The sequence below is a fragment of the Dasypus novemcinctus genome, chromosome X, assembly GCF_030445035.2.
Source record: "Dasypus novemcinctus isolate mDasNov1 chromosome X, mDasNov1.1.hap2, whole genome shotgun sequence".
In the NCBI taxonomy this organism is placed as follows: Eukaryota; Metazoa; Chordata; class Mammalia; order Cingulata; family Dasypodidae; genus Dasypus; species Dasypus novemcinctus.
In genome coordinates, this window is record NC_080704.1 from 56,986,724 (window position 1) to 57,037,847 (window position 51,124).

The window sequence follows — 51,124 nt, forward strand, 5'->3', positions numbered from 1 at the left end:
GAAGGGAATGTCTGACATTGCTGGGTTGTTCAGGCCGTGTTACAGGCTAGCCTTGGAGGATCAATGACATTCCCTGGAGAGTTTTAAGCTCTTCTGGGGGAATACTAAGATGATTTATTATGATTTGGAGAAAGAAGACGGCCTTCTCCTTTCATATAGAGTAGGAAACTGACTATACTGGACATGCCAAACTTGGAACTTCTAGAACTGCCTGATCCTCGCCCACCAATTTAAAAACTATAACCCTGGGAAGTGGATTTGGCTCAACGGATAGAGCGTCCGCCTACCACATGGGAGTTCCAGGGTTCAAACCTAGGACCTCCTGACCCGTGTGTTGAGCTGGCTCACGCGCATTGCTGATGTGCGCAAGGAGTGCTGTGCCACACAGGGCTGTCCCCCGTGCAGGGGAGCCCCACACACATGAGGAGTGTGCCCCGTAAGGAGAGCCACCCCGTGCAAAAGAAGCACCGCCTGCCCAGGAGTGGCACCGCACGCACGGAGAGCTGATGCAGCAAGATGACGCAACAAAGAGACAAAAATGCTGACAAAAATGCAAGTTGACACAGAAGAACACACAGCAAATGGACACAGAGAGCAGAAAACCGGGGGCTGGGGTAAGGGTAGAGAAATAAATAAAAAATATATCTCAAAACAAAACAAAACAAGAACTATAACCCAGCCTAGGATCTCGGGGGCAGTGTGTGAAATCACAATATGATTTGAAAATAGGAAGTAATGGGTGCAGTGGTGCTGGTTTGCTACCCCCCAGTCTGCCTTAACAACCCTGTTAAGACAATTTTGAACACAGCCAAGTTCTGGAATTAATTGGGGATGATAAAAAATTAAACAAGGCTGGGGCAACTGTACTTCCTGTTGTGGTTTCCATACTAGAAGCCATAGTGGTCTGAAACTGTTATGTACCCCCAGAAAATCATGTTCTTAAAGCTAAGTCATTCCTATGGGTGTAAGCCTATTTGAAGACTTTTTGTTGAGATTACTTCCATTAAGGTGCAGCCTAGGGTGGGTCTTAAATCCTCTTACTGGAGTCCTTTACAAGAGAATGAAATCCAGACAAAAAGAAAAAGCCAAGGAAACAAGCTGAAAGCAAGGAAACCAGGAAGAGAAGGGAGAGACCAGAAGATGCCACCACGTGCCTTGCCATGTGGCAGAGGAGTCCAGATTGATGGCAGGAGGTTTTCTCTGGGGAGAAAGCATTGCCTGATGAGGCCTTGATTTAAACATTTTTCTCAGCCTCAAAACTGTAAGTTTGTAGCTAATAAATTCCCACTGTTAAAAGCCAACCTGTTTTATGGAATCTGCTTTGAACAGCCTAGCCAACTAAAACAGAAGGTATTTCTAAACTATCCTTATTCAGCATATGCCCATTGATCTGGCTAACTCATTTTTCTATACCTGTTCATTTTAGCTAAAAACAGTAGTTTGCCTTTGCTTGGCAGAGACAGCAATTTACCTTTATTATCCTGCCACAGGATATTTAAATTCCCTAGCACCAAGCCACTTGCAGACACATCAGGAGTTTATACCAGTCGCCCAGCTCTAACTCAAATACCAGTTATGTCAATGATTTAGTGATGGTGGATGACTTGAAACAGTTGTGTCTAAAGCATCAACTTCCCTCATTGATTTTATGTCTCAGGCCATTAAAGAGGAAAAACTTTGAGGATTCTCTCTGATAATAACCTTTCTTGATAATACAGTTACCTGGAGCAACTGGAGAAAGCCTACATGAAACAGACAATACTTTTTATCTTCAAGTTATAGTTTTGGGACTGAAATGGGGGTCTAGAAATTGACTTCTCCAGAAATCAGAATTAACATATCTAATTTTTTTGTGGGTAGAAGCCTCCCTTCCTCTTGATCCTATCGCTGGCTTAAGATATTCTCTGAGGGTCTGTCGTAGACCAAGAGTGAAAGCAGAACCCACTGCTAGAGTTCTTGCTCAGGAAGTTGTTCAGAGATGTAACATTTCAAATTCCACAGTATCTGCTCAGGGGACATATTTCACAGCTTTTATATTCCGAGAGCAAGCTCATGATCTAAGAACTGAATGGATCTTTTCTCTTGCCTTGTACCCCATGCCAAGAGGTGGGACTGTAAAATGGAATAGGCACCTGAATTCACAGCTCAGTGCCCCATTTACTGAATAATCCACCATTTTAGCAAGTATGTGAAATGGTTTTATTGTACACTAAAGCCTGTTAAATATCAGGTTTGTTTCTAGCCTTGCTTCCAGGCCACCTGTCTTCTTCCTTGTTCCCATACCAGTACAGTATTGCACCGAGTGGAGGATGGAAAACCTTTTTCCCTGCTTTCGTGAAGGCCAACTTTTTTTCTTCTATCGTACAGATGGGGGACTGGAGTAGGCCCCAGAGCTCAGTTTTCATCTGAGTCACTGGGGCCCATGTACTGGCAGACAGCATCGTAGTGCAGCTCCACCAACTGATTGTTTCTCCGCAGCTGCACCAAAGCCCGGCTCCGCTCTCTGTCTCGGTCCAGCAGACGTCCCACCTGGAGCAGGGTGGGGAGGAGTTGGCAAGGCCAACGCAGACCACAGAACAGCCCCGGCATGAGCCCGGATCCTCCATTCCCAGACCTGGGACTCACCCTTCCAGCCTGTGGTCCCAGCACCACCATCACACAGTCGCCCTCTGCCTTGGGAATCAGGGTCTCCAGCATGTTTTCCCTCAGGCCTGCAGATGAGGGAGAGGGGGTAAGGGCTGCAGCCAGGGCCAGCTGGGTCAGGGACCTGTCAGAAGGGCCTTTCCTGTATTCCCTGGAGCCACTCTACATACTACTGGCAGGTGGAATCCCACTATACCTATTTCTCAGGTGAGGAAACCTAGGGAACAGTTCACAGAAACAAGTGTAATAAAGGAAGCATGTACGTGATGACAATGGTGATGATAGCAGACACCACTTACTGGGGATATGTTGTAATCTCCAGCCTGCATTGGGAGCTCAAGAGACACACCTATGCAAGGTGCCAGTCACAAGAGGGAGAAGGCCATTTCCATGCTAATTTTACAGATGAGGAAAGTGAAGTTCAGATAATAACCATCACAGAAGCTTTAAGTGTTCTGTAAGAGTATGCTGGACCTGACAGAAAACCTGAACTCTGCCCAACTTCCTAGTCGGTGCCTGGGCTGTGCTTTTAGCCCAAGCCACCCGTCTCAAGGAGAGCCTCCAGGATGACAGTGATCCAGCTGCCATCGCCCAGACTCACCTTCCAGGACTCGGCCTTCATCTGTCCGACACACACAAGTGTCTGGGGTCAGGACATCTTCAATTGTCATCTGGGGAAAGAGACCAGGGGGTTTGAAGATGTCAGAGAGTTAAAGAGCCTCAGTCCCTAGGGGGAAGGGGACACAGGCTGTGGGGTTCCCACCTTGGTGTTATAATACTGGCCGCCTTTGTGAAGCTTGTCCACAAATCGTACACGTAGGTCCCTGCGCAACCAATGCTGGCTCCTGGGGGTTGCTTTCTCACTCTTGGCTGCGGGCCCGTCCTGTCTTTGGAGAGGTGGCCAACACCAGGCTCAGTTCATCAGGCGCACGCTCTGGTGGCCCCACCTTTGCCTGTGCTGTGAAACCCACTCATCATGCCATTCCCAGTTTCTTCCAGGTGCCTGTCCTACCTGAAAGTCTTCCCTGACTGCTCCAGCATACCCGTGCCCCTGAACTCTTCCCCCATCCCAGATGCCCAGGGACCCACCGGTCTGGAGGGTGTTTCCGCTTCCTCTCCGAGTCTTCCCACCGGACATGGAGCTCCTGATTCCGGAGGGCCTTACATGATGACACTGTTCCATTCTGTTGCTCTAAGGAAGGTTTGTGTACCTGGCCTGTTCAAGGGAGCGTGGGGGAGAACCAGGAAAGAGCCCCAATGTCTTGGTGTCCTTTTCTTCCAAGGCACATTTCAGCCTAGGGCCATACCCCCATCTGCCGAAGTACCCCTTCTCACTAGCACACCTTTGCCTGGGCTATTCGAATGCCTCTCACCTTCCTCTCAATCTTTTCTGCCTCCTTCAGGAAGCTGTCTCTAACCACTCTGGCCCACACAGACAGTGCTTACCTGAGACAACTGCCCAGCAGGGATCTAGAGAGATCCTGGAAAGCTGTGTGTGCAAACATCTCCCAACCTGCCCCATCCTATTGACACACCTTTGCCTGGGCTACTCTCCCTGCTTAGATTGCCTTCCTCCCTGGCCATACCTGAATCCTGGCTGCTCTCTCCCTCCTTAGCAAAAGAGAGGGTCATCACCCCAAACAGGCAGAGACCTCCAGAGGGGTGGAACTGGTTTCCCCACCTGTTTCTTGCCCCTCAGAAAGAGGCCAAAGACCCCCAGGGATGCTATTCCATTCCTTTCGATATTATTCAAACAACCTGAATAAGCCAGGTCTGTTGTTTTGTTTTTTCTTATTTCCTGACCTTTGAAAAGAAGCCACACCTGCCAGGCAGACCACTGCCCCTCCCTTCTGCAGCCCTAAAACTTACCCCAGAAGACAGGCCCTACCAACCCCAGGAATGCTTCTCCAACTTCCCCAGCTATGTAAGAGGCTTACTCACTGATCTCCAAAGAGTTCTTGTCAAACTCCTTCTGGGAAACGGGCCGCAGGCAGTACTCACTAACAGTCACCACACGGCTCACCATTGCCAAGCGAACCATGGCCCGAACGTTGTCAGGGTCAAGGCCTTCCACCTAGTTGCGGGGGGTGGGGGTGGGGGGGTGAGAAGTTAGGCAGGGCGTGAGGGGACTCCACCCACATTCCTAGGACCAATCTGTCAGCCTTTTACCTCCAATAGGTCTGGTCCCCCGTGTCTCCCCCAACAGCTTCTGACCCCTGAGGGCTGGGACCAGGACTGCTTCCTGTTTCTTTCCTGCCAGACTATGACTCCTGAGGGCTCAGACATACTTGAAGCAGCTAATCCTCAGGGACTAGTGCTAGGTGGCAGTCTCTCCCTCTTGGTGGGAAACTGGGGCTCAGAAATGCCCAGAGTATGGTCCTAGGTTACCTAGTGTAGCAGTTTGGTATGGTTATGAATTCCAAAAATAGATATTGGATTATGTTTATAATCTGATCTGTACCTGGTTACGATTGAGTTATGATGAGGGTGTTGAGTCCCCACCCCTTGTAGCGTGGGGACTCACAGATACAAGGCATGGCAAAGAACAGAGCTGAGGATTTCTGACGTTAGAATTTTGATGTTGGGAGTCTAATGCTGAAGACTTAAGCTGGAGCCCCGGGAAGTAATCTCACAGAGGAAAGAGAAGCCAGCCCCAGGAAGAAAGGAACCCTGAACCCAGAGAAAAGCAAGAACCCAGGAAGCCTGAACCCTCACAGATGTCAGCAGATATCTTGCTCCAAATAGACTTTGGAAAGGGAAGTAACTTATGCTTTATGGCCTGGTATCTGTAAGCTTCTACCAAAAATAAATACTCTTTATAAGGACCAACCAATTTCTGGTATTTTGCATTAGCCCGCCTTTGACTGACTGATACACCTAGCAAGGCAAGTGGGCCAGCCAGACCCGAAAGCCAAAGACTCCCAGCCTTTCTAGCCCCACACCCAATTGTTTCTCCCTCTGGTCCTCAGGCCCATCTTTCCTGCTGTTTGTCTTGGGCTCTGGGGAGTCCTTGGTTACTAACCTTCCCATAGAGACCTCGGTAGGGGCCAGACAGGATCACCACGGCTCCTCCAGGCACCAGCCCTTGAGGTTGGTCTTCCTTCTCCTTCTCTTGCTCCTCGCCTGGCCTCGGCAGGCGGTAAGGGCTGGTGGTGGCCAGGGCCTGGGTCACGGCCAGGTTGGCGCCCAGCCCTAATCCCTTGGGCCTCAGTGAGTTGACATGGGGCTTCACCACTCTGCAGGGAGGAAGGAGATTGCTGGGGAACACAAGAGCCTTCAATATCCCATTCCTTCCTCCCAAATCCCCATACACCACCAGTATTTTCAAGAACATGCAACCTGAGCTCATTTCAGGACTGTTTTTGACCAACAGAAGTGGTAATTTCATAGAGTTCAACCTAATAATGGGCAGTGTATGCATCTATTACACAGTACCTACAGTAGGATCTGAGGCAGATCCCGGTAACCAAATACATTAATATTTCTGCAGGGGAAATCATATGACTATTCACACCAAGTGGGAAAAACAGACTATAAAGTGTATAATGTCAATTTCAGGTCATGTTTGGCTGTCAAAAAATTTTAAGAAAAAAATGTTTTCAGAACTCTAGCATTTGGAATTGTAGGTAAGGGATCATGAAACCATGTAATGATAGAAAACGTTTACTCTGTGCTTGTTCTAGGCCAGGGCTTCCTCTCAGTGCTTTATGGGCATAATTTCATTTAACCCTCACAACAGGCCTGTATAGTCAACACCGCTATTATCTTCATTTTTCAGATGAACAACCTGATGCCCAGAGAGGCAAACTTTACAGAAACTTTACAAAATAGAAAGAGCTTGAGCTTGAGACAGCAGTGGAAGGGGCTACTGAGTTTATAAGGGTACTAATGTGTCTTTGTTCACTGCCTGAATGTTCAGTTCCGGGCTGGCAGTAGCTGTGGGGGTCTTGCTCACTGCCCCACTTGTCTCTCCCCTCACTCCTACCCCAGAACTCACTGATTGAAGGTGCGGCCAATGCCCTTGCCAGGTTTCCAGCCCATGCCCCGCAGCATGGCCAGCCCGTAGGCCTCCACAGGTACTACCTCGTAGTCTGCCTCCTTGGGCACCTATAGGGTTCAGAAAGGAGGAGGAAGGTCAGGCTTGGTTTATACTGGTCCCTCTGTTTAAAGTGAACTTTCTACACTTCTTTTCCAGTCAGCTGCAGGGTCAGGTTTGATTTTCTCTAGCCACCCCTCACGTCACTCCTCCATTCAGTCATTCAAAAAGTATTTATAAAGCTTGTGTTCTGTGCCAGGTACTGTGTCAGGTGCTGGGGATAAAGCAGTGAACAAAAGAGACAAAAACCCCTGCCCTGGTGGGGATTACATTCTAGTTGTGGAGACACACAATAAATAAAATACGTAAAATATCATGTGTCAGGTGGTCATATCATATGAAGAAAATAAAGTGGGTTAAATGGATGCAGAGGGATGGAAAAGGGGGTGTCACTGAGAAGCTGACATGTGAGTAGAAATTAGAAGGAAATGAGGGAAGGAGCTACAAGGAGCGGGGGAGAAGGAAGAATACTCCAAGCAGAGAGAACAGCAAGAGCAAAGGCCCTGAGACAGGATAAGACTTGGTATGCCGTGTGGAGCTGGCCATGCGCAGTGCTGATGCGCGCAAGGAGTGCCGTGCCACGCAAGGGTGTCCCCCGCGTGGGGGAGCCCCACGCGCAAGGAGTGCGCCCGTGAGGAAAGCCGCCCAGCATGAAAAGAAAGAGCAGCCTGCCCAGGAATGGCGCCGCCCACACTTTCCCTGCCGCTGACGACAACGGAAGCGGACAAAGAAACAAGACACAGCAAATAGACACCAAGAACAGACAACCAGGGGAGGGGGGGAAATTAAATAAATTAATAAATCTTTAAAAAAAAAAGACTTGGTATGGGCGAAGAGAAGAGTATCATGAAAGTCAACACGACTGAACCCGAGACGAAGTAGGACAGAGGGGTGGTAAGGGCTTAATGAGGAGAACTGGGCAGGAGCTCCAGGACACTGAGTCAGGTGGGACTCCCAAAAAGGTTTTGAAAAGGTACACCGGTGAGGGAAGAGGTTACTGCAATAGTCTAGCTGAGAGACAATGGTGGCTCAGATCCAGGTGGGGGCTGTGGTGATAGTGAGAAATGGTCAGTTTTTGGATGTATTTTGAAAAGGGAGAGAACAGGATTTTGCTGATGGACTGTACATGGAGGATGAAATTAAGGGAGGAGTCAAGGATGACTCCAAGGTTTTTTTAGGCTGAGCAAGAGGAGGGATGAAGTTGTGATCAACTGAGAGATGAAAAGCTGTGGGAGGAGGTTCGTAGGAAGGAAAATTAGAGAAACAAGGCTGTAGCAGTTTGATATAGTTATGAACTCCAAAAGTAGATATTGGATTATGTTTGTAAACTGGTCTGTACTTGGGCATGATTAAATTATGATTAGGGCTTTGATGCGGCCATGTCAGTAGGGTGTTGAGTCCCCACCCACCAGATAAAAAATATGGCAAAAGACAGAATTGGGGATTTTGATGTTGGAGTTTTGATTTGGAGTTTGATGCTGGAGTCTTGAGCTAGAGTCTCAGGAAGTAAGTACACAGAGGAAAGAGAAGCAAGCCCTGGGAAGAGAGGACCTGAGCCAGGAGAACACAGAGGAACCAAGACAGCTCCTTAGATGTGGCAAGAAGACCTTGTGGAGAAAACAGAGGACTCAGCCCAGAGAGAAGCAGGACCTGGGAAGAGAGGAACCCAGGAAGCCTGAACCCCGGCGACATCGGCAGCCATCTTGCTCCAACACATGGAAATAGTCTTTGGTGAGGGAAGTAACTTATGCTTCAGGGCCTGGTATCTGTAAGCTCCTACCCCAAATAAATACCCTTTATAAAATCCCACCAATTTCTGGTATTTTGCTTCAATACCCCTTTGGCTGACTAATGCAGAGGCCAAAGCTGGAACAGGATGAGGAGTGAAGTGAGGGTTTCTTTGTTGTTGTTGTTGTTTTTCAAGATGAAAGAAGACAGAGCACATTTGAAGGCTGATGAGAACAGTTCGGCAGAAAAAGAGGATGGTCTAAAGCTGTAGGATAACTAGGCCCCAAAGAGGCATTACAAAAAAAAAAAAAGTAAATGAAGAGGTAAAGAGCAAGGGCATGGTATGAGTATGAAAGACAGACTTGGTATGTCCGTGGACACCTCCCAGCCCCAACCCTCTCAATCCTTCACATTCACCCTTAGCTCCAGACACACCACGAGTTGCCTCACACTACCAGTTTCCTGCCACCGTGCCTTTGCTCAAGCCATTGCTCCCCTTAGATGTACTCACCCTGTTCTTCCCTCTTTCTCTCTAAACCCTACCTTGTCCTCCACTCCTACCACTCTGGTCTGAGTCCCCACCTTCTCACACCTAGAGTATGTAATAATCATCTCATTGTTCCCCTTGTTTTCACCTAGGCTTCCTACTACTCTGTTCTCAGTCAGAGGAGCTGGAGGAATCCTGTCAAACCATTAAGTCAGGTTATAGCCCTTCTCTGCTCAAGGGCCCTCTTCTGGCTCCTCTCTCTCAGAGCAAAAGTCAAAAGTCCTTCCCATGGCTCACAAGGCCCTGCATAATCTAGCCCTGGCTATCTTTCTGATCTCATTTTCTCCTCTTCCCCCACACTCATTCCACTCCTCAAACACTCCAGACGGAGTCTAGCCTCAGGACTTTTACATTTCCTGTTCCCTTTGCTCCCCGTCTCACTCAGATAATTCCAGAATCCATAAAGCTTTTTCACACTCTGGTATCTGGATTCAACAAATGCTCCCCAAAAGGACTGAAGGAGGAAAGGGGAGGCAGCAGGTCTCTCGTTCACACACAGACTTTCCCTGCTGCATGAGGGGGAAGGGGAGCCTGGCAAACAGGGTGAAGAGGCTGGGGCAGGATGGGGGCGAGGGGCCAGCTCACGGTCTCAGCCTGGGGTTCGCTGTCTGTCCCTTCCCCATTGGGAGTGCATCCTTTCTGGGCCATGGGGATAGTGAGTGTGGGGTCGACATCAGCACTCTCTCTCTCCTCCAGAGACTTCTTGGATTCTAAGAAAGAATGGGAGGGAAGAATGAGGTCCCACCCTATGCTTCCCCCTTCTTCCTTCACTGGGATAGGTGAAGGGTTGTGATCACTCACCCTCGATGAGCTCCTTCACAGCCTGGGACAGCACCCCATCCACTAAGGTCTCAGTATTGCTGGATGGCCCAGGGGCCTGGGTGGGTGGCTGCCTGCGATGGCCATTCTGAATCAAAGGGATGATGAGCTCCTTGGGAACTTCTGAGGGCTTCACACTGATGCCGACACAAAGGGGGAGAGGCTGGGTGAGTAGCAAGGTCAGAAGATTCTGAGACACTTGCCTTCATCCACAGAAAGTACAAGAGCCAAACTCACCCCAGCCCCATGGGACCACACACTCCATTCTCCTGGCTGGATCTTCTGTTACATCTCTGATAGTGCCTTCTCTGGATTTCCCTTCCCTCTCAACTCTTAAATGTCGGTGCCTTCAAGCAATCAGTCGCGAGTCCTCTGTTCATACCAAGACCCACTTCCACGGCTTCCCCAGGGACTGGCAAATCACCGCCAGCCCAAACTCCAGCTCCACTCCAGGCTCCCTGACGGTTGACTCTTTTATGGAAGACTTCCCTCGGGTCCCTCAGGGTGATGATGCCCTCCAACCTGAATCTGTCGCTCCACCCCCTCCCCGTATCTGAGTAGCACCATCTCTTCAGTTGAGACACGAGGGTTCCATCAACCTCCCCTGCTTTCCGTCTCCCAAAACGCACACATCTCAAGGGTTCCCAAACCTTAAAGACACTTCCTCTCAGGACTGCACTCTCTCAATACCCACGGCCATTAGGCCCGATTTTCCGGCCCCTCCTACAAACTCCCGCCTTGAAGCCTCCACGAATTTGCTCAGGCTGTGCTTCAGGCTTTCCAGGCCACTTTCAACATGACAACCAACTCAGATTTCGCCCTCCCGCGGGCTCCCAAAGCACCGATTCCCAGGGCAGGGAGAGGGACCCAGCACTTCACCTCTGGAGCTCCCTCCCTTCCACGGTCTTCAAGAAATCCTTCTCCTCCGGGGCCGTCCCCCCGCTGTTCCCCGCGTCCGCCACCCGCCTCCGGACGGAGGTGCGACTAAAGCCGAATGAAATTGGGCCAGTAGAAGCTGCCGCCGGCCGCGAAACCCTCTCTTCAGCATCCTCCATCTTGCTCCGCTTCCTAGGCCGGCGCGCTGCTTGCCGGGAAGTTTAGTTTGGCCGCAACTCGCCGAGTGCGCGACGACGGCGACAAGAACTACCCTTCCCATAAAACACTGCCGAGGCGAAGACGGATCCGGGGCCGTAGGAAATAATTGTCGCTGTTTTTAATTTCCTAGGAGCGTGTCGCACTAAGCATGCGCGGAACTGTAGTTCTTCAGGGGATGGGCGTGGCGGAAATCGGTTACTTCCGGCCAGTTACTTATTCTTGTCGGCGTTTGATAAGTATTTATTGAGCGCCTACTGGGTGCACCTAGCTGTGGAGTACTGATGTGGGAAGTATAGCTAAAATAAACCCATTAAGAGAAAAAAATCATTCCGTGAGCGCCAGTTGCGTACAATAAAAATAGACATTTCATTGGTGCCTTCTGATGCCTGACTTAATACTCGGCAAAGTGATGGATTCAAATATTAATAAAACAGGCCTTCCCTTCTCTAGAGGCTCGTAGTCTAGCGGGGAACAGTGACATCTAAACAGATTTTTGTAAAAGTAGTTCCTAGCAGCATTAAACATGTTTTCAGCGCATGTCCTAAGGCTGCAAAGATGAATAAGACAGGGCTCTATTGTGTAGGAGCTTAAGAGTTTGTACAGGGAAAACAGATAATTTAAAAATTGTCACAAGAAAGAATATTACAGTTTGGCTACAAATTTGTCCCAAGGAAGTCGTGAAGGATGGGCAAAATATTTTTATACAACGGGATTCATCATAGCATTATTGTGGTAAAGCTTGAATGAACATTTAGTGAACAGCAGGAAAAATGGGGTAAATGAATTACAGCACACTCCTTGCGTGGAATGACTATTTTAGGGCCTTTCTTTTTTTTAAAAAAAAAAAACTTTATTTTGTACATCTAATAATTGAAAATATAAACAATTAAAAACTAAAAAGAAAACATAGTTGAGTAAAAACATACATTCTCATTTAAATGTACTGGATACATATAAAATTTTAAAATCATACAGTATGTTACACAATATATTTGGTTCATAGTAACACAACTATACAGTGTTTGTCCTTTTGTGTCTCACTTGCTTCACTCAACATAATGTTCTCCAGGTTCATCCATGTTGTCATATGTTTTATGAGTTCATTTCTTCTTACAGCTGCATAATATTCCATTGTGTGACTAGACCACAGTTTATCCATTCACCTGTTGATGGATACCTGGATTGTTTCCAACTTTTGGCAATTGTGAATAATGTTGCTATGAACATCAGTGTGCAGATGTCTGTTTGTGTCACTGCTCAGTTCTTCTAGGTGTATACCTAGTAGTGGTATTGCAGCGTCATGTGGTAACTCTATATTTGACTTCTTTAAGAACTGCCAAACAGTCCTCCACAGTGGCCATACCATTCTGCATTTATACCAACAGTGAATAAGTGTTCCTATCTTGTTAGAGCCTTTTAATGTGAAGCTATAAAGATAATGAAATAAAATGTGGCCCAAGTCACAATGTTTTAGAAAATAGAATAGTATGGTGGAGAATGGGCTTGAAAACAGGCAGCCCACTATCTAATCAATCTCATGGCGTTTCCAGGCAGAGAAGGCCTGGGCATCCTTGGATGAGCCCTGGAATCTCAAGCTTCTCAATATAGAACAACAACAACAACAACAACAACAACAAAATCTTTAGTTTTTTTAGTTTGAAATAATTTTAGACTTAGAGAAGCTTTGCAAAAATAGTAGAGAGTTCCTGTATATCCTTTATCCAACTCCCCCTAAATATATAACAATGTCACAATGATCAAAATCAGGAAATTAATATTAGTGTAAATGATTTTCTGCTCCTGGATCCAATCTGGGATCACACATTGCATTTAGTTGTCATGTCTCCTTAGTTTCCTCCCATCTCTGACTGTTCCTTTGTCCTTCCTTGTCTTTCATAACCTTAACATTTTTGCAAAGTACTAGTCAGTTTTTTAACAGAATGTCTCTTGACTTGGGTTTATGTGATGATTTCACACAATTAACTGGGGTTATAGGTTTTTGGCAAGAATGCCAGAGAGGTAATATGCCCTTTTCATCACATCATGTGATGTTGCTATGGTTTATCACTGGTGATGGTAGCATTGATCACCTGGCTAAGGTGGTGTGGGGGTTTGGAGCTATCTACCCAGAAAAACATGTTCTCAAATTTAATCCATTCCTGTGGGTGTAGGCCCATTGTAAATAAGGTCTTTTCAAGATGTTACTTCAGTTAAGGTGTGGTCCAAATTAATCAGGTAGGGCTTTAATCCAGATTACTGGAGTCTTTATTGATTTTTTTTTAAGATTTATTTTTTATTTATTTCTCTCCCCTCCCCGCCCCCAGTTGTCTGCTCTCTGTGTCCATTCGCTGCGTGTTCTTCTGTGACCGCTTCTATCCTTATCAGCAGAACCGGGAATCTGTGTTTCTTTTTGCTGTGTCATCTTGCTGTGTCAGCTCTCCGTGTGTGCGGCGCCACTCCTGGGCAGGCTGCACTTTCTTTCACGCTGGGCGGCTCTCCTTACGGGGCGCACTCCTTGCGCGTGGGGCTCTCCTATGTGGGGGACACCCCTGCGTGGCAGGGCACTCCTTGCGCGCATCAGCACTGCGCGTGGGCCAGCACTGGAGTCTTTATAAGCAGAGTGAAAGTCAGGCACAAAGAGGAGGTGATAAGGGAATCATTAGAAGGTTTTAAGCAGACCAGTGACATGACAAAATGTGTTTTTAAAAAGGGACCTAGGGGAGCGGGTGTAGCTCAGTAATTTGAGTGCCTGCTTCCCATGTATGAGGTCCCAGGTGCAATCCCTGGTACCTCCTAAAAAAAGGTGGGGGGAACCTATATAAAAGATATTAGGATCAATATCTCAAAATGCTCCTGCAGTTCAATAACAAAAAGGCAACCCGGAATAAAAAAATGGGCAATGGACATAATCAGGTGATTCACAAAATAAGCCAGTAAGACTATGTAAAGATGTAAAGATTCTCAATCTCACGAAGAATCAAAGAAATGCAAAAAATGGATAATGAGTTGAGGGACGTGAATGTCATTTGAAAGAAAGCTAGAGGGAAGCGGATGTGGCTCAAGCAGCTGGGCGCCTGCCTACCACACGGGAGGTCCCAGGTTTGGTTCCCGGTGCCTCCTAAAGAAAAAGAAGATGTGCAGACATAGCACGCAATGAACAGACAGAGAACAGACAGTGAGCACAAACAAGACGGGGAGAAATAAATAAATCTTAAAAAAGAAAAGGAAGAAATCAAGCTAGAGAATAATCTAGGGACTGAATAACATAGTGAACCCAGAGGTGGATGGGGATTTCGGTTAATAGCACAACTACAAGAATGTTCTTCTATGAACTAGAACAAATGTATGTCACTGTTACAAGGTAGGAGGAATATGGTGATGCATGGGAAAAATGCAATTAATGTAACTTATGGACTATATTTAACAGCAATATTGTAATATTCTTGCATCAATGTCAAAGAAAGTACTATATCAGCGCTAAGAGTCAATAACGGAGGTATGAGGTTTTTTTCTTTTAGACTAAGGAAAACGTTTAAAAACTTACTGAGGTTATGACTGTACCACTCTGTGATGAAAGTGAGAGTCACTGAGTGTACACTTTGGATAGAATGTACAAGGTATGGGACTATAACACAGTGAACCAGGTGGTGGAAGACAGATTGTAGTTAACAGTACAAATATCAGTGTTCTCTCATGAACTATAACAAATGTACAATACTAATACAATTAGTATTATTATCATTAACAATAAGGTGTTACTAATAGGGGGTGTATGGAAAAATATATATGAAATGTAAGCTATGGACCACAGTTTGTGGCAATGATCTGATGTTCTTTCAATAATCTGTAATAAATGTTCCACAACAATGTAAGGCGTCGGTGGAGGGGTGATGAATGGGAATTCTGCACATTATGCATGATTGTTTTATAAATTCACAACCTCTCTAATAAAAAATACATATTAAAAATGCATAATGAAATGTTGTTCTTTTATCATATTGGTAAAGACCAAAAGTAAAAAACAGCAAACACTTAAATGGTAGGTCCTCTGTGCCAGTAGCCAATTTAAGCATCATTTAGTCCTCCAAAAGACTCAGTGAAAAAGGAACTATTTTTACATCCATTTTACAGAGGAGGATAACCAACTAAATTGCCCAAGATTAGAAATAGTAAGTACTAAGGATGATGTCCAAAGTTGCTAATTTCGGAAGAAAATGGGCACTTTCATCCACTGCCTATGGGGATATGTTGTAGATCGAATCATGTCCCCCAGAAAAGCCAAGGTCTTTTTTTTTCCAGGCAGTACCAGAGATTGAACCCAGTACCTCATATATGGGAAGCAGGCACTCAACCACTGAGCTACGTCTGCTCCCCAATGAGAGTTGTAGTTGTTTTTTTATTTGTTTCTTTTGTTTTTTGGAGATAATGGGGATCAAACCTGGGACCTTGTACACGGGAAGCAGGCACTCAACAACTGAGCTACATCTGCTCCCCTAAGGTCTTTATCTTAGTCCTCTATCTGGTAGGTATGAATCCATCCTAAATAGTATTTTTTTGAAGATACATAGATCACAAAAAATGCTACATTAAAAAATATAAGAGGTTCCCACATACCCCCCCACACACACACTCCTCCCACATCAACAACCTCCTTCACCATTGCACACATTCATTGCATTTGGTGAATACATCTTGGAGCACTGCTGCACCGCATGGATTAATAGTTCACATCGTAGTTTACACTCTCCCCCAGTACATGCAGTGAGTTATGGCAGGACATAAAATGTCCGGCATCTGTCCCAGCAATATCACTAAAAAGTATATTTTACTATATTAAAGTGAGTCAGGATTATGAACTCTTTTGTGAATGGGATCTTTGAAGCCCTATTTAGGTGTGGCCAACTGGTTCCTGGTAGGCCTTAAGCAGTATTACTAGAGGCCATATAAAGAGAACCCAGAAGTCACGAAGAAAACATCACCATGGGATGGGAGGCAGAGGTACAAGCCAGAGAGTCCAAGGATTGCCAGCATCCAGGGCCAGAATGCTACTGAGTCTGGGAGAACACAAGTATTACCCATATCTTTTTTTTTTAAACTTATAGAAACTGATGTTTATTTTCTGACAACCTTACTGCTACTTTCTGTTTAAGAGCAGGTGGAAGAAGAGCTTATGGCTATCGGCGGATGTTCCTACCCACTCAGTGGCCTGAGCAGTGGGAGCTGCAGACCAGTGTTCAGTTGCAGGCTGAGCACCCCACTCTTCAGTAAGGAACTGCTGAATCGACACAGAGGGCACCTACACACCTTCAGAGCAGTCTGCAACCTCGGGCTGAGTAGGAGGAATTCAGGAGCAGGAGCAGTCCATTCACTTTGAAACTCCTCCTTAGTCACAGCCTTTTCAACTGCCTTTTCAATCTCTTCAGGATCTCTGTAGAAGGAGAGATCAGGCATGACATCCCACGGGTACTCACAGGAGATGGTGCCACACATGTGCAGAACTTCCCAGGCCAGCAGCCACCACATCAGACCCACCTCATAAGCTCCCTTGTTGTTGCACGGGATGGCAATGTCCACACAGTGCAGAGGAAAATCTGTGTTACACAGAACAATGGTGGGCACGTTACCATAGGATGCCTCTGTGAGAGGCTGGTGGTCAGCCTTGAGATCAGTCACCACCAGAAGACATGGACCCCAGAAGGATGCCTGAATCTGGTTAGTGAAGGTTCCAGGAGTGAAGTTCCTGGCAATAGCTCCAGTGGCAGCACCAACTTTCAGCACAGCCCACTGGCCAGTATTCCTGGAGGATATGACACAGACATCAGCAGGGTTTTCAATGGCAACAGTGGCATGAGCTGCCAGTAGGAGCTTCTCACAGGTTCTCTTCAGATTATGATGTAGGTGCCATTACTTTTCCTTTTGTAGGTGTACTGTTCCATTTGGAAGTAAAGCTTGGTACTACCTAAGTGGGTTCCTGCTACAAGGAATTTGAGGACATCCCCCTCCTTCATCTGCAGGACATCAAGCGCTCTAGACATTGTTACTGGGTGACTCTTGGATGTAATGTTTCGCTTTTGCCTTGCCGCTTTCAGAATTTTCTCTTTATCTTTGGCTTTTGGCATTATGAATTTTATGTATCTTGGGGGAGGTCTATTTCAATTTATCTAACTGAAGTACACTATGATTCTTGCACACATATATTCACGTCTTTCATAAGAGTTGGGAAACTTTTAGCTATTATTTCCTCAAATACTCTTTCTGCTCCTTCTCCCTTCTCTTCTCCTGGAACTCCCTTAACACAAATGTTGGTGTACTTTGTGTTATCATTCAACTCCCTGAGCCCCTGCTCAAGTTTTCCCTTTCTTTTCTCTGTTATCTCTTTTCAATTTCAGCTGTTTTGTCCTTTATGCCACTGACTCTTTCTTTCATGATTGCAAATCTGCTGCTGTATGCTTCTATTGTATTTTTATCTCACTTATTTTGTCTTCCATTCCTATAAGCTCTGCCATTTTTCTATCCAAGATTTCATTTTGTGTGCTCACCCAGTGTCTTCTTAATGCATTTTATTTCTTTAGTCATGCTGTCCTTCAACTACTTGATTTAGTTTAGGAGATTTGTATGAACATCATTGATTAGTTGTTTCAAGTCCTGTATCTTATCTGGAGCTTCGATTTGTTCCTTTGCCTGAGTCATAGCTTCCTTTTTTTTTGGTATGGCTTGTAATTTTTTGCTGATGTCTAGGCATCTGATTCTGATGCTGAGTTTACTCTGATGTTCAGTTTCTTTCTCTTGCCTAGGGATTACTGTTAAGTAGTTGTGTGCTACCACTGTTTTTTGATTCTTGGTTCAATTTGTTCTAGATATTTAGGGTTGCCCTTGTTTAACTGCTCAAACTGGGGCTAAGGAGCCAGTAATAGGGGACAGGCAAATTTCCAAGGGCCTTGGAGAGGGGGAGAGTAAAGATATCTGATTGCCTCTTTTATTTATTATTTTCCCCTCCTTTTCATGCACTTTTCTGGACTGCCAGCAGATGGCACACTTTGGCAGACCTTTCACCTCAGTCCCAGATGCTAGGTGGGAATGCGTTCACTGTTACCCCACCCCAGTGGACAGTGCAGAAGCAACGTCCTCAGGGTGGGCGAAGCCTTGCAAACAAACCCTCAGAAGCTGTTCTCCCTTGGCCAACAGCACCCTCCCTTTGTGTCCTCAGCAACCAGCTCAGGGCAGTAGGAAGGGTGTTTGAGAAGACAAACTATCTTTAGCTCCCTGCTGGCTCTCAGGGAAAACAATGTTGCAGTCCCATCTGTCCTGGAAGTGTGGGATCCCTCTAGCCCAGCAGACCAAGGTTGCTGGCCAAAATCTGAATTTGCTGTAGGCTATGTCTCTTCCTCTCCCCTTTCTTGGTGAAGAGGACCCCTACAACTCCCTCAGTCTGCAGCCACCTGCCAGGGCCAGAAGACCCAGTGCTGTTTTGTTCAGAGGGTGGGGGGGGGGATGGGTGCCAGCAGCTGCTGCTGCAGCTTACTCATGAGATTTTTCCAGCCAGCCGAGACTCCTTTCCTTTGCCCCTCTCTCTTCTGGGTATTGTCTAGCCTTCCTCTGGTGTCCTATGCCCCAGAACAGTCCCCCAGACAGTCTCTGCCTGTCCTCTAGCTATTATTCACTTCCAGATATTGTTTAAGTTTCCCTTTAAGTTATGATGGGAACCCAGGACACCACCATATGGACCCCTTACTGGGTAGTACTGAAAGGCCCATATTTTGATTTGGGACTTTTTCTAGCTTCAAAACTGTGCACCCATACAATTCTGTTATTTAAGCCAACCTATTGTGTGGTGTTTGTCATAGAAGCTTGGAACACTAAGACAGAGCACAAACTGATTCAATGTTTATCAGAGGCAGTATAATAATATGTAAACCTTCCCTAACTCAATGATTCCATTTCTAAGACTGGATCTGGAGAAAAAAACAGAAAATTTGGACAAGATGATTTTTCAAGAATGTTTAGCCTAGGATTTTTTCAACCTGAGTGCCCACCTATAGGTCCTGGCTCTTTCCCCACCGCATCCATCATCCATCCATCTATCCATCTATCCATCTATCTATCTATATTAGTTAGCTAAAGGGGTGCTGATGCAAAATACTACCAGAAACTGGTTGGTTTTTATAAAGGGTATTTATTTGGGGTAAAAGCTTACAGTTTCCAAGTCATAAAGCATAAGTTACTTCCCTCACTATAGTCTTTTGCCACTTGTTGGAGCAAGATGGCTCCTGATATTTGCCAGGGTTCGGGCTTCCTGGGTTCCTCTCTTTCCAGAGCTTGCTTCTCTCCAGGCTCAGGGTTCCTCTCTTCCTGGGGTCTGCTTCTCTTTCCTCAAAACTAAGCTCCTCTGTGTGCTTGCTTTCCAGGGCTCCAGCTCAAGATTTCAGCATCAAAAACCCCAACAGCAAAAGCCCAGCATTAAAGCTCCAACTCTGTCCTTTGCCATGTCTTTTATCTGACATGGCCCTACTGATGTGGCCCAGTCAAAGCCCTAATCATAATTTAATCATGCCCAGGTATAGACCAGTTTACAAACATAATCCAATATCTATTTTTGGAATTCATGAACCATATCAAACTGCTACACTATCTATCTATCTATCTATCTATCTATCTATCTATCTATCTATCTATCCATCCATCCATCCATCTAATCTATCTATCATTGTATCTAAATCATCTTAATAGATGTAAAGTAAGCTTTAATGTGTTATTTCTTACAATTCATCAAGATGTACATTTATGAGCAGGGCACTTTTCTATATGCGTGTTATACTTTGATTTAAAATGTTAAAGGAAGTGGACTTGGCCCAGTGGTTAGGGCATCTGTTTACCACATGCGAGGTCTGCGCTTCAAACCCTGGGCCTCCTTGACCCTTGTGGAGCTGGCCCATGTGCAGTGCTGATGCGCGCAAGGAGTGCCGTGCCACACAGGGGTGTCCCCGCGTAGGGAAGCCCCATGCACAAGGAGTGCGCCCCATAAGGAGAGCCGCCCAGTGTGAAAGAAAGTGCAGCCTGCCCAGGAATGGCGCTGCACACACGGAGAGCTGACACACCAAGATGATGCAACAAAAAAGAAACACAGATTCCCGTGCCACTGACAACAACAGAAGCGGACAAAGAAGAACATGCAGCAAACAGACACAGAGAACAGGCAACTGGGGTGGGGGGAAGGGAAGAGAAACAAATAAATAAATCTTAAAAAAAAAAACTAAAACGTTAAAAAAAATCTTTATGGCTTGACAAGGAACAATAGCTACAACACTTTGTTAAGCAGAAAAAAGCAATTTGAGCACTGTGTAGGGGACTTCTGGGAATTTAACCCGGTGGGAGTCACAATTATTTTTATAATTTGTTAAGCTCTTTATGTACATCATATGCAGTTTCTGCTCAATTAGTTATATTTTGCCATTTAAAAACGCATAGAAAAAAGTAAAAATAAAATACAAAAAAATAAAAACATGTAGAGAGAAGCACTTCAGAACTGTAGAACAAGGAGTGTGGTGGACACTCTCCCCAGTGAAGCAACCATAACTGGTGAAAATGACTTAAAAAAATACACCAACCACCAGGTGGAGTCTCTGAAAATTGTCCTGAAAATTGCAACAAATGGTCAAACATTCGTCCAAGAAAATCTACTAAATTTTTGCAAGAACAGCAGAGTCTGGCATTTAAGCCACAACCTACTCTTTAACTGCCCCTCAACTCAATGTGACAGAAGCTGTGCTCCATGCTAGTGTGGCTAAGCACATGGGACCCTCTCTCTACCAACTTCCAGTTGAGGGCTATGGTTTCTCCTGGGGAGGGGCAAGCCACTAGCATTTCTTACCTCCACCAGATCTTTGTTGTAGAAGTTCTATTACAGGAAGGTATGGCTGAGAGCTCCCTTGCACCAACCAGACCCCCCCTTAGGCCCAGGAGCTCTAACCCCTATGTAGCATAGTTAAGATGTGAACCATTGTTCCCACGCCAATTGCAGCAGAGCAGAGGGGCAGGCAGATGGTAAGACAGAGAGCTCAGGAGTGCTCCTTAAGAGGACTAGCTTTCTTTGGAATAGAGAATCAGGAAGTTCAAACCTGAGGGCATTGTGAGCAGTTAAGAGGAGGCTATTATCTCCAGGAAAACAAGCCAATTGGTAGACCAGCTAAAAGTTTAACTGAGAGAACCAGGGAAAGAAACCAAGAAAGAGGAGTTCCTGGTGTCAGAGTGATCCATTAAGAATCACCTCAAATACCACGGGGTCTGACTTTAATTGGATAAGTCTGTGGAGCCAACTGGGATAGTTAGAATAAAAAAGGTGGACAATGCAAGCATTGGCTAGGACGTAGAGAAATAGGAAGCCTTGCACGTTGCTTGTGGGATTGTAAGATGGTGTGCAATCACTTGGGAAAACAGTTTGACAGTTTCTCAAAATGTTAAACAGATTAACCATATGATCTAACTCCACTCCTAGGTGTATACCCAAGAGAAATTATAACATACGTTCAATAAAAAATTTGTACATGAATGTTCATAGAAGAATTATTCACAATAGCCAAAAAGTGGAAACAACCCTAATATCCATCTACTGGTGAAAGGATAAATTAAATGTAGTATATCTATATAATGGAATATTACTGGACAATAAAAAGGAAAGATGTATTGCTACATACTACAAAAAATGGACGAATCTTGAGAACATTGTGCTTAGTAAAAGAAGCCAGTCACAAAAGATCACATAATATATAAGTCCATTTTTATGAAGTGGTGAGAAGAAGCAAATCTATGAGACAGAAAATCTATTAATGGTTGCCAATGGCTGGGGGAGGGGTAGAGTTAGAGAATGGGAAGATTGCTAATAGGTGTGGGGTTTCCTTTTAGGGGAAGGGAAATGTTCTAAATTTACAAATGCAATGATGACCATACAAACCTGTGAATATACCAAAAACCATCTAATTACACACCATAAATGGGTGGATTGGACAGCATGTGAATTTATTTCTCCATAAAACCGTTAAGAATAGTTTTGATAAAAACAGGTTGCAAACCACTATCTACCCCTGATCTTGTGTATGTTAAACAAATCGAGTGTTTACAAATTTTTAAAGTCAGAAAGAAGAGGTAAATGACAGGAAATACCGATTTTACACGGTTCTGATCCTTAAGATATTAACATATTAGGTATGTTCAGGTAACTAAGCTTTTCATAGATTAAACGACTTACAAAAGGTCAAGAAACTGGTGGTAGAGAGTCACATTTGAACCAGGCTTACACAATTCTCTCTACTCAGGGCTTGCCCAGGATTCTCAGCCTGGCCCTGTCCCTGTCTCCTTCAGTTGCTAGAATCCTCATCTCCTTCCCCCTCCCCAAGTCTCAATGAGGCACCCAACACCGTGGGGTTCACACTTTCCCCCCAAAAAAATGTTCACAGTTTTTCAGACCTTACAGTCTCTGCCATGCTGGGATCTGTGTGTGGCAGGAAAGGCAGTCTAGCAGCAAGCGAGGTCCACAGAGCCCACCACGGTAACTTCTGGGGATAGAACAGAATGCAAATGCAGTTGGGTACAATCCGAGAAACGACCTAAGCCGTTTAGAATAACATTCTATTCTCAAGTCTCTGAATGCACTTTCCCTTGCCCACCTAAAGAGCTATCTGGGCCCCAGCCCTCAAGTACTCAACCGGGTTCTGCCCCACAATTTACCTTCCTGACCCTGCCTCTTTTTAAAAAATCATTTTTAGAGCAGTTGTAGGTTTACAGAAAAATCATGCCAGAAAGGAGAGTTCCCATAAATCATCCCTTCACATGCAGTTTTCCCCATTATTAAAATTTTGCATTAAGGTGGTACATGTGTTACACCTGATGAGCCAAAATTATGACAATTGTATTAGCAAACAAATTCCATAGTTTACATTAGGGTTCAAACTCCGTATTGTACAGTTCTACAGGCTCTAAAATTTTTTTTATTGTGGTAACACATATACAGTCTAAAATTTCCCATTTCAACCACTCTCAAGTATAAAATTCCGTGGTTTTAATTACATTTCCAATATTGGCCTGCCATCACCACCATCCATTACCAAAACTTTCTCAGCACCCCAAAGAGAAACTCTGTACCCATGAAGCATTAACTCCCCATTCCCCACTCGGCCAGTGTCCCTAGTAGTCTGTATGCTAGTTCATTTCATGTGCGTGAGATCATACAATATTTGTACTTTTGCATCTTGCTTATTTCACTCAGCACGACGTCTTCAAGACTCACCCATGTTGTAGCATATACGAGAACTTCATTCCTTTCTAAGGTTGAATAATATTCCACTGTCGGTATATAGAACCAAACTCTTAACTAATAATACCCACCCAGGCCACGTGAATAACCCTACAGGCTGCCTCCAAACCCCGTCCCCTCAAAAAAACGCCCTTAGGTCCACTTGAGAGTGTGATACTCCAGGATTTGCCTCCCAAACATTCCAGGTCCAGCCCTCTGAACCTCAAACTACTCTTTTTTTTTTTTAAGATTTATTTATTTCTCTCCCCTTCTCCCCCGCCCCCACCCCAGTTGCCTGTTCTCTGTGTCTATTTGCTGTGTGTTCTTCTTTGTCCGCTTCTGGTGTTGTCAGTGGCACGGGAATCTGTGTTTCTTTTTGTTGTGTCATCTTGTTGTGTCAGCTCTCTGTGTGTGCGGCGCCATTCCTGGGCAGGCTGCACTTTCTTTCGTGCTGGGCGGCTCTCCTTATGGGTGCACTCCTTGCGCTTGGGGCTCCCCGATGTGGGGGACACCCCTGTGTGGCAGGGCACTCCTTGCGTGCATTAGCACTGCACATGGGCCAGCTGCACACGGGTCAAGGAGGCCTGGAGTTTGAACCGCGGGCCTCCCATGTGGTAGATGGACACCCTAACCACTGGGCCAAGTCTGCAGCCTCAAACTACTCTTGACATCTCAAGCCCTGCCCAGAAAAGGATTGTAGGGCCCACCCCCTTAACTAGCATTCTAAGCCCCGCCTCTTTATTCCTTGTTCCCCACAGGAACTCTCCATGTCCCACTCCTCAAAAATCACACTGGAAGTACTGTGCTGCTGTAAGAAGTGAAATTGAGACACATATGACAACATGGATGAAATTTGAGGCCATTATGCTGAGTAAAATAAGCCAGACACAGAAGGACAAATATTGTATGGTCTCTCTAATACGAACTAAACACATAGTTCATCAATTGTAACAAACGTACCACACTAATGAAAGATGTTGTTAATGGGGAAAGTGGGAGAGGGGAGGGGGCAGAGTATATGGGAATCCCTTATATTTTTGATGTACCATTTATGTAATCTAAAGCTTCTTTTTTTAAAAAAAGAAAAAGCACAGAGTTAAACATAGAGTATAGGTTATTTGAAAATAGGCGGAGGACTGAGAAGGGGTACTGATGCTTAATGTTTGTAGAGTTTTTAATTAGCTTGACTGTAAAAATGTGGAAAAGGATACAGTTGACGGTAATACATTATTGTGAGTATAACTAACATGGCTGGTTTATAAATGGGATTGTGGCTGAAAGGGGTGGTCTAGGGATGTAAATGTCAATTGAAAGAAAGCTAGAGAATAATCTAGGGACTGAGTAACATAGTGACCCCAGAGGTGGATGAAGTTTGCAGTTAATACTACAAATACAAGAATGTTCTTCTATGAACTAGAACAAATGTACATCACTATTACAAGGTGGTAAGAATATGGTGATGCATGGAAAAATACAATTAATGTAACTTATGGACTATAGTTAACACCAATATTGCAATATTCTTGCATCAATGTCAAAGAAGGTACTATATCGACAGTAAGGTCAATAATAGGGTGTTATGGGATATTTTTCTTTTGGACTAAGGGAAAAAAACCATTCAGAAATTGAGGCAATAACTGCACAACACCGATGAAAGTGAGAGTCACTGAGTGTACACTTTGGGTAGATTGTACAAGGCATGGGACTCTATAACACAGTGAACCATGTAGTGGAAGATGGACTGTGGTTAACAGTACAAATATGAGAGTGTTCTCTCATGAACTATAACAAATATGCAATACTAATACATGGTGTTAATAATGGGGGGGGTGTATGGAAAAATACAACAAATGTATGCTATGGACCACAGTTAGTGGTAACAGCCTGATGTTCTTTCAAACCTGTTAAAAATATTTCACAACAACATAAGGTGTTGGTAGAGGGCTGATATATGGGAATTCTGCACATGATGCATGATGGTTTTGAATGCTCGCAACTTCTCTAAATAAAAGATACATATTTTTAAAAATCACACTCTAAGACCTGCTGAGGGAAATAAAGCCACAGTTCCTCTTCTGGCACTGCCTACTGAAATAACCCTGTCCGTGCACCGCCTATACTATATTCTAGAATAACCGAAGGCCCCGCCCCCTCAGGAGACGGCCGGGCTCCGCCCCTTAGGGGGGTTCACCATCCGAGCCACGTTTTTTCAGCAGGCTTGCGCACGCAGCACACACACACATACACACACATACACACATGCCACGGCCACACCCAGGAGAGTAACTGAGAATCCGGATCCTGCTACCTCCAAAGAACCCCGCCCTCTCCGATTCCCCACCTGTAGGCGGCGACCAGTCCTGCACCCTCCTTGGGGCGCAGGCGCAATGTGGCGCCGGCCCTGCGCACCAGCGCCGCCACGTCGGCCGCAGCTCGGGCCGCCAGGGGGCGCGCGTCCAGCCGCGCCAGCAGCTGCCGGGCGCCGGGGCCCGCCGCCTGCGGAAGGCCGCGGCCTGCGCCGGGGAGGGGGACAGGTCAGCGTCCACCCCGAGCCTCGGCGAACCCCGCTGCTTCCGGACACCCGAAGACCTAGAAATGTCCCTCGACCTCTCCGGAGACCCCCGACCGCTCCCTCCATAGTTCCGGAGGACCCCGACTGCCCCTTCACATCTCCCGCCACCCCCAACCATCCCGGGTGTGGCCGTGGACCTCCCCGTGCCCCTGCGATATTCCTGGAGACACCCATTTCGCTGCACTACACCTGGACACCTCCGACCACCCGATGGATACCTGGGGGCCCCCGACTGCCCCCAACAAATTCCCCGAGATTCCAGACTTGCCCCCCTCAGCAGGGAGACCCTCATTCCCCCAGATATCCCGAGAGAACACGGCCGCCCCCGAGTCCACGTCCAGATATCGTGGGGACCCTCAGCCGTCCCGCACGAAGGCCCGCGCAGACCCCGTGTGTCCAGCGAGTCCCCGCAACGCCAGATGCCCCCTCCTCAGAGGCCGCGCGCCACCCCCACCCCCGTCAGCGCCGAGCCTGAGGGCCGGGTGTCCCCGGTGACCCCGGGCAGCCCCGCCCCGCCCGTCTCCCAGGAGCCTCGGGAGGGCCCCGGGTCTGAGGCGCCACCCCCGGAGTCAACGTGGGGAGGGGGCTCGAGCGCAGCCCGGGTCGCTGGGCCCCTGCGCGCCGCCGCTTGGGCGCCGGAGCCGCCGCGTTCCCAGCCCGCCGTGCGAAGGCGGCGAGGCGCGGGCGGGCGGGCGAGGGGGCGGCCGGGGCACGCGCTCCCTCCCTTCCTCCCCCGGTACCTCCTCTGCTCCCCCTGGGGTCCGTGCCGGCCCCCGCGCGCGCCTGCATGGCCGGGAGTCGGCCGGGTGCACGCTGCGCCGCCGGCGACGCGGTTCGAGCGCCCGGGCGCGCTCACCTGGCGGCCCGCCCGGGCCTGGACGCGCCTGAGGCCGGCCGAGCCCAGGCCCGGCGCCGAGATCCGCGCGCTGACCTAGCTGGCGGCCGGCAGGGAGGCCTGGCGGGGCCAGCCCGCTCGTGCGCTCGTGAGCTCGGCCTCGCTCAGCCTCGCTCAGCCTCGGCCACTGCCTCTGCTTCCTGGGGACCAGGGCCTGGGCTCCTCTTTCCAGCGACGGGATGTTCTTAGCGCACTTACTCCTAGAAGAGAAAGGGCAGGTGGGTCCCCGAGAAGTCAGGGCCCTGTCCAAGGTCTAGCAACTAAAAATGGGCAAGCGCAACTGGAACCCACAGTTTGCCAGGGAATTCTGCGCCCTCCAACAGAGCTTTGCGCGTAGTGGGAGCTCAGTCGGCTGACAGTGAATCTTTGCCTAAGACTGTCCCCACTGGGGAAATGGAAGGGTGACGTGGGGCTGGGAGCCTGTGGGGCCCCGGGAGGGTTTGGGTCCCTGAGCAGTGGGGAGGGGCAGGTTCCTTGGAGAGTGGAGGGGAGGTGGAGGCCTGGACTAGAGGAAGCTTGGAAGGTGCTGGGGTGGGACGGGACACTGGCCATGGGAGGGCAGGAGTGAGGCCCTGCCTAAGTTTGAAGGTTTGAAAAGGAGGGCCCGGGGAGCCCTTGGACAGACCGCTGCTGTAGTGGAAGCAGGAATGGGGTTGCGGTGAGATAGGGCCTGGGAATGCCACTTTGCAGAGAAGAAACTGAAGATCCCAGGGCCTCAGAGATTTGCCTGACCAGGTAGTTCTGCCTACAGCCCTGCAGGCAGCCAACAACAGAGCCCTGACTGCCCCCAACATACCCGGGACTTCTACTGCCCAGTAATTCCTCAAGCACCTTATTCCCCAGCATTCACATGGTCTGTGACTGTTTCACTAAAGGCTGTGGACAGTTCGATTGTATGATCTCACTTTTATGAAATAATTAGAATATGTAAAATCTTAAAGACAGAAAGTAGATGACAGTTTGGGAGAGAGTAGGGAATTAATGTTTAATGGGTGCAACTTCTGTTTGGAGTAATGAAAATGTTTTGATAGTGGATGATGATGGTAGCACAGCATTGCGAGTATAAATAATACCACTGAATTATAAACTTGAAAGTGGTTAGAATGTTGTACACACATTACCACACTAAATTTTTTTTCAAAGAAAGAAAAGAGTTCTTTCCCCTAATGAACTTTACAGTTTATTGGGAGAGAAAGACAGTAAGCCAAAATTAGAAAAGATAAGTAGGGGGAAAACAAAGCATGTCATAAGCATCCAGGTGCCAATTATTGAATTTATAGACTTAAATTTTAGGTCTTGACTAAAAGCTAAAGGATCAATACAGGGAAGCGGACTTGGCCCAGTGGGTCTATCACATGGGAGGTCCGCGGTTCAAACCCCGGGCCTCCTTGACCCGTGTGGAGCTGGCCCACGCACAGTGCTGATGCGCGCAAGGAGTGCCCTGCCACGCAGGGGTGTCCCCCGCGTAGGGGAGCCCCACGTGCAAGGAGTGTGCCCCATAAGGAGAGCCGCCCAGCGCGAAAGAAAGTGCAGCCTGCCTAGGAATGGCGCCGCCCACACGGAGAGCTGATACAGCAAGATGACGCAACAAAAAGAGACACAGATTCCCGTGCTGCTGACAACAACAAAAGCGGACAAAGAAGACGCAGCAAATAGACACAGAGAACAGACAACTGGGGTGGGGGGAAGGGGAGAGAAAAAAATAAAATAAATCTTTAAAAAAAAATAAAGGGAAAAAAAAAGCCTGGCAAAAAGATCCAATCACTTCTTTAAAAATAAAGGGTCCTTGCAGGGAAACCCCTGAGCAGAGCCCGGCAGAAGCCCCACCCCCTCCCCATTTACTTAGGTAGGTATTTGAGCCTGGCAGCATTCAAACCCAGCCTCTGGAGGGTGGGCATGGACAGGCCCACTCAGCACCTATCTCCTCCCTTCTGCTCCTAGCCATCTGCCCTCTGCTACAGAGCCTACCACTCTTCCCGTTGGGCCCTGGAACAACAATTTCCTCTGATAAGGTGGGCATATAGGGCTCTGGCACAAAGTCGGCTCTAGTGTTTGCTGAATGAGCAAGGGACAAGAGGATCCACTGTGAGACTGTGGGAAACTCAGGGAGGAGTAAGACATGGAGCTTGCTTCCCACACAGGCAGGAATAGGTGCAAAGGTAGACTGAGGTCACCTCTACCCTCACACTCAAATTAATTAATGTAGACAGGACTGGGAAAGAGGATGGCTTAAGTCCCTGAATGAAGAGGGCCATTTAAGAGGGAGGATGGTTTTAAATTCTAGAGTGTACCAGGCTTAGAAGGAGAGTGGCTTAGACACCTTTGTGGGATGTGGCTAAGAGTGTTTTGCTTCAATGCAAGAATGGAACTGAGCTAAGATAGGTGTTGGCTGAAATTCTTGAATTGGGTGAACTCAATTGGTTTAAAAACATGACTAGGGTAGGGCTAAAAGGATTTCGGCATAAATTCATGAATGGGGTGGGTCTAAAAAGGGGATAGGCCAGGACATCTGATAGTAACCAATATTGATTATGTTGGATAGGATTAAGAGAGGCTTGGTTTACACGTTCTCTTTGCCACATGTACTGCAAGAATGAAAACCATTCCAGAAAATGTCATATCACGCTGAAGGGACACACAGTTATTGTGAAGGGCCTGAGAAGAACACTGCGGAGAGACTTCCATCACATCAAGGTAGAACTCAACCTACTTGGGAATAAAAAGACAAGGCTTTGGGTTGACAAATGGTGGGGAAATAGAAAGGAACTAGTTGTAGTTTGCACTATCTGTCATCATGTACAGAACATAGTCAAGGGCGTTACACTGGGCTTCTGTTAAAAGGTGAGGTGTGTGTCTGTTCACTTCCCTATCAGCATTGTTATTCAAAAGAGTGGATCTGTGGTTGAAATCTGAAATTTCTCAGGTGGAAAAATACATCCACAGGGTTCAGATGATGCCAGGTGATGCTTTTTCAGTATCTCAAGCCCAGAAAGATGAGTTAATTCTTTTCTTTAACAGATCAATTTTATCGATATATATCAACAAAGCATACAATTCATCCAAAGGGCACAATCAATGGTATTCGACACAATCACATAATTGTGCATTTATCACCTCATCATCATTAGAGCATTTTTCATTATCTGAATAATAATAAACTGGAAAAAAAACAAGAAAATCTATCACCTCTAAATTGAGTTAATCTTGAAGGAAATGCCATTGAACTTGTATCAAATGCAGCTGCTTTGATTCAGCAAGCCACAACAGTGAAAAACAAGGATATAAGATAAATTTTAGATGTTACCTATGTTTCTGAAAAAGAAACAGCTCAGTAGGCTGATGAATAAGTTCTAAGAGTTGTGCAGCAGTGGAAGCAACAAGATACCAGACCTATTAGTGTTATGTTAAAGATGCAATAAAATTCATGTCAAAAAAAAAAAAAAGAACGAGAGAGGATTGGTTTAAATTCATAAATTGGATGGGGCTATAAGGAGGATTACTTAATGGTAAAAGAAATGAATGCTTTCCTGTAAGATCAGAGACAAGAAAAGGATCTTCTATTCAACATGGTCCTGGAGGTTCTAACCAGAGCAATAGGGCAAGAAAAATAATAAAAAGCATACAATTTGGAAAGAAAGAAGTAAAATTCTTTATTCTCACATGACATGATTGTCTTTGTGTTGGAAACTTAGGCATAGTGGTCTGCAAGGAGAGACGTGCTGTCTCCATGGCTACGCTTGCAACATAAGGAATGCAACGGTTGAATGCTTGATGGCTATCAGGATGATGCAGCAGGCAGAGATAAAAATGAGCACATATATTTTATAGTAAATAGAACACTTAGACTTTGCACCTTGAGATAAGATTTTTTGAATTCTTTAGATCATGAGTAATGCTACTAATTAACTGCATGTTGCTGCTTGTTCTCACGTAGACTGGGGTATACAGAGAGCCCCTTGTAAACAATAAAGTTGTCTGATGAGTCTCTGCTCGCAGACCCCCTGATCCCAGCTCTCTCTCTTTCTTTCTCTTTGTTTCATTCTCCTTTTTCTCTTTCTTTCATTCCCTATACCCTTCGGGCCAACATTCTGACATCTATGTGGAAAAGTAGGTAGAATTTCCAAAAATGTACTAGAACTTGTAGGTTAGTTTAGCAAGCAGAATACAAGATCAATATACAAAAAGTCTTTGTATTTCTATATACTGGCAACAATCCATTGGAAATTGAAATAAAAAGCCAACACCATTTATAATAGCATCAAAAATATGAAATATGTGAGGAATAAATATGACAAAAGATGTGCAAGGCCTATTCTCTGAAAACTGAAACATTACCAAGAGAAATAAAGGAAGATCTAAATAAATGGATTAACATTGTGTCTGTGGGCCACAAGATTAAATATTAAGATTCTCCCCAAATTAAGCTATAGATTCTACAATCCCAATCCCAATAAAAATCCTCGTGGGGCGGGGGGGGGGGGGGGCGGACATTTTGTCTGCTCTTGGTTGGATATACCAGAGCAGAGGCTCCAAAACACTGGGTGGGACCAAGGGGTGACAGAACCGGGAAGGTGCAGGAGGAGGCACTGTCCCCACTGCACAGAGGCGGGTCTGAGGCTTGGTGGTGGCGGTGTCTGCACCTGAGCTGAGCATGCTGGGGCCAGGCTGGGGACCGTGGTGCCTGAATCCTCGACTTTGTCGCCCACCTCTCACAGCCTTGTATGGTCCACAGGCCCGCCGGGCACAAGCTGTTGGCATGGAGTGGATGAAGAGGCACCTTCTGAGCAAAGCGTTTCTGTAGAAAGTGTATCACAGGTGCACAGGATATTTCTTTCTCTGGAATTTGCCGTGAAGTTTGCAGCACAGAGCTGGAAGAGGCTTCAGCTGAGCCCTTGGGATACACTCCAGAGCTCCTCCTCCCAGCTAGCTCTCCCCATCAGTCTTTTGGTCATGGAGGCTCTGACGGACGCAGCTCAGGTGTCGGTGACATTTCAAGATGTGGCCATCACCTTTACTGGGGAGGAGTGGAGCCAGCTGGACCTGGTCCAGAGGACACTGTACTGGAAGGTGATACTGGAGCCTGCTGGTTTCTGGTCTCTCTGGGCTTATTTCACTCAGCATGATGTCTTCAAGTTTCATCCCAGTTGTAGCACATAGCAGAACTTCATTCCTTGAAGGTAAAAACAAACAATCAAACAACTTCCTTTTTATAGCTGGGTGGTATTCCATTGTGTGTATATGACACAATTTGTTTGTTCCTCTGTTGTTGGACACTTGGGTTGCGTCCACTTTTGCGCTGACTGAACATCACAGTGACTTCAGGAACTGGTTTCTTTCACTCAGATCAGCCTGCAGCCCTAGCCTAGACTTCAGCCCCACCTCTGGCAGGGAGGAAACTGGCGGGCCCTGCACCAGCCTATCCAGGTAACTGTGGGTACATTTGGCTGGCACAGACTGAATAATCAGCACACTACCAGGGCAACTACGGTCATCTTGGAACCACACTGCATAGATTGCTGCCTTCACTTGTACCTCCATCCCTGCCCCAGGCAGGGGAGAGAGGGACATGAAGCTTTATCAGTCTCTCTGGGCAACTATAGTCTAGGCTTGCATGACTTGGATTATTCCACACAGCTGTGACTCTGTCACTACCCCTAGCAAAGGAGAAAGTTGGGAGATGCTTCATCAGTCCCTGGGGCAATGAGGGCAGCTTGAGCCTCCACAGCTTATAGCACCAACTACATCCTGGGCTCCTACTGCACAACCAGCAAGGGAGAAAGGGCAGGAAGCCCTAAACTAAAGAGAAAAACTGTACCCAGAATAAATACTCTAGTAAGCCAGACGGTAAGACACCAAGAAAAAATTAAAATCCATGGGAGGAGTGGGGTGGGGAGGGGGGGTATACGGGAACCTCTTATGTTTTTTAATGTAACATTTTTTGAGATGTATATATCTTCAAAAAACACAATTTACAAAAATGATGGGGGTGGTGAGTGGGTTATATGGGAACCTCTTATGTTTTTTAATGTGATCTATTAACTTTAACTTTGTGATCTATTAACTTTAATTTTAAAAAGTGTTTAAAAATAATAAACATCAGAGAACTCTAAAAAAAATTACAATCCACACCAAGAAACAGGAAGATATGACCCAGTAAAAGGAACAAGATAAGCCTCCAGATGACATAGAAGAATTGAGACAACTAATCACAGATGTTCAAACAAATCTCCTTAATAAATTCAATGAGATGGCTAAAGAGATTAAGTACATTGAGAAGCTATGGGATGAGCACAAAGAAGAATTTGAAAGCATACACAGAAAAATAGCAGATCTTATGGGAATGAAAGGCACAATAAATGAAATTTTAAAAAAACATTGGAATCATATAATAGCAGATTTGAGGGGGTGGAAGAAAGGATTGGTGAGCTTGAAAAAATGGTCTCTGAAAGTGAACATACAAAAGAACAAAGGAAAAAAAGAATGGAAAAAATTGAACAAGATTTCGGGGAACTAAATGACAGCAAAAGACATGCAAACATATGTGTCATGGGTGTCCTCGAAGGAGGAGAAGGGAAAAGGGGCAGAAGGAATATTTGAAGAAATAATGGTAGAAAATTTCCCAACTTTATTGAAGGACATAGATATCCATGTCCAGGAAGCACAACATACTCCCAACCAAAAAAATCCAAATAGAGCAACTCTGAGACAAATACTAATCAGAATGTAAAATGCCAAAGACAGAGAATTCTGAGAACAGCAAGAGAAAAGCAATGCATAACATATAAGGGATACCCAATAAGATTAAGTGCTGATTTTTTCATCAGAAACCATAGAGGCAAGAAGACAGTGGTCTGATATATTTAAGACACTACAAGAGAAAAACTTCCAGCCAAGAATCTTATATCCAGCAAGACTGACTTTCAAAAATGAGGTCGAGTTTAGAATATTCACACATAAACAGAAACTGAGAGAATTTCTAAGCAAGAGACCAGATTTTCAGGAAATTCTAAAGGGTGTGTTAGAGCTTGAAAAGAAAAGACAGGAAAGAGATCTGGCAGAGAGCCTAGAAATGAAGATTATATCAATAAAAGTAACTAAGTATAAAAAGAGTGGGGAAAATAAAATATGACAGATAAAACTCAGTCAGGAATAAACTTAAGCAACAATGTAAAGCACTTGTATTCAGAAAACTGCAACTCACTGTTAAAAGAAATTTTAAAAAGGCCTAAATAACTGGAAGAACATTCCATGCTCATGGATTGGAAGACTAAATATCATTAAGATGTCAGTTCTACTCAAACTGATATATAGATTCAATGCAATTCCGATAAAAATTCCAAAAGCATTTTTTAATTGAAAACACGAGTATCAAATTTATTTGGAAAGGTAAGGGATCCTGAATTGCCAGAAACATTTAAAAAGGAAAAGCAGGGAAACGGACTTTGGCCCAGTGGTTAGGGCGTCCGTCTACCATATGGGAGGTCCGTGGTTCAAACCCCGGGCCTCCTTGACCCGTGTGCAGCTGGCCATGCGCAGTGCTGATGCGTGCAAGGAGTGCCGTGCCACGCAAGGGTGTCCCGCGCGGGGGAGCCCCACGCGCAAGGAGTGCGCCCATGAGGAGAGCTGCCCAGCGAGAAAAGAAAGTGCAGCCTGCCGAGGAATGGCGCCGCCCACACTTCCCGTGCCGCTGACGACAACAGAAGCAGACAAAGAAACAAGACGCAGCAAATAGACACCAAGAACAGACAACCCGGAGAAGGGGGGAAATTAAATAAATAAATAAATCTTTAAAAAAAATAAAAAATAAAAAGGAAAAGCAAACCCTCATCTCCAGACTTTAAATCATGTTACCCAGCTATAGTGGTAAAAACAGCATGGTACTGGAGTAAAGACAGACACATAGACCAATGGAACCAAACTGATGGTTCAAAAACAGACCCTCACATGTGTGGTCAAGTGATTTTTGACTAGCCTGTCAAACCTACACAGCTTGGGCAGAATAGTCCATTCAACAAATGGTGCTGAAAGAACCAGATAGCCATATCCAAAAGAAGGCAAGAGGACCCCTATCTCACATCTTATCCAAAAATTAACTCAAAATGGGTCAAAAACCTAAAAATAAAAGCAAGAACCATAAAGCTTCTAGAAGAAATTGTAGGAAAATATCCAAGACCTGGCGGTAGGTAGTGGATTCTTTTTTTTTTTTTTTTCTAGATTTATTTTTTATTTATTTCCCTCCCCTCCCCCCCGGAAGTTGTCTGCTTTCTGTGTCCATTTTGCTGTGTGTTCTTCTATTACCGCTTCCATCCTTATCAGCGGCACCGGGAATCTGTGTTTCTTTTTGTTGCATCATCTTGATGTGGCAGCTCTCTGTGTGTGCAGCACCATTCCTGGGTAGGCTGCACTTTCTTTCACGCTGGGCGGCTCTCCTTACGGAGTGCACTCCTTGAGCGTGGGGTTCCCCTACGCGGGGGACACCCCTGCATGGCACAGCACTCCTTGTGCACATCAGCACCGCACATGGGTCAGCTCTTCGCGAGTCAGGGAGGCCCGGGGTTTGAACTGCGGACCTCCCATGTGGTAGGCGGACACCCTATCCATTGGGCCAAGTCTGCTTCCAGTAGTGGATGCTTAAAGGAGATGAGAGGAGGACTGAGATGAACTACTGATATTTACTGTATGTAGAAGTTTTAATTAGCTTTACTGTAAAAGTGTGGGAAAGTATGGAGTGGATGGTAACACATAGTGAATAACAGCTAGTTTATAAATGGTATGTGACTGAAAATGGTAGTTTCGGTATGTAAATGCCAATTGACAGAATGATAGAGAATAATCTAGGAAATGAATAGCACAGTAAACCAAGAGGTGGGTGAGAATTGTGGTTGATGGTACAGATGCAAGGGTGTCCTTTGTTAGCTATGGATGTGATAACAGTCAGATGATATTGTCTTATCTGTAACAAATGTTCCACCTCAGTGTGGTGTGTTGACAGAGAAGTGTTGTTTGGGAATTCTGCACATGCGTATGATTGTTTTATAAGTTTACACCTTCTGTTGTAAAAATCTATTTTAAAAATGATAATAGAGGGGGTTGGGGGGGAATACACCAAATGTAAGATAAGGACTATAATTAATAGTAAGATTTTGACAATATTCTTTCATAGTTTGTAACAAACTTCTCATGACAATGCAAGGTGTTGGTGGAGGGTTGATGTATGGGACCCCTGCTTGATGTTATGCATGTTTGCTTTGTAAGTTCACAACTTTTACTATACACTCGTTTATGTCTGTTCATATATAAATGATGGAAAGAGAATAATAATAATAGGGTGGGTTGGGGGAAAATACTTTGGTTAGTAGTAATATTTTGACAGTGCTCCTTAATTATTAGTTAAAAATGTTCAACAACAATTCAAGGTATAGGTAGTAGGGTGAGGTATGAGAGTCCTGTATGATGTTATATATGTTTGTTTTGTAAGTTCACAACTATTACTATACACCTATTCTTTATGTACATTTAAGAATGAATGATATACTTCAATAAATGTTTTAAAATTTAAAAAATAGCTATACTGGGGAGCAGATGTGACTCAGTGGTTGAGCACCTGCTTCTCATGTACGAGGTCCTGGGTTGGATCCATGGTACCTCCTTAAAAAATCAAAATAGTTATGCTGAGTGAAAGAAGCCATACCTCCCCCCAAAAAGAATGATGTATGATTCTATTGAAATAATCTAGGAAATGGAAGCCAATGTACAGTGATGAAAAGCAGATCAGTTGTTGCCTGGTGAGAAAGTCAGGAGGGCAGCAAGAAACCTTTGGGAGTGAAGATTATGTTCACATCTTGATTGTAGTGATGTTTTCACAGGTGAACACATATTTCAAAACCTATCAAACTATGTCAATTATACCTCAATCTGTGAAAAGAGAGAGGAGAAAATGACTTGATTATCAATGAATGAATTCGGTGGGACTATGAGAGGGATTGGCTTCAATCCATGAAAGAGTGGGGCTGAAAGGCATAATTGCTTATGTTCATGAATGGGAGAGCCTATGAGGGGGAATTCGTTTAGACCCACAATGGAGCTGGACTAAGAGGGGGTTTGGCCCTGCCCAGTCTGATTGTAATCAATAATAATTAGAGGAAAGCGTCATGGTCGCTACCAAATAGTTTGGCTGCTTACAGTACAGGGCGAATTGAAAGCTTTATTCCCAATTCCCTGGCAATCTTACCACCCACATATCATCATCTCCATTTCCCAGAGGGGTACACTGAGGCTTGCGGGATGCAGTGGCTGGGGTTCCAGTGTCTGAACCCCCGACCCCGCTAGCAGCCTCGGTGATGGGACCCGGGTTCCCTCAGCCCCAGTCCTTGGCTCCACCCTCAGAACTGCAGTTCTGTTGACGCCAGCTCTCTCCCGGAGCCCCGCCCCCCCCGCAAATCATCTTGAGGTCGTCCTTGGACCCCTCCCCCCATGTCTTCGCGATCCGCCAAACCTGAGCCCTTCCCACACTGGAAGTCATTCGCCATCCTCGGACCGTCGAGTCCCGGTGCAGTCAGCAAGCTCTCTGTCCCATTTCAGTTGCATAGAGGCGGCCCCAGGCTGGAAGCCTCACATCGCCATCCACGCGTCCCTCGACAAAGCTGCAGTCTGCAAGACTCTCCCATCCAAGGATACACAGCTCCTGGAGCCCTTCCATGTCCAGTCTGTAAGCCCCCTTCTACCCCAACCACCACTTTCGGAAGCCCCGAGTCCTCCCTAACTTGGAACCTCTCCTTTTCATTTCCCCAACTCCCGACACGCCTCCAAATTGGAAGCTGCCCCAGTGCTCCTCATCTCAACCCGCTATTCCGCAGCCCCTGTCTCTCGCCCACAGGTCCTCGTCCTCTTTGTCGGGTCGTGCTTCCCGCTGCCTGGTATCAGAGCGGGATCCTCCCGCGTCGTCCTTGGACCCCCACTCAGCAGCCGCTCCCCACCCACCGTGTCGGAAAAGAGAAAGCGGCCCTCGCGCCCGCGCATAGCAGGACGCACTGCCGAAGGAGTCGTGTAGATGAGCGCCGGATTCTTAGTGGGATCACCCCAGGGAGTTCACTCAGAGGCCTGCTCCCAACCCTCCGTCTGCTGACAGCCGCTACCTCTGAGCCTTTAGGTTGGAGATCCCCTGTGCTACTTCCACACCAGTATTGCGCCTTTCAGCGCCCCGGGTCCGGCAGAAGAGATAGTGGAATGTGGGGCGACTCACATGAACGTGACACACTAGGCTTTTACTACCTTAAAGATCCCAAAGCTTTGTCCGCGCCAAGAGCAAGGGCTGGGGAAAAAAAAACACCCTGCTGATCAAGAACTGTTAAACTGGTGTTTGCTGCCGCCGGCCCGCGCCAGCCCCGCCTCTCACTCCGACGCTCAACCCGAGGGGAAGGGGTAAGTGAGGAGGTCTCTACACCATGACTGGTACAAAGTTACTGCCCGCAAATCCACCTGCGGTAAAGCACTCAGGAAGCAAACTGTCTAAAAAAGCCTCTCGCAAGAGTGCGCCCTCTACTGGAGGGGTGAAGAAACCGCATTGTTACAAGCCTGGTACTGTGGCACTCCGTGAAATTGGACGTTATCAGTCCACTGAACTTCTGATTCGCAAACTTCCCTTCCAGCGTCCGGTGCGAGAAATTGCTCAGAACTTCAAAATAGATCTGTGCTGCCAGAGCGCAACTATTGGTGCTTTGCAGGAGGCAAGCGAGGCCTACCTGGTTGGCTTTTTTGAGAGACACCAACCTGTGTGATATCATACAAAACGTGTAACAATTACGCTAAAAGACATCCAGTTAGCACGCCACATACATGGAGAACGTGCTTAAGAATCCACTATGGGGAAGGGGATATGGCTCAGGCTGTTGGGCATTCACCTCCCATGTGGGAGTCTCAGTTCGGATCTGGTACCTCCTGGAAAAGGAGAGCAAACAATCAGCAGACAGACAAGAAAACCATGGGCGGGGTGGGGGGGGGGGAGGTATTATAAATAAGTAAAGTAAAATAAATGAATATTTTTTTAAAAAAATATCAAAAGAATCCACTATGATGGGAAACATTTCATTCTAATTTTTTTTCCTCTTCCTCCTGTTATGGGTAATTCTGAATGTTAGATTTTTTCCCCCAAGGGGTCAAAAGGCACCTAAGTATATGATTTTGAATGGAAAAATAGGGGGCAGAAATCAGCTATTGGCAGTCCTTCTATTTTCATTTGTGTATGAATTTTTAATATAAATGTGGTGACATAAAACATTAATGCAAGTCAAAATGTTTCAGTGAACAAGTTTCAACAGTTCAACTTCATAACAATTACAAAAAAACCTGTTAAATATTTCTGGACAATTGGATTTTTTTAAAACAAGTACATTTTTTATTGATAGCAAAACAAGCAAACAAAAAACCCTATTAAACTGATGTCATGACCCACTAAATGGGCCTATACTATTCTATTTTCATTTTAAAATTTAATGGAGTATATACCTCAGTTACAGTGCTAAGGGACATGAATAGAGGGTTAGGAGGAATTTGCGGTCATATTTTGCATTCTACGACAGCCATCTAGTTTTAACTTTAAATGTTAGGTCTTTAACCATTTATGTGTTATAAATGGTTTGAGGTAGGGATCTAGCTTTATTTTCCTCTTAGTGAGCCAGTTTTCCCAACATTATACACAAAAGATTCTGTCCTTTTCCCACTGATTTGCAGTGCCACCTTTACCATGAATCAAGTTTCTATATATAGCTAGTTCTTCTAAACTATTTCTATTTTAAAATACATCTTTTATTAGAGACAGTGTGAGTTTACAAAACAGTCACTCATTGTATAGGGCATTTTCGGGACTTGGTGTTGTCCTGAGTGATATTGCAGAGACAGATGCGGAACATTGTTTATCCTGCCATAACCCACTGGATGGGGTGGGGAAGAGTGTGAACGACAATGTAAACTATGGTCCATGCGGTGCGGCAGTGCTCCAGGGTGTATTCACCAAATGCGATGAATGTGCTTCACTGATGAAAGGGGATGTTGGTGTGGGAGGAGCAGGGGTGGGGGGTGGGGAGTGGGGTATATGGGAACCTCTTACGTTTTTTAATGTAACATTTTGTGTGATCTATTTACTCAACAAAAAGAAAATTTAAAAAAACCAATTCTTTATTATGTGCAGAATTCCCATACATCGCCCTTCCACCAACACCTTGCACTGGTGTGGGACATTTGTTACAGATTATGAAAGAACATCATCAAAATATTCCTACTCATTGTAAAAGCTAACTCATTTCTGGTATTTTGCATTGTCAGCCGTTAGCAAACTAAAACATATACTCAGCGTATGCAATGAATAAATTTAAATATCAAAGTAAGGCTAATATGCCAAGGAAATTATGATCGCAGAAGAGAATATAAACATCATGGATTATGACAAAAATGATGTCAGTAATGAAAGTTAGAAAGAAAAAGGGGGAGGTGGGCAAGCTAATCACTTAATTTTTCATTACAGGGAGTCAATCTATTTTATTCAATCCGAATATTGAAACAAGTCAACTATGACTTTACTGCAAGAGATAATAGTTCTTTAAAGGAGTCCTAACCGCTCACTGATCTCATAACCTCTTAATTTTAGAGGAATTTTATTTTAGGAACTAATATTTCCTCTGATAAAAATACATTAATCTACTTGAAATTTTGCATTCTTTTGTTTTCACTTCAGTTTCTTCTTCCTCTGATACATTTGAGTAAAATGAATGTAATTATTTTAAGACTATAAAATATACTCCTATTAGCTATGGTCCATAGCTTACATTTGGCATATTTTTTCATACACTCCCTATTATTAACATCATGTATTAGTATTGTACATTTGTTATAGTTCATGAGAGAACACTCTCGTATTTGTATTGTTAATCACAATCCATCTTCCACCACATGGTTCACTGTGTTATACAGTCCCATGTCTTGTAAAATCTATCCAAAGTATACACTCAGTGACTCTCACTTTCATCACAGAGTTGTGCAGTCATTGCCTCAGTAAATTTTTGAACATTTTCCTTAGTCCAAAGGAAAAAATCCTGCACTCCTCTATTATTGACCCTTAGCATTGACGTTGATGCAGACATTTACAATATTGCTGTTAATTATAGTCATGAGTTACAGTAATTGTATTTTTCCATGCATCACCATATTCTTACCACCTCGTAATAGTGATGTACATTTGTTCTAGTTCATAGAACCTTCTTGTATTTGTACTATTAACCGCAATCCTCATTCACAACCAGGTTCACTGTTATTCAGTCCCTAGATTATTCTCTAGCTTTCTTTCAAATGACATTTACATCCCTAGACTGCCCCTTTCAGCCACATTCATATTTATAAACCAGCCATGTTAGTTATACTCACTATAATGTGTTACCATCAACTCTGCCCATTTCCACACTTTTACAGTGAAGCTAATTAAAATTTTGACATATATTAAGTATCAGTACCCCTTTTCAGCCCTCATCCTATCTCCTAATAACCTATTCTCTAGGTTTTAACTCCATGTGTTTATTCTTTGTATTTATTTTTTTTTCTCATTAAACTTTGTTTTAATGGGTCTCAAAATTCTGTGACTTATTCTTTGTATTTAGTTCATACTGGTAAGACCATGCAATATTTGTCCTTTGGTGTCTGGTTTATTTCACATAGCATAATGTCCCCCTAAGATTCATCCATGTTGTCATATGTGTCCCAATTTCATTTCTTCTTACAGCAGCATAGTATTCCATCATATGCATATACCACATTTTGTTTATCCATTCATTGGTTGATAGACATGGGTTGTTTCCATCTTCTGGCAACTGTGAATAACACTGCTAGGAGCATCAGTGTGCTTCCTTCACCAACAGTGAAGGAAGGCTCCTGTTTCTCCACATCCTCTCCAGCACTTGTAGGTTTTTGTTGTTGTTGTTGTTTAGTCATGGCCATTCTATGAGGTGTGAGAAGATATCTCATTGCAGTTTTTTTTAAGATTTATTTATTTATTTATTTCTCTCCCCTTCTCCCCCCCTACCCCGGTTGTCTGTTCTCTGTGTCTATTTGCTGCGTCGTCTTCTTTGTCCGCTTCTGTTGTCAGCGGCATGGGAATCTGTGTTTCTTTTTGTTGTGTCTTCCTGTTGTGTCAACTCTCCATGTGTGCAGCGCCATTCCTGGGCAGGCTGCACTTTCTTTCCCACTGGGCAGCTCTCCTTATGGGGCGCACTCCTTGCGCGTGGGGCTCCCCTACGTGGGGGACACCCCTGCGTGGCAGGGCACTCCTTGTGCGCATCAGCACTGCGCATGGGCCAGCTCCACACGGGTCAAGGAGGCCCGGGGTTTGAACCACAGACCTCCCATGTGGTAGACGGACGCCCTAACCACTGGGCCAAGTCCGCCGTCTCATTGCAGTTGTGATTTGCATTTCCCTAATCGCTAGTGATATGGAATATTTTTTGCCTTTCGTATTTCCTCTTTGGAAAAAAGTTTATTTATTTATAAACCATTTCTTTTTTATTAGTCATTTGTTTTGCCCCAGGACTACTTTTTTTTAAACAAATCAATTTTATTGATAAACATTAATATTAACAAAGTATACAATTCATCCAAAGTGTACAATCAAATGGTATTTGGTATAATCTCATAGTCATGCATTCAGCACGTCAATCATTATTAAAGCATTTTCATTATCAATAATAACAATAATAATAAAAACCAGACCACAAAATTTCATCACCTCCAAATCTCTCTATGTGTCCCCTGTGTTCATAGCTGCTAGTTCTGGCTCTTCTTGCATTTATTTATTTTTTTAAAGATTTCTTTTTTTTTTTTTAATTTCTCTCCCCTTCCTCTCCACCCCCCATTATTTGCTCTGTGTCCATTCACTGTGTGTCCTTTTGTGTCTGTTTGCATTCTTGTCAGCGGCTCCGGGAATCTGTGTCTCTTTTTGTTGCGTCATCTTGCTGCATCAGCTCTCTGCGTGTGCAGCCCCATTCATGGGCAGGCTGCACTTTTTTCGCATGGGGCGGCTCTCCTTGCAGGGTGCACTCCTTGCACGTGGGCTCCCCTACATGGGGGTACAGCCCTGCATGGCAGGGCACTCCTCCTTGCACACATCAGCCCTGCGTATGGTACAGCTCACCATATGGGTCAGGAGGCCCTGGGTTTGAACCCTAGACCTCCCATATGGTAGGTGGATGCTCTATCAGTTGAGCCAAATCCGCTTCCCTATTATTACTATTTTTAAAAATTTATTTTATTTATTTATTCCCACCCCCTTTGTTTTTTGCACTTTCTGTCTGCTTTCTGTGTCCATTCACTGTGTGCTAGTCTTCTCTTTAGAGGCACCAGGAACCAAACCTGGGATCTCTCATGTGGGAGCAAGACACCCAATCACTTGAACCACCTCCACTCCCTGGTTTGTTATCTCTCTCATTGTCTTTCGTCTTTGTGTCTCCTTATTGTGTCATCTTGTTGTGTCAGCTCAATGTGCCTGGCACGATGGCTGTTTTGCTCGTCTTCTCCAGGAGGCACCAGGAACCAAACCTGGGACCTCCCATTTGGTAGGTGGGAGCTCAATCACTTCAGCCACATCTGCTTCCTATTTATTATTTTTTAAAAGCAGATTTTTTCTTAACAAATCAATTTTATTGATACATATGAATAAAGCAGTATCCATCCAAAGTGTACAATCAATGGTATTCAGTGTAATCACATATTTGTGCATTCATTACTTCAATCATTCTTAGAGCACTTTCATTATTCCAATAATATTAATACAAAAAAAACAAACTCATCACCTCTCAATCTCTCTATGCTTCCCCTGCTGTACATGGCTGCTATTTCCTTCTCTCTAGTATATTTGTATTTCTATTTTGTAAAAAATAGTCTTATAAATGCAATATCATCAATATTCATGTTTTAAATGAGGTTTTATTATATTATACAGTCCCATGTTATTTTTAGCTTTCCTCCTAGTAATATACATGTCCTTAAACTTTTGCTTTCAACCACCATCATACCCACACAATAGCACTGCTAGTTACAAACATCATGATATGCTTTAACCATTTCTATACATTTCCAAAGCTTTACAAACTACACTCTTTTTTTAAAAAATGTATGGTGGTAACATGAATATCACATAACATTTCACATTTTAACCACTTTCAAGTATACAATTCAGCAGTATAATTACACTCACAATGGTGTCCTACCATCACCACTATCCATTACCAAAACTTCCCCATCGCCCCAAATAGAAACTCTGTATCCATTAAGCATTAACTTCCCATTGCAGCCGCTGGTAATCTACTTATTGTCTCTATAAAATTGCATTTTCTAAAAAAATTTTTTTTTTGCCTTTTCTAGTTACTTCATGTAACTGAAATCATACAATATCTGTCCCTTTGTTTGCCTTATTTCTCACAACATGTTGTCTTCAAGGTTCGTCCACGTTGTAGCATGCCTTTGTAGCATGTCATAATATTTTGAAGCCTATGTCCTCCTGTGTTCTCACTTATTGTTTCTGAAACTGATTTAGACCTGCCTGTATTAGAAGGAGTTCTCCAGGGAAACAGGACCAATGGGATGTATATTATGAGATTTATTGTAGCATTTGGCTCACATGACTGTGGGGATTGGCAAGTCCTAACTCCATAGGACAGGCTGCAAGCTGGCAACTCCAATGAAGGTTTTGATGAATTCCCCAGGAGAAGCTGGCTGGCTGAGGTAGAGATAGAAATTCCTCTTTCTGACTACTGAAATCATCAGTTTTCCCTTTAAGGTTTTCAACTGATTGGATGAGACATCTCTGATTGCTGAAGGCATTTTCCTCTGTTGATTGTAGATGTAATCATTCACAGATTCACAGCAATCAACTGACTGATTATTCACAAGCACGAAATATCCTCACAGTAATAATCAGCCAGTGCTGGCTTGACTAAACAAGTGAACACCCTAACCTAGCCAAGTTGACACATGAATTTAACCATCACAGTCCACCGTGTGAATTTGGTATCCACACAAATCTCCTTAAACTGTACTTAATCTCTAAATAAAAACAATAAGAGTCATACTTTTGCCATGTAATTCAACTGTCCTGAATACAACTGGAAATGCACTCTTTCTCCAGAAGAGGGTGCAAGTCCTTGGATGTTTTAGTTTCCTGGGCTGTTCAAGCAAATAAAATGAAATGGGTCAGGTTAAACAATGGGAATTTATTTGCTCGTGGTTTCAAGTCTAAAAGAAAGTCCAAATCAAGGTGATGCTTTCTTCTCACAGACTGGTGTTCTGGGGTTGGCTGCCAGCCATCCTTGGTTCTTACTTTGTCACATGGCAAAGCACATGGTGGCATCTCCAGGTATCTCCCTTCTCTTCCAGATTCGCTCTATGTTCAGCTTCTGGCTTCTCCCTCTGTGACTTTGTTTCTCTGTCTGAATTTCATTCCACTTATAAAGGTCTCCAGTAATACTATTAAGGCTATTAAGGCCCATTCTGATTGGAATGGGCCATAAGGTAATTGAATGACCTCATCAAAGGGTCCTACTTACAATGGGTTGACACCCCCACAGGAATGGATTGGATTTTAAAACACATTTTTTCTGGGGGTACATACAGCTTCAACCCACCACACTGGGTAATATTCACTCTTAAACTTGATATCCTGTAACAAATACTATAACATAAAGTTAATGTAACTTATGTTATATGATAAGGGGATAAGATAGGGAAGAAAACAAAGGTATTTGCTTTCTACATATACAAACACATTCATAACAAAACAAGGAAGAAATATTCATAACCATTGCAGTCCTTGTTTCTGTTGACTGGTCCCACGGTTGTAGTTTATATTTATAACGACCTACTTCCACTACACTTTCCATATTCTTTTTTTTCACACATGTCTCAAATTTATTCCAACTAGAATTTTAAAGTGGCATTATATTTACTAGGTTCTCACCTTTAGCAAATTAATAGCTTGTGACTCTAGGGTAGTGTTAACAGAAAAGGTTTGAATTTTATCTACATATTAATCTGCATAATGTTGTTTCATTATCCATTTATAAAATAAAAAGTCAATGTCTTAATAAAAACAGATCACGTGTGTATATTTTCTTTCCATGTCTGTAGAATGAAGGGATTATTCTGGTTGATTTTCATCACCAGTTTTTCAAAATTAACCTCATGGCATGAGCCCTCAGGACGGAACTTCACAGCCAACTGGCCTCTCAAAAGACAACTATGCCTCATTCAAAATGAGGCTGCTATTTATTTATTTATTTATTTATTTTTAAAGATTTATTTATTTAATTTCCCCCCCCTCCCCTGGTTGTCTGTTCTTGGTGTCTATTTGCTGCGTCTTGTTTCTTTGTCCGCTTCTGTTGTCGTCAGCGGCATGGGAAGTGTGGGCGGCGCCATTCCTGGGCAGGCTGCTCTTTCTTTTCACGCTGGGCGGCTTTCCTCACGGGCGCACTCCTTGCGCGTGGGGCTCCCCCACGCGGGGGACACCCCTGCGTGGCACGGCACTCTGCGCGCATCAGCACTGCACATGGGCCAGCTCCACACGGGTCAAGGAGGCCCGGGGCTTGAACCGCGGACCTCCCATATGGTAGTACGGACGCCCTAACCACTGGGCCAAGTCCGTTTCCCGAGGCTGCTATTTAGGAACATCAATATCCTCATTAGACTTCAATCAACCTCAAGGATGCTTTCAAAAACGTCACATCTTTACTAATTTTCATCAAATATTCTTCCACATTCTGCAACTTTGTTTTTCATCTTAGTATCTCCACACAACGGCTTCGGCATAGCATTGATAGATACTGCCATGGTGCCTATATATATGCTAGCCACCAACTTTCAAGTTCCGACGTAAAAGCTTTCCATATTCTCTTTACCCTCAGCAAGCACCTCACTTGGTCATGTTTCTTTACCTGGTAGAGTCACCCAAACCTTTATTCCTGAAGCTTCTAGGTCATTAGTAGTCCTGCCTGGAGTGAGTAGTTGCAGTTTTCCATTGACTTTAATCACAGAGCATGGTAGTACTAAGAGATGCCAGAGGGGATCTCCTATATTCCAGGCAAACTCTTCTTTACCTCCACTGTGTAGAAGTAGTAGTTCTATTTCCCCTTGATAATCAGAACCAATCACACCCAGCAGTACAGTAATTCCCTTCTTTGTCTCTTGATTCAGAGGCATGAGGAGCCCAGAGTTGCCAGGTAGCTGTTTAAGTTCCAGTTCAGTGGAATCATTGTTGTGTCTGTGGAACATTTCTCCTTGAGGAATTAAGGACTCTAGACTAGCATAGTTTAAAGTTGAAGTGACAAGAAGCAATTTTTTTTCTAGTGGATCACTAAGGATAAGTAGTGACTGGTGTCACTCCCATATTCCTCTTGATTCCTAGACCTGTGAATCCTGGCTATGGTAGAAATAGCACCATAGAGTGGATGATGATTTAGAGCATACACAGCCTCCTGGAGAACACTGCCAAAACTCTGCAAGGTATTGGCACCCATTTGGCACCATAATCAAGTCTTCAAAAGGCCATTCCAGGGGAGCGAATGTGGTTCAAGTGGTTGAGTGCCTGATTCCCACATGGGAGGTCCTGGGTTCGGTTACCGGTACCTCCTGAAAAAACAAAAACAAACAACAAGCAAACAAAGGAAAAAAACTAACTCAGGGAAGCCAATGTGATTCAGTGGTTGAGTGCTAGTTTCCCACATATGAGGTCCTGGGTTCAATACCCAGCCCGCAATACAATACCTAAAAAAACAAAAACAACAAAACGCCATTCCACTGTTCTATCAATCCAGCTGCTTCAGGATAATGGGGAAAATGGTAAGACCAGTGAATTCCATAGGCATGTGCCCATTCTGGTGATTCATTTGCTGTGAAGTGGGTTCCTCGGTCAGAGGCAATGCTGTGTGGAATACCATGACAGTGGATGAGGCATTCTGCAAGTCCACAGGATAATAGTTTTGGCAGATGTATTACATTCAGGAAAAGTAAATCCATATCCAGAGTACATGTCTATTCCAATTAGAACAAACTGCTGCCTCTTCCATGATGGAATTATTCCAACGTAATCAACCTGCCACGAGGTAGCAGGCTGATCACCTTGGGGAATGGTGCCATGTCAGGGACTCTGCTTCTGGAAGATTGGGCACTCAGTAGTGGCTGTAGCCAAGTCGGCCTTGGTGAGTGGAAGCCCTTGTTGTCGAGCCCATATGTAACTTCCATCCCTACCATCATGACCACCTTGTTTATGACCCCTTAGTCCATGACAGGAGTGGCTGGAGAAAGAGGCCAACAGGGAAGTAGACTTGGCCCAGGGGATAGGGCATCTGTCTACCACATGGAAGGTCCACGGTTCAAACCCTGGGCCTCCTTGACCCATGTGGAGCTGGCCCACGTGCAGTGTTGATGCGTGCAAGGAGTGCCCTGCCACGTAGGGGTGTCCCCCGCGTACGGGAGCCCCACGCGCAAGGAGTGAGCCCCGTAAGGAGAGCCGCCCAGCGCGAAAGAAAGTGCAGCCTGCCCAGGAATGGCACCGCACACACAGAGAGCTAACACAACAAGATGACGCAACAAAAAGAAACACAGATTCCTGTGCTGCTGACAAAAACAGAAGCGGACAAATAAGAAGAACACGCAGTAAATAGACGCAGAGAACAGACAAATGGGGGTGGGGAGAAATAAATAAAATAAATCTTTAAAGAGGCCAACAGGTATCCACAGAACAGATCATCCTAGCCTCTAGATTATTAAAATCCTACTCGGCTCAAGTCACCCTTTGGTGAGCATTCACATGTGACATAAATATCTTCAAGGTTTTCCACCATTCAGAAACGTTTAAATAAGTGCTTCCCCGCCCCCGGTCCCTTGGCCAGGGCCAGCGACTTGGCAAGGGAGGAGGCGGACGAGAAGCCCCCACAGTTTGCGAACCCCGAGTGCAGAGACCTTCTCCATGCCGACGTTGCTGCAGCGGCACAAGCGCTCACACCCGGAGCTCCCGCCCTTTTCCTGCATCCAGTGCGGCAAGAGCTTCTCAGACCAGGCCGGGCTGCGCGAGCACAGCTGCACCCACAGCTCCGTGCGCCTCTACACCTGTCCCCACTGCCCCAAAGCTTTCTTGAGTGCCAGCGACCTGCACAAGCCCGAGTGCACCCACCCTGTGCCTGCTGGGACGCCCCCGCCCCTCGAAGCCCTGGTGCCTTTGCTAGGAATGCCTGAAGAGGGGCCAGCCTGAGGACCAACCCCACTCCCCTCCAGCCACACTCCGAGGAGCCCAGCCCTCACAGCGTTTCTCCAGAAGCTTCTTTGACCCCAGCCTACTCTTTAGACTCCATATCTTTTGCCCCTGGGCAGCCAGCTCACCACAGCCAAACCGAGAGTGCTGGGGGCAGTGGGGGTTGGCAGCAGCTGCTGGAGACAGACAATTCTCTGAGCAACTCATTAAACCATTTGCTTTGAAAAAAAAAATTTTTAGTAAAAAAATTAAATAACTGCTTCTCCTGCTTCCAGACTTCTTTGTCACCAATTTTCCAATCATGTTCCTTCTAATTCCCTGACAATCCTGTCAGACCATTAGCCACAGCCCAAGATTCAGTATAAAATTCACCTTTGGCCATTTCTCCTTCCAGGCAAAATGCACAACCAGGTGCACTGCTCCATGTTCTGCCCACTGGGAGGATTTCCCTTCACCACTGTCCTTCAGGGATGTTCCAGAAAGGGGTTGCAGTGCTGCAGCTGCCCACTTTCAGGTCGTATCTGTATATGGCACAGAATCACCTGTAAATCAGGCCTAAGTTTTCCCTTCCTCAGTCAACTGATTGTAGAGAACTCCCCAAGAAGCTGTGGGCTGGGAAAGAGAAGGTAATGTGGCAGGAGTAGGGGCTATGGGTATTTGGGCCACTTCCTCATGTAACTTACTTGTCCCTTCAGGGCCCACTGGAGTCTGATCTCATATATGCCACTTCCATTTGGTGATGGAGTGCTGCTGTGCACGCCCAACTTTATGGTTTGGTGGGTCAGACAATACCCAGCTCATGATAGGCACCTCAGGTCTCATGGTAACTTGGTGGCCTATGGTTAAGCCTTTGCTCTCTACCAAGGCCCAGTAGCAGCCCAAAGCTGTTTCTCAAAAGGGGAGTAGTTATCTGCAGAGGATGGCAGGGCTTTGCCCCAAAATCCTAAGGGTCTGCACTGTGGTTCTCCTATAGGGACCTACCAAAGGCTCCAGACAGCATCTCTATTTGCCACTGAAACTTCCAGTACCATTGTATCTGCTGGATAATGTGGCCCAAGTAGCAGAGCAGCTTTCACAGTAGACTGGACCTCTTGTTCTGCTCTGCACTCAAAACTAGCAGTTTTTCAGGTCACTTGGTAAATGGGCAGGAGTAGCATACCCAAATGATGAATATGTTGTCTCCAAACTCCATAGAGACCAACTAGGCTTTGTGCCACCTTTTTTTTTTTTTGGTTGTAGAAGGGACCAGAAGCAACAGCTTACCCTCCACCTTAGAAAGGATATCTCAACATGCCACATACCCCTGGACGTTTAGGAATTTCACCAAAGTGGAAGGCCTCTGAATTTTGTTGGATTATCTCCCACCCTCTGACATGCAAATGCCTAGAGTAGTTGCTACTTCTTTTTTTTTTTTTAAAGATTTATTTTATTTCTCTCCCCTTCCCCCCCATTGTCTGCTCTCTGTGTCCATTTGCTGTGTTCTTCTGTGTCTGCTTGCACTGTCAGGCGGCACCAGGAAACCGTCTCTTTTTTGTTGCATCATCTTGCTGCATCAGCTCTCCGTGTGTGCAACGCCACTCCTGGGTGGGCTGCGCTTTTTTCATGTGGGGTGGCTCTTCTTGCGGGACACACTCCTTGCACATGGGGCACCCCTATATGGGGGTGCCCTCTGTGGGATGGCACTCCTTGCATGCGGCAGCACTGCTTGTGGGCCAGCTCTCCACATGGGTCAGGAGGCTCTGGGTACCGAACTCTGGACCCTCCATATGGTAGGCAGACGCTTTATCAGTTGAGCCACATCAACTTCCCAGTAGTTGCTACTTCTTGCTCACTAGGTCCAATCAGCATGGTATCATCAATATCATGGATCAGTATGACGTCTTGTGGAAGGAAAGGTGATCAAGTTCCCTGTGGACTAGATTATGACATAGGGCTGGAGAGCTGACATACCCCTGAGGTAGGACAGTGAAGGTGTGTTGCTGACCTTTCCAGCTGAAAGCCAACTGTTTCTGGTGGTCTTTACAAACAGGTATCAAGAAAAAGCATTTGCCAGATCAATAGCTGCATACCAGTTACTAGGAGATGTGTTGATTTGCTCAGGTAATGATACCACATCTGGAACAGCAGCTGCATTTGGAATCACCATTTGGTTAAGTTTATGATA

General features: G+C 45.3%; 1 protein-coding gene and 1 pseudogene across 2 annotated transcripts; both read right to left on the reverse strand.

The window, feature by feature from the left end:
• Window positions 1-2,175: 2,175 nt before the first annotated feature.
• On the reverse strand, window positions 2,176-26,735 carry GPKOW (G-patch domain and KOW motifs). 2 transcript variants are annotated; one of them, XM_071213338.1, is made up of 12 exons: window positions 26,643-26,735; window positions 22,389-22,477; window positions 9,816-9,970; window positions 9,600-9,724; window positions 6,641-6,750; window positions 5,666-5,879; window positions 4,585-4,717; window positions 3,733-3,859; window positions 3,407-3,530; window positions 3,245-3,314; window positions 2,626-2,711; window positions 2,176-2,529 (listed from the first exon to the last, which is right to left on the reverse strand). In XM_071213338.1, the coding sequence occupies exons 2-12, from the start codon at window positions 22,403-22,405 to the stop codon at window positions 2,395-2,397; spliced, it is 1,296 nt and encodes a 431-aa protein (XP_071069439.1). In that variant the 5' UTR covers window positions 22,406-22,477; window positions 26,643-26,735; the 3' UTR covers window positions 2,176-2,394. The 2 variants fall into 2 exon arrangements, with proteins under 2 accessions (XP_071069439.1, XP_004465074.1); XM_004465017.5 differs by lacking the exons at window positions 22,389-22,477; window positions 26,643-26,735 and adding an exon at window positions 10,713-11,224.
• On the reverse strand, window positions 16,225-17,186 carry LOC131277118 (small ribosomal subunit protein uS2B-like; annotated as a pseudogene).
• Window positions 26,736-51,124: the final 24,389 nt, after the last annotated feature.

What these genes read in the sequence shown, in the direction of transcription:
- GPKOW (XM_004465017.5), bottom strand. Translation starts at nt 10,888, where the DNA reads ATGGAGGATGCTGAAGAGAGGGTTTCGCGGCCGGCGGCAGCTTCTACT. An exon ending in GAAGGGAGGGAGCTCCAGAG is followed by an intron (nt 9,971 to 10,712) that starts GTGAAGTGCTGG and finishes TGTCGGCATCAG; the next exon opens with TGTGAAGCCCTCAGAAGTTC. An exon ending in ACCGAGGTCTCTATGGGAAG is followed by an intron (nt 4,718 to 5,665) that starts GTTAGTAACCAA and finishes CCCCGCAACTAG; the next exon opens with GTGGAAGGCCTTGACCCTGA.